We start from the raw sequence: 72089 nt of genomic DNA, 5'->3' as shown, positions 1-72089 counted from the left end.
CACGACACATAATCAATGAGATATTAGATCGGTTCATTAGACTAGTTTAGATCCAATTTCTCAAATTCCGGTAGATTGATTTTTATTAGTCACATATAAATGATGACCCAAATCCCAATGAAAAATCATAGAAGACCATTGCGGAGATTGCATTGGTTCCAAGAATCTACACAGAAACAAAGTGCAAGGTGCGTACCACACCTGGCGAACCCGGGGGACCGATCTGCCTCAACATTGTTCATACATGTGTCGTGCCCCTGAGAAAGGGATAGTGGTAACTCGCCTGCACCTCAGCATATCCATAGTGGTAACTCACATATGTCAGGCAAACAGAACAAGTGAACAACTACGCGTCTTCCTTGGCAACCTGTAGCAGGCAAAACTTGCTCGAAGCTAGCGGACACGAGCAACCACCACACGTATTGCAACATCCCGTCTCGCCATGCCTGGAATGGCGAACCCGCATCACAAGGCTTGACTTTGATTAAAAGTGCAATATATTTGTTAGGTAGGATTACAAACAAGTCTAGTAGTATACACATGAATTTGATTCGACGGGAATATCAAGGAATTTGAAACCCTGCAAGTCGTACATATTTTATGTTTGTTTGTGCTTTGCTTGACTGTATATTAAGATTTACGTTTTGTCTGAGTACGTAAATCCGATCTCAAGTCAATCACACGGGAAAGGATAATATGTGATAGCCTGGCTTATTAGGAATGATAAACTACTCATATCATAAGAAATTCCTTCTTTTCTGGGAGCCCATTCGGAAAGAACTCCAAAGTTAAGCGAGGACAAAGTGCGCAGAAAAGACTAGTATTGATCTGTGAGGTCAGTCTAGATCCTGCCAGGAGTAACGGCCACCGGCGGATGTGTCCGGGGCGTTACATAATACATCTGAATCTGTTCTGGTCTAGCAAGCCAAAAAGGCAAACACCTAATTCAAAACAAGTTATAAATAACGAGAATGTTGGGAGAATAAAGTATGATGTTTTTTAACCATGCAAAACAGCTACGTGTGAATTCATCTACTACCATTATAAAAGAAAGAGAGGGGCAAATCTAAACAATCACATCCATCCATCATCAAAATCTAATGGCCCTTAATCATTCTGTGTTTAACACCACCAACCACGCATTAAGCCACCGCTGATCCATCCATCGCTAAGCCCGCCGTTCCAAAAAAAGAAAAAAAAACTGCCACACCCCACGCCCGCACGCCCCCTCCTGCTCCTCCTCCTCCCATCGCGCCGCGCCGCACGCCGCCTCCTGCTCCTCCCGCGCCGCGCCTCACGCCGCCGCACCGACCACGCACACCGAGCGAGATCTCTCTCTCTCTCTCCCTCTCGGCTTCTCCTCTCTCTCTATCTCTCACCCGAACGCGGTTTCTTGTTTCCCAACGCGACGCCTCTTGCCCCGACCACGCATCCCACCACTCTGGAACCGCCCCCACTCACGCACAGGCGTGCCTCATCTAGAGGATGCCGCGGGAGGCGGCCGTGCCGACGAGGAGCGTCGGATGCGAGCGGACCTCCACGCCGGGGATGGCTGCTTCCAGTGGTGGCGACTCCCCTTATGGTTTCCATGTGCGCCGGCGGCAGGCACACCATGGTGCCGATCTGGCCACCCCCTGCATTGCTTCTGCCGGACCTGGCCTCTCTCAACCCCTCCTGCATCCGCGTACTCTCGTTGATCCAATTGCGCGTTCCTTCAGCTTGAGCCGTCACCAGGGAGGATGCCATCACTTGCTAGATTTCATCATCGCACGCTTAAGGACGTCTTCGCCACTTTCGCCTGGATGCATGGCACATCCATACTGTCGTCATTCCCTTCGAGGATTTGTGCGTGCATTTCCATGTTCACCAAGGAGATTCCATCGCTGGTTATTCCAGCAAGATTTGCGAGTAAAGTTCTCTGCCTCTTATATCTGGGTAGAATGCATTTTTTTTTGACGATTTATTTGGTTGGTGTTCAAGAAATTCCAAATATTTCATAATGTGTTTGGAGATTCGTGTGAAAAATTAGTCTGTGGATACTTTCATTTAACTGAGCGACTTTGAGGCAATTAGAGGTATAAAAGCTGCAGCTTCCTCAGGATAATTTATTCATTCTGGAAGCACATCAGAATTGCAGGGTTACATTAAGCGCTAATTTTGCATTTCAAGTGCTTTCATATAGCGGTCCACCTTTCATCCATATATTTTTAAGAAAACCAAATTACTATGCACTGAATGCACTGACTATATCACTTATTAATCCTTTAAGCACATAGGATTATAGGGGTTATGTACAGAACAAGTGCTACTTTTTATTAAACACTTTGACATACAACTCTAAGTTCTGCTACTTCCTTTCATCCATGTATTTTAATGTAAGAGTATACAGTGTGTAAAATGAGCACAAAAATAAATGTACAGACTACATACAAGTCTATCTTCATGTAGAGTGTAGAGTGTGTAAAATGAGCACCAATTCATGCTTAATTAATGGAGTGGCAATGGCGCCAGGGTGGAAATACATGTCTCATGTTCGTTTAAGGTGATTTTGTTTCATTTTTATTTCAGCGCGCAAAGAATATAATTTATGCATAGTAGCAACTGTATGTATTTGTCCGTTGACTTTTATGTGGAAAGAGACATGTCTACTTGTATATATAGTTCCATCCCAAATGGCCACATCAGTTCTAGCAAAGCATGTGTGGTCTTATCGGTTCCTGGTATGTTCATACCTTTTTCCCAGTGGAAGTGCTACCGTAATGATTCCAAACCAAGCTTAGAATTTTGATACAAGTATTGATATGTTGATGGGAGCATGGGAGCATGGGAGCTTGAATTCTGCACCAAATTAAGTGATGATAAAGTTATTGGCATATAAGCTGAAACTCTGTTCACAAAATAGTGGAAATGAAAGCAGTGTTCTCCCTCATTTTGAAATTCGGGCAAATGAATTCTATCATGCCATATAGTGTTTCTTGCATGGAGTTTCAATAAGCATAACTTGTCCTACTTGGTCCAGACTATGTGCCCAGACAACAACCTGTTGTGCGGTCATCACTTCAAATAAATTCAAGGCTCTGAAGGTGAATTTTCTTGGATCAGATCTTTACACTTTAGCATCCAGAGTTTGGTCGTGTGCTTGGATTATGCAACAAATGGGCTCTTCCATTTGGAACTTGCAATCGAAGGTTAAAAAACAACAGGGCGTTTTAACTGCTACTACTGCCGCATAATTGGCAACTTTGGTTAAACTAACACTAGTAGAAAAAGGGCCTATTGTCCCGGTTCGTAAGGCCCATTTGTCCCGATTTTTGAACCGGGACTAAAGGGTCGTTACTAAGCCATAGGCCTTTAGTCCCGGTTCTTACACGAACCGGGACAGATGGGCCTTCACGTGGCCTGTGCTGCGAGGCCAGGTAGGAGGGCCTTTAGTCCCAGTTGGTGGCACCAACCGGGACAAATAGGCATCCACGCGTCAGCAGCTGGCAGGAGCTGAGGTTTTTTTTTTCTGACAGGGGGTGGTTTAGGGGGTAATTTAGGGTGTGTTAGCTAGCTAACAGAGAGAAGTGTCCTCTCTTATTTCCGTGCTTGTTTTACCAACGCTACTGCTATGCCTAAACATGGCTTAGATTAAAGTGAAGGCAACATGTGGTGCATGTCGAAAGTAATACTAATAATACTAATCCTAACTTAAGCAAGTTTAGATTAGTACTACTTTCGACATGCACCACATGCATGTTGCCTTCACTTCAATCCAATCCATGTTCATTTCACCCACTGATATATAATAACTCTTCATGCCTGCATCATGCATCATCATAATAACAAGTCCTACTAATCATCATCATACAACTTCTACTCGTTATTAATAACAAGTCATACGATCATCATCCTCATAGTCATTGAACGAACCCTACTTAATTGTTCTAGGCACATGATCATCAGTATTAGGTAGGACCTAAATACCCTCTTTAAGGTAAAATAGCATAAAACAATCACTAGTAGAAAACTGAGCTTTGGTCACAGGGCAATATTCACATTAGTCCCGGTTCGTGCGGCCAGGGGCCTGCCGGGCCTCGTGGGGGCATTGGTCCCGGTTCGTCCGGCCCCTTTGGTCCCGGTTGGTGGAACAAACCGGGACCAATGGGCCTCGCTCCTGGCCCACCACCATTGGTCCCGGTTGGTGGCTTGAACCGGGACCAGAGGCTCACCCTTTAGTCCCGGTTCATACCACAAACCGGGAGTAAACGGTTGGTCCTAGTAGCGGTCAGAGTTTAGTCCCACCTCGCCAACCGAAGGGCGCTCACACCTGTTTATAAGCACGTCCCTCTCTGCCTTGTTGAGCTCCTCTCAAAGTGAAAATAGATGCCCTTATACAGGGAATTTGACCTAAATTCAGAGTAAATTTCTTTGAATTTCATAGAAATTTATTATGAATTTAAGTTTAATTTCTCTATAGGCGCATCTATGTTCATTTTTTTATAGTAAATAAAATAAATAAACCTTAATAAAATAAATAAAAATAAATAAACCTTAATAAAATAAAATAAAATAAACTATAGTAAATAAAATAAATAAACCTTAATAAAATAAATAAAAATAGCAGCAGTAAAATAAATAAAAATAAAATAAATAAAGTAAAATACATAAGTAATTAGAAACAAAATGGAATAAAATAAATAAGTTTTTGTTGTAAGTAGAAAAAAAACAAAATAAATAAAGCAAAAGAGAAAACAAAAAATAGGGAAAAAAATTAGGACACCTACTGGGCCACCACGGCCTGAATACGACTTGAAACCCATCCATGGGCCAGGATTCAGGCCCGCAGAAGGCCCAGTAGGCCCCACAGGCAAAGAGAACGGTTATGCCCGAAAGCCTGCAGTTGAGAGGAGCTCGAGAGGGTGGGCACAGCAGCGCTTATAAACCACTCTCGAGCTCTCTCAACTAGCGAGGTGGGACTAAACTTTTGACGCGGGGCAGCACAAGGCCTTTGGTCCCGGTTGGTGCCACCAACCGGGACTAAAGGGGGGCATGCGTACCGGTTCGTGGCACCAACCGGGACCAATGCCCCCCCTTTAGTCCCGGTTGGTGCCACGAACCGGGACCAATGAGTTGCCTATATATACCCCATCGCCACAGCAGAGCACTCCACAGTGCTCTGTTTTTTCTGGCCGGCGAGGGGAGGGCATTTGGGTGCTCTAGCTCACCTCCTATGCACATGAGGTGTTCGATGAAATGTCTGAGCCACACTAGTTAATCTTTCTCCTCTTGAAACTCGACCTCCGAGCTCCATTTTCCCCGAGATTTGTCTAGGTTTAGTGGTCCGTCACGTCCCGTCCCCGTTTTCACCGCCGTCGATCTCCCGCGCCGATCTCGTCGCCAGCACCACCGTGGTGAGCCTCTTGTTCTTATCTTCTTTCTGAAAGAAAAAATTCTTACTTTAGATAGATACTTGTCTAATTTTGTTACTTTTATTATTCCTTCTTATTACATAGTGCGATGGTTTTGGTATCCGCCCCCGTCGGCCCTCGTCCTGTCTATGATTCAGATGTGGTATATATTATCTTTTTATAACTATTTGGTTCATTTATTGTTTATGACAAATATGCCGACCAACGTGTCATAGATTTTATTTATCTAGGAGGTGGTTGAACCGGAAATTCCAACCGACCCTATTGTCGAGATGTTAAATTTAGTTGAAGAAGAAAACAATTACTTGAAGGAAAAAATAAAAAAAAATTGAGGAGGAGAAGATGATATTGGAGTTGCATGTTGCGGATGTCGTCGATGATCACAAGATCAAGATGGATGCAATGCGGTTGAAGATTAGAAAGATTAGAAAATATGCCATTCATACCGAGGCTTGGTATCATTATGCCGTTGGATCAATTGTTACCTTGGTTGCGATTATGATCGCATTTGTTTTCGCATTGAAATGTTTTACATAGTTTTAATGTATGGTTTAATTAATTAGATGCTCTGGAGAGCTATATATATGTTGTTAGATGAGAACTATGTATGTACTTTGGTTTTAATGTGATGATGAACTTCTATTAATTTGGTCACTTAATTATCTATTCATGATGTTCTGTAATGGTTTTTGACACACTTAATTATATATAATGCACGCAGATGAACCGGCAATGGATGTACGGTGATAGACACACCTCCGAGTACATTAAGGGCGGGCATGATTTTCTCGAAGTGGCTGAGGCAAACAAGCAGAATGGTTTTATGTGTTGTCCATGCCCTACATGTGGGAATACAAAGTCTTACTCTGACCGGAAAATCCTTCACACCCACCTGCTTTACAAGGGTTTCATGCCACACTATAATGTTTGGATGAGGCATGGAGAAATAGGGGTTATGATGGAAGACGGCGAAGAAGAAGAGGACGATGACAACTATGTGCCCCCTGAATACGGTGATGCTGCAACGGGGGAAGCTGCTGAAGATCAAGAGTAACCAGACGATGTGCCCAATGATGCTGCAAGGGGGGAAGCTGCTGAAGATCAAGAGGAACCGGTGCCCGATGATGATGATCTCCGCCGGGTCATTGTCGATGCAAGGACGCAATGCGAAAGTCAAAAGGAGAAGCTGAAGTTCGATCGCATGTTAGAGGATCACAAAAAAGGGTTGTACCCCAATTGCGAAGATGGCAACACAAAGCTCGGTACCGTACTGGAATTGCTGCAGTGGAAGGCAGAGAATGCTGTGCCTGACAAAGGATTTGAGAAGCTATTGAAAATATTGAAGAAGAAGCTTCCAAAGGATAACGAATTGCCCGACAGTACATGCGCAGCAAAGAAGGTCGTATGCCCTCTAGGATTGAAGGTGTAGAAGATACATGCATGCCCTAATGACTGCATCCTCTACCGCGGTGCGTACAAGGATCTGAACGCATGCCCGGTATGCGGTGCATTGCGGTATAAGATCAGACGAGATGACCCTGGTGATGTTGACGGCGAGCCCCCCAGGAAGAGGGTTCCTGCGAAGGTGATGTGGTATGCTCCTATAATACCACGGTTGAAACGTCTGTTCAGAAACGAAGAGCATGCCAAGTTGATGCGATGGCACAGTGAGGACCGTAAGAAAGATGGGAAGTTGAGAGCACCCGCTGACGGGTCGCAGTGGAGAAAAATCGAGAGAAAGTACTGGGCTGAGTTTGCAGCTGTCCCAAGGAACGTATGGTTTGGTTTAAGCGCGGATGGCATTAATCCTTTCGGGGAGCAGAGCAGCAATCACAACACCTGGCCCGTGACTCTATGTATGTATAACCTTCCTCCTTGGATGTGCATGAAGCGGAAGTTAATTATGATGCCAGTTCTCATCCAAGGCCCTAAGCAACCCGGCAACGACATTGATGTGTACCTAAGGCCATTAGTTGAAGAACTTTTACAGCTGTGGAATGGAAACGGTGTACGTACGTGGGATGAGCACAAACAGGAGGAATTTAACCTGCACGCGTTGCTGTTTGTAACCATCAACGATTGGCCCGCTCTCGGTAACCTTTCAGGACAGACAAACAAGGTATAACACGCATGCACGCACTGTTTAGATGACACTGAAAGTATATACCTGGACAAATGCAGGAAGAATGTGTACCTGGGCCATCGTCGATTTCTTCCGACCAACCATCAATGTCGAAAGAAAGGCAAGCATTTCAAAAGCGAGGCAGATCACCGGAAGAAGCCCGCCATGCGTACCGGTGATCACGTACTTGCTATGGTCAATGATTTACACGTAATCTTTGGAAAGGGTCCCGGCGGACTAGCTGTTCCGAATGACGCTGAGGGACACGCACCCATGTGGAAGAAGAAATCTATATTTTGGGACCTACCCTACTGGAAAGAGCTAGAGGTCCGCTCTTCAATCGACGTGATGCACGTGACGAAGAACCTTTGCGTGAACCTGCTAGGCTTCTTGGGCGTGTATGGGAAGACAGAAGATACACCTGAGGCACGGGAGGACCTGCAACGTTTGCACGAAAAAGACGGCATGCCTCCGAAGCAGTATGAAGGTCCTGCCAGCTACTCTCTTACGAAAGAAGAGAAAGAAATCTTCTTTGAATGCCTGCTCAGTATGAAGGTCCCGACTGGCTTCTCGTCGAATATAAAGGGAATAATAAATATGCGAGAGAAAAAGTTCCAGAACCTAAAGTCTCATGACTGCCACGTGATTATGACGCAACTGCTTCTGGTTGCATTGAGGGGGCTTCTACCGGAAAACGTCCGATTAGCCATTGTGAAGCTATGTGCATTCCTCAATGCAATCTCTCAGAAGGTGATCGATCCAGAAATCATACCAAGGCTAAGGAGTGATGTGGCGCAATGTCTTGTCAGTTTCGAGCTGGTGTTCCCACCATCCTTCTTCAATATCATGACGCACGTCCTAGTTCATCTAGTCGACGAGATTGTCATTCTGGGGCCCGTATTTCTACACAATATGTTCCCCTTTGAGAGGTTCATGGGAGTCCTAAAGAAATATGTCCGTAACCGCGCTAGGCCAGAAGGAAGCATCTCCATGGGCCATCAAACAGAGGATGTCACTGGGTTTTGTGTTGACTCCATTCCTGGCCTTAAGAAGATAGGTCTCCCTAAATCGCGGTATGAGGGGAGACTGACTGGAAAATACACGCTTGGAGGGGACTCAATAATATGCAGGGACGGATATTCTTGGTCTCAAGCACACTACACAGTTCTACAGAACTCTACCTTGGTGACCCCGTATGTCGATGAACACAAGAACAGTCTGCGCTCCAAACACCCGGAGCAGTGTGACGACTGGATTACATGTGAACACATCAAGACTTTCAGCAGTTGGTTGGAAACACGTCTCAGAGGTGACACCACTGTTTGTGATGAGTTGTACTCGTTGTCCAGGGGACCATCTTCGACTGTATTGACTTACAAAGGATACGGGATATATGGGAATACATTTTACACGATCGCCCAAGATCAAAAGAGCACCAACCAAAACAACGGTGTCCGCTTTGATGCAGCAACCGAGAGGGGAAAGGACACATATTATGGTTACATAATGGACATATGGGAACTTGACTATGGACATGATTTTAAGGTCCCTTTGTTTAAGTGCAAATGGGTCAATCTGTCAGGAGGCGGGGTACAGGTAGACCCACAGTACGGAATGACAACAGTGGATCTGAACAATCTTGGGTACACTGACGAACCGTTCGTCCTAGCCAATGATGTGGCACAGGTTATCTATGTGAAGGACATGTCTACCAGACCGAGAAAAAGAAAAGATAAGGAAGCGAATACATCATACGATGAGCCAAAGTGCCACATAGTTCTTTTAGGAAAAAGGGACATTGTGGGAGTGGAGGGCAAGACAGACATGTCTGAAGATTATGAAAAGTTTCATGAAATTCCTCCCTTCAAAGTCAAGGCTGACCCAAGCATCCTGATAAACGATGAAGATTATCCATGGTTACGGCGCAATAAGCAAATGACACAAGCGAAGAAAAGTGAAGACTTTCTCCCGCAACTATTATGATGATACCATGCCAACTTTGTAACAGACGACTATGATACCATTGTCCATTTTGTACACGAAGTGCATCTAGTTTTTGCCGTAACCCTCTCAACTTTCTTGCACATGCTATGTGGATGAAATGATGATACCATGCCAACTTTCAACCTTTTCAGAGTTCATTTGAAATGCTTTTCAATTTTAGGGTCTTATAGCTCAAAATAATTAGTAAATGCATGAAAAATAACAAATGAAGTCAGAAAGGGTTGAAAATTGATGATGTGGCTTTGAATGACGCATTTTGAACACACAAAAATTCAGGAGTTCAAATAAGTTTAAAAAAATGAAATCCCTTTGTAACAGACGAGTTTCCGTATGAAATCCTGATACTTCGAAAGAGATTGTCCGTTTTGTACACGAAGTGCATCCAGTTTTTGCCGTTACCCTCTCAACTTTCTTGCACATGCTATGTGGATGAAATGATGATACCATGCCAACTTTTAACCTTTTCAGAGTTCATTTGAAATGCTTTTCAATTTTAGGGTCTTATAGCTCAAAATAATCAGTAAATGCATGAAAAATGGTGCATGAAAAATAACAAATAAAATAAATAAGTAATTAGAAACAAAATAATATAAACTTTAATAAAATATATAAGTAGAAACAAAATAAAATAAACTTTAATAACATAAATAAAATTTATGAAAGTAAAATTATCAAAGTATTTTCTGTTCAAAACATTATAAGCAACCTCTAGTATTATTGAAACTAAAATTATATAAAATTGATGCAACTAAAATTATCGAAGTATTTTCTGTTCAAAATCATTGAAAGCAAAAATAATTTTCATAAAGAACTTTTTTGTTAGAACTTTAATAGCAAAAAGAATTATCATAAAGTAAAATAAATAAGTAATTAGAAACAAAATAAAATAAAATAAATAAGTTTTTTGTTGTAAGTAGAAACAAAACAAAATAAATAAAGCAAAAAAGAAAACAAAAAAACAGGCAAAAATAAAAATTATGCCACCTACTGGGCCACCACGGCCTGAATACGACTAGAAACCCATCCATGGGCCAGGATTCAGGCCCGCAGAAGGCCCAGTAGGCCCATAGGCATGTATAGAGAGGTTAGGCCCGTAAGCCTGCTTTAGAGAGGAGCTCGACAGCTCAGGCGCACCGCACCTTATAAACAGGTGCGGCTCTCTCTCAGCTAGCGAGGTGGGACTAAACTCCCACCACCACGCCGCTGTGCAAGGCCATTGGTCCCGGTTGGTGGCACGAACCGGGACCAATGCCATCCTTTGGTCCCGGTTCGTGGCACCAACCGGGACCAATGCCCCCCTTTAGTCCCGGTTGGTGCCACCAACCGGGACCAATGCCCCCCTTTAGTCCCGGTTGGTGCCACCAACGGGGACCAATGCCCCCCTTTAGTCCCGGTTGGTGCCACGAACAGGGACCAATGCTCTCAGTATATAAGAAAGCACTTATCGTTTTTCAGATTTATCTCTGCATCAGTTCCCCCGCCCCGACGACGCTGCCAGGCTGCCCGAGCTCGCCCCGTCGACGCCATCGCCGCCCTCTGCTGCCTCGTCGACGCGCAGCCGCCCCTTCCCCGAGCACGCCGCCGACGGCCCGCCCCGACCACGCCGCGCGTCCCTGCCCCGACCACGTCGTCGTCGCCCCAGCTGCCCCGACCATGCCGCCGTCACCTCTGCCTCGCCCTGCCCCGACCACGCCGCCGTCGCCTCTGCCCCTGCCCCGACCACGCCGCCGTCGCCTCTGCCCCTGCCCCGACGCGCCGCCGTCGCCTTGGTCAGGGCCGGCACTGCCCCCTTCCTCCCTGTTTTTTCTGCACATATATATGATGTTTTTTCCTGATTATATGTATATGTATGAGTATATGTATTTGTGTATATCTGTTTATATGTCCTTTTTTAGATTTTTTTTGCATTTTTATAAAAATGTATATATGTATGTATATATGTTCTCTGTGTATATATATGTTCATGTATATATGCGATTTTTAGAAAAGTTAGGATTTTTATACACGTGGGGGGGGGGGTCGATATACCCCCTCCCCGATAACATTATTTTCCCATGTATGTATGTCGTCGTTGTCGATATATATAACTCCCTCCCAGATAACTTCGACATGATGGGCGGTCGATATTTATACCCCCTCTCGACTGTGATAACTTATACCACGGGAGCACCCCCCGGCCCTCTCGCTCGACCAAAACTCTCGAGGACACCCAAACCCTAGAAAAAACCGATGTCGGTCTCCTACCCCCTCCCACCGCGCCCCTACCCTTGAAGCGTTGCCGAGGCCACCCCAAACCCGGAATAAGCTAGGTCTACGTTTGCACTAATATATCCACCTGCTGTCATGTTTGTGTAATAATTGCCATGTTGTAATATTTGCAGAAACAATGGAGCACGGACGAGACGAGCAAGCAGAAGAGGTGTTGGGGGACATAATCTTAGCCGGAGGTGATATCTTGTCGTATCTTAACGACAATGATGGTCTGGAAGAACAGGGCGAAGAAGCAGGCTACGGTGATCGAAGAGTGGAGGAGGAAAGATATGATTATGATGGCTCCGGTGACCCAATGCTGGTGCAAGAAGGAGCCCGTGGTGACGGCTCCGGTGACCGAACAGAGTCCAGTCAGGTAAATATATTAGTTAAGCCTGTGCTGACTAGCTAATTGATGCATTCATTGTTTTGGTATGTACACATATTAATTAACACTCGTCTTTCTTCTTTTTTCTAGCCCTCGGGATCGAGCACAACTTCGGTAAAGAGACGAGGCCCGAAGAGAAAGTTGCGCTCGGATGAAAGGTTTGAGATCACAGCAATCGCACGCGACGGCCAACCGATTGAACCCATTCGGACAAAGGATGCATTTGCTGCTCCGTGCGGGGTTCTAGTTAGGGACAAGATCCCGATCAGCATCCACCAATGGTATAAGCCTAAGAAGGAAGACCCTGAGGTGTCTTATGTTAATGATATGCAGAAAGATGATTTTTGGACTGAGCTGAAGGCAAATTTCACCCTACCGCCAGAGGAGGATCCGGAGAAGCCAGTTAAAGAGCAATTAATCAAGTCTCATGCTCTTAAGAAGATGGCAAACCTATTCAGGAGGTGGAAGAATGAGCTGAAAACGTTTGTCGACAAAGAAGAGACACCGGAATTCATCGGCCGATATGAGAAGATTAGAGATCACTGGCCCGCATTTGTGGCCCACAAGACATCGGAAAAGAGTAAGAAGATGTCAGTGACAAACAAGAAGAATGCTGCGAAGAAGAAGCTTCACCATCGCACGGGGTCAGGTGGCTACCTCAAAGCCCGGCCTAAGTGGGCCAAGGCTGAGAATGATCTGCTTGAAAAAGGGATCGAACCACAGACAATGAACTGGACAGACCGTTGCCGGACTTGGTTCTTCGGGGCTGGCGGAACCTTGGACCCTGTATCAGGGAGGTGCGTTTGGACGAACGAGCTTTTGAGAATACCAGTCAAGAAGATTCAGCAAGATATCGATGCAGCACAGCAAGGGACGTTCGTTCCAGACAGAGAGAACGATGAGCTCACAATGGCCCTCGGGAATCCTGAGCACCCTGGACGGACACGAGGCACGCCAGGCTCCGTTCTGTGGAAGGCTGGTTTTCCGGACGCAGGCGGTTACAAAAGCCAGGAGAGGAGGAAAAAAATGGAGCAGACCCAAATTCAGAAGCTGCACGAAAGGGTTCAAGCGCTAGAGGAACGAGACGGCAATTGACATGCCGAAACTACCCCCGAAGCTACCCCGCCATCTCAGCAGAGAAGCAGCGTGGCTTCCACCGAGCTGCTTTAGCCGGAGCATGTCTTGACGGCTCTTGCTAGCTACCCCGTGGATGCTATCACGGAGTCTCAACATTGCCACCTTATGGCGCAATGGCAGAACTTCAAAGTCAAGGTGGCTGTTGGCTCTGTTTTACCTCCTGAACCCGGCGCAACCTACCACTGCCGGCCGATTCCAGAAGGATATGCTAGGGTGATGGTGGATGAAATAACGGAGGGATTTGAGGACCTCCAGCTTGACCACCCTACCGATGAAGGGGAGACTCGGCTGGGTTTAACTCTGAAGAATTCGTGCCTATGGCGGAAGGAGCTCATTAACCTTCCGAACTGGATGCCTCCGGCGAGTAAGGGCACTCCGCCGCCGCCTCCTCCTCTGGCGAGTGATCAGGGCACTCAGCCTCCTTCTCCGGCGCGCGGCGGCACTCCGCCTCCTCCTCCGCCTCCTCCTCCGGCGAGTGATCAGGGCACTCAGCCTCCTTCTCCGGCGCGTGGCGGCACTCCGCCTCCTTCTCCGCCTGCGCTGGCGTGCCAGAGCAGCCAGCCTCCTCCTTCTCCACCTCGTCAGCAAGGGCGGAAGAGACCCGCCGCCGCTCCGGCTGCTCCGGCGCGTCGTAGTCCTTCTCCTCCGCCTCGTAAGCAAGGAAAGAAGACAGCCGCAGCCGCTCTGTCTGCTCTGCCGGCGTCTAGCAGTACAACTGCCAGAGGCGGGAGGCAATACAGATTCGGTCCTTCTCTGAAGACTCCAGAGAAGTTACCATACGAGAGGACCGAGGAGGAGAACGCGAAGATCGTGCGAGCCGAAGTGAAGAACTTCTTTGAAGGGGTGAAAGCAAAGAAACATCCACCTCCGGAGGACAAGGTAGATCCGGTGAAAGCGAAGCGCACTCTGGATGCCCTGACAAAACCACCAAAGTCTCCGCCGAAAGGCAACTATGAGCGCATTATTGCAAAGACATTTTTCGAAGCGGAGCGGTCGGGAAGTACTGTCAGTGATCAAAGGTTAAAAGAACGACGAGCTGGGAAAAAAATTGCCCAGCTTGGCGAACAAGCGAACCAATCGTGCCCCCCGCTCAAGGTGTCTAAAGACATCGTCGCTAATGATCCGAGGATGGTGGACGGTTATAGCAATCTTGGAGATTACCTGCCCGACGATGTACATTATGAAATCATGGAGGTGGACGAACACAAATACCATTACGAGAAGCCTCTCGTCAAAGATAAAGATCTCTAACAACGATGATGCGAAGATTACATGATTGGTACATGAAAACCTGCAGAGAGTCTGATGGGATGAATACTTTGACGCTGAGAGTTAAACCGGAGCATGATCTCGTTGGAATTGAACTGCTGAATGTTCCATTTGAGGAGTTCTTCCAGTTTTTCAATCAAAAGGCCCTCGATAAATCAATGATCACTTGCTACTGTCTGTAAGTAGTACTACTTCTGTCATTAAGTCTCTCTATATAGGTCAGCTCTTTCATTGCATGTATTTATAATTATCCTCACTATATTATGCAGATTGAAGATCGCCGAATTGAAGAAAAAACAAATCGGTGATATTGGGTTCATTAACACAAATCTCATAGATGCATATACGGTTGAAAAACATGCCAAAGAAGCCGAGGCCAACTTGCTACGATCGTTGGTATTAAATCAAAACAAAGATATAATACTCTTTCCTTACAACTTCAAGTGAGTGTTACTGTCTTGTGCATATTCGGTTTCCCTTATTAGTCCAGGTTATGGTAATGTAATTGATGACTTATGCATGCATGCGCAGCTTCCACTATATTCTCCTAGAGATTAAGCTTGAGCAGGGAGTAGTAACCGTCTTAGACTCGAGACGAAAAGATCCCCAGGACTATGCGGACATGACTCAAATGCTCGAGAAGTAAGTTAAATCGATCATTATCCACCATATCAGCAACTTTGTTCATTTCCTGATATCAAGTAATTGTTTTCTTTGTCTGGCAGGGTTTGGAGAAAATTCACCACAAAAGCTCCGGGACTGCCGAAGAAGCTACAATTTAGACACCCGAAAGTAAGTACTATAGTAGCATGTTCCGCACATCTCCTAGTGATTCAAGCTCTAGTTTCATCAATACCATTTAGCATGCTCGCTTATCAGTTAGATTGACCTCTATTTCTTGTAAAGTGGTTGTGCCAGGAACAAGGGAATGATTTCTGTGGATACTACGTTTGCGAGTCTATCCGCCACACGACCTGTGAGTGGGGCTACTCTGACGAACAATATGAAGTGCGTAAGCAATAATATTCACAATTTTATTTTATTACCATCATTTGTGTCAAGTTTCATTTATTCATATATATATGTATTGACCCCCTTCTTCAAATTAGATGTTTCGGATGCGGGATGAACTCCTAGCACCAGATCGTATGCGAGCAATTCAAGAGGAATTGGCGGCATTCTTCCTTGACCACGTGATCGCTGAAAACGGAGAATACTATGTGGACCCTGTGTTCTTACAATTTAATTAGGAGATTATATTGTAAGAGATAATTATTGTATATATGTAGCCGGTAGTGTCAGATAGATATACGAGAACTTGTTGTTCGACCAATCTCTCGGAGAAGGAGAGGTGGTCGATATCACTTCTCTCTGTATGCATATGTTCATGACAATCTTCTGTTTCCTTCATTTGCTTACTAGCTAGCGTGTCTAGTCCTCTCCATACGTATATAGTACGTAGCATCGACCAAGTACGGAGATAAGAGAGGACACTTCTCTCTATAATTAGCTAGCTAACACAATATATGAAACACCTAAATTAACCCCCCAAAACCCCCAACCCCCCCTTTCAAAAAAAAAACAAAAACCCCAGCCCCTGAAATGCTGACGCGTGGATGCCTACTGGTCCCGGTTGGTGACACCAACCGGGACAAAAGGCCCTGCCTATTGGTCCCGGTTGGTGGCACCAACCGGGACCAAAGGCCCCCCTGCCTGGGCTGGCAGCAGCGGCCACGTGGAGGACCTTCTGTCCCGGTTCGTGTAAGAACCGGGACTAAAGGGTTAGGGCTTTAGTAACGACCCTTTAGTCCCGGTTCGAAAACCGGGACAAAAGGCCCTTACCAACCGGGGTAAAAGCCCCTTTTTCTACTAGTGAATATAGACCCTGACTCTCCATTATGGAAAATGGAGATCATCCTGTCTTCAATTCTTGCGCTTCGCTTTCTTTTGCTTCTAAGAACCTCCTTATGACTGTCCATACATTTTTTCCATTCCTTGATTTTCATGTCTCCACTTGTTTTAGAAATCCGGTATGGACAGTTGAGATTCGTAGGATGACCTAGACGTATGTTCAAAACATCAAGGCGACCACTCTGATACATCAGATGAGGCACACAATCATTCAGGATTTCCTGTTGAAAAACATATAGTAATAACTTCGTAGTTAGCAATGTAGTTAAGTTTTAAAAGAATTTATGCAAAAGATGCACGAATGTCGTAATACTAAAAAATCTTACCATGGCATCTCCATGGATGTCACCGTAGTTCAACACGTGCACTAGTGGCACGTATTGACTATAATGTGGAGGAGGTTTACAATAGATATTGTAATTCTCAAGATCAGTACAAAATGCGACCAGATGATTTTTCTCCTTAGAAGTTAACTCAGAGCCATCGGTGTAGTAGGTTCTGTCTACCATGTTCCGCACATTGTTTGAACAATCAAAATAAGCTGCAATGGAAATAAGCTGTCAACTTTTGGGAAATAAACAATATAAATTATTTAATAACTATGTTTGAGAAACTCACATAGCGGTAGAATTGGAGGCGTATCAACAAGGACCCAAATATCCATATTGTCTTGGTCGATGTCAGGATCACCAAGATCCATGGTGACAAGCATACCCTCATCAAAATCATACATCTTGCAAAATGCTTCCCAATTTTTGCAACCAAAATGGGTTACGCTCTCAGAATTATACAGATTTACTTTAAAATCCATATCATGATGGGTCCTTAGGTGAATTTTCTTTGTTTCCATACTTTCATGGTCTTTAAAACCCATCCTCTCAAAGACATAGCGTCTTGCATGGCATGGGATAAGCTAGTCGAATTGTAAAAGATGAAAATTACACGTTGAAATAGTTGAAGTCGTGCTTAATTACGAAAAAAATAACACTTGCCGTCGTTGCGTACCGTTTCAACATCGAAGGTCTCCTCCAGCTTAATGCTGAAGCGCCGACCTTCGTCCAGGTGAGGCCTGTCGCACAGACCTTGGTCGTCGTGGCACCAGTCGCACTCTCCCGGGAGACTTTCGTCGTCCGAGTACGACATTTCCTATGTTCCTAATTCAAATATTAAGCTTGTACAATTAAATATATGTACTAAGAAACCTAAATTAGATCATTATTATTCAACACGTGTTGGCTATCGGTCTGTCGAGTCTTTTCTTGAAAACTCTCAGCTCACGTGGTGTACATATTCGACCGTCGGTGATGGTAGCTCCTCCTTTCATCCCCGAGTGCATTACACCAAGTTGTCTAGCACACGGGAATGAAGGAGAAGCTACCCCCACGACAACAGTCCGGATTCTTCGTCCTCTCATATATATGGTGGAGATTCTCCCTCACTGATTCCTCTCTGACATTGCGACCGTCGGTGATGGTAGCTCATCCTTTCGTTCCCGAGTGCATTACACCAAATTGTCTAGCACACGGGAACGAAGGAGAAGCTACCCCCATGACAACAGTCGGCATTCTTCGTTCTCTCATATATGGTGGAGACTCGACAGACTTAAAGTCAACCCAAAATATCGTTTAATTATCTTTCTAAAAAAGGACATATCGAGCGCCTGAAATTTGCCGAAACGGAAATATACATGTTTTTATCTACATCATATGAGCATTCAAACTTGATGGCCATTACATTTCAATGGTTGAATATATGAGCAAAAAAATTTAAAAATATCTTATAGGACTCATATTGACATGGAGATTTGGCTGGTCTCACCTCGAGGTCGGAGGGGGGTCGGTGACAGGGACAACGGTGGGTATGATGGAGGGGCTTCTACATTTCTGCAAAAACAAAAACCCTATAAGCTATCAACTAATCAAATGCATACGCCTTGCATAGTGCTCTGCAATTTTAGCATTCAAAGTAGGAGTACTTTTCCAATTTGAGCGTTCAATAAGCAAAACCAAATCGTAAAATAAAGTAGTATTCAAATTAGCATGCATTCAATTATAAGCAAAACTACATCATCTCTTGCGTTCGTACATCGTCGAATATTATCACTGATACACCTCGAATACTATCATACATATAGCATCGCTAATATAGCTAGAACCGTAGCGCCTGACGGGTATCGGCGCGGGCGGTGGACACCCAAAGAGAAGGAACCATCACAGGATCATAGCTCCAGTGAGATCCCTGAAGAACCTTTGTCGAACCTGCCCTCCAACGCAACCATGTACTGACGGACGTGCTCGTCCTCCTCGCTGACACGGTGAGTACCACTTCCGTGGTGTCCGGAAGCCTCGGCTCCGTCACTGGCCCACGCGACCGCCACCAAACAAGGATCGGGTCAACGACGGGCTGGCTCCTCACCAACCTACGCCCCCCGGAAGGTAGCACCTCCCAATACCAGCCCGACGGAGCCCAGTCCCGGACATGGCCCCTCTGATCAAGCCGGCCTCCTCCGCCGAGTCGACGACGAGGATGAGGGATAGGCATCGTCGACGTCGATGCGGGAATAATTGCTTGAACTAAAAAAAACTAGTTCTATTAATTTTCTTGCTAAAAATAAACTACTTCTATATATAGTAAAATAAAGTAGTTTTATTAAATCAACTAGTTCAACTACTAAGCACTTACTATAAATAAAATAAAGTAGTACTTACTAAAAATAAACTACTTCTATATATAGTAAAATAAAGTAGTTTTATTAAATCAACTAGTTCAACTACTAAGCACTTACTATAAATAAAATAAAGCAGTACTTACTAAAAATAAACTACTTCTATATATAGTAAAATAAAGTAGTTTATTAAATCAACTAGTTCAACTACTAAGCACTAACCTAAAATGGAGTAGTACTTACTAATTTTACTTTTTCCTCTACACTAACCTAAAATGCACTAATCTAAAATCGATATCTACTAACAACCTAAATAAAAAATTAATACATATATGAAAAAACATATATAAACAAAAAAAATGCTATGAACATTATATTCATACATACATAGCCACATCCATTCATCATATATCTACCACATACATATATACATTATATGCGTGAAAAAATGCAATGAACAAAAAAATAATACACATTATATGATAAAAAGCACTGAACAAAGCCGTGGCGGCGGCGACTCACATCGGGGGCGGCCGGCGAGGGCGACGGCGGGGGCGGCGAGGGCGTCAGCGACAACCACGGTGGGGCCGCGGGCCGGGGCAGGGGCGTGGCCGGCGACGACGGCGATGGTGGGGGCGGGTCGTGGCGCAGGGGCGCGGCCGGGCGCGCTCGGGGGTGGCGGAGGGCGACGGCGTGGGCGGCGGACGGAGTCGGCGTGGGCTCGGGGGCGGCGGACAGCGTCGACGTGGGCTCGGGGGCACGGGCGACGGCGACGGCGGCGGGGCAGCCTGGCGGCGTCGAGGAGGTCGGCGTCGTCGGGGGCAACCGGAGATGAAATTCTGAATTTTTGCCAAGTGTTTCTTATATATGAAAGGCTTTGGTCCCGGTTCGTCGCACCAACCGGGACCAACGCCACCTTTAGTCCCGGTTGGTGCCACCAACCGGGACCAAAGGTCTTTTTTCAGCAGCCCAAAGGGCGGGAAGCAGAGGCCTTTGGTCCCGGTTGGTGGCACCAACCGGGACTAAAGGGGGGGAATTGGTTCCGGTTGGTGCCCCGAACCGGGACCAAAGGTGTGCATTGGTCCCGGTTCGTGGCACCAACCGGGACCAATGTCCTGCGCCTGCCAAAGCCTTGGTACGGTGGGATGTTTAGTCCCACCTTGCTAGCCGAGGAGCGGCATGACCTCTTTATAAGCCCTGCCCCGCCATCTCCATTGAACTCCTCTGAACTGCAGGCCTCTGGGCCTAATATCTCACTGCTATGCCTGTGGGCCTGCTGGGCCTTCTGCGGGCCTGAATCCTGGCCCATGGATGGGTTTCTAGTCGTATTCACGCGGTGGTGGCCCAGTAGGTGGCATTTTTTTATTTTTTCCCAGTTTTTTCTTTTCTTTTTTGCTTTATTTATTTTACTTTGTTTCTACTTACAAAAAAATACTTACTATTGCTATTTTATTTATTTCAGGAAAATTCTTTTTGCTTATAATGTTTTGAACAGAAAATAGTTTGGTAATTTTAGGTCCATAGATTTTATTTATGTTATTAAAGTTTATTTTATTTTATTTTATTTTGTTTCTACTTATATATTTTATTAAAGTTTATTTTATTTTATTTGGTTTCTACTTACATCATCAATTTTCATCCGTTTCTGACTTCATTTGTTATTTTTCATGCATTTACTGATTATTTTGAGCTATAAGAACCTAAAATTGAAAAGCATTTCAAATGAACTTTGAAAAGGTTGAAAGTTGGCATGGTATCATCATTTCATCCACATAGCATGTGCAAGAAAGTTGAGAGGGTTACTGCAAAAACTGGATGCACTTCGTGTACAAAACAGACAATCTCTTTCGAAGTATCAGGATTTCATACGGAAACTCGTCTGTTACAAACGGATTTCATTTTTTAAAACTTATTTCAACTCCTGACTTTTTGTGTGTTCAAAATGCACCATTCAAAGCCACATCATCAATTTTCAACCCTTTCTGACGTCATTTGTTATTTTTCATGCATTTACTGATTATGAAATTGAAAAGCAGTTCAAATGAACTCTGAAAAGTTTGAAAGTTGGCATGGTATCATCATTTCATCCACATAGCATGTGCAGGAAAGTTGAGAGGGTTACGGCAAAAACTAGATGCACTTCATGTACAAAACGGACAATCTCTTTCGAAGTATCATGATTTCATTTTTTCAAACATATTTCAACTCTTGACTTTGTGTGTGTTCAAAATGCACCATTTAAAGCCACATCATCAATTTTCAACCCTTTCTGACTTCATTTGTTATTTTTCATGCATTTAATGATTATTTTGAGCTATAAGACCCTGAAATTGAAAAGCAGTTCAAATGAACTCTGAAAAGGTTGAAAGTTGGCATGGTATCATCATTTCATCGACATAGCATGTGCAAGAAAGTTGAGAGGGTTACGCAAAAACTCGATGCACTTCGTGTACAAAACGGACAATCACTACTGGAATTTGCTTATTTGCCGTCCGCCAATTCTTTGCCGTCCGCTGACGGACGGCAAAGAAGGTCTTTGCCGTCAGCTTGCAGAAAACGGACGGCAAAGAACTGCCTGATGGCAAAGAATGTCTTTGCCATCAGCCAGTTCTTTGCGGTCCGCTGGCGGACGGCAAATAATCTTAGCCGTCAGCGGGCTGACGGCTAAGAGGGAGGTGGGCCCCACTAACGAGCTGTTCAGAAAAAACCTAACGGCCCCCTCTTTGCCGTCCGCCAGCGGACGACAAAGAGCAAAAAAGCGCACGGCAAAGGGGGGCGGATGGCAAAGAGATAACCTAACTAACGGCTCCCCACCCCGCCCCTCCCTCTCTCTCTCTCTCTCTCTCTCTCTCTCTCTCTCTCTGTCCTCTCTCCCCGACGAGACCACCGCGAACCACCGCCGCACCCGCCACCAGCCACCGGCCGCCGCCCCGACCACCCACCCCCACCTTGCCCCGTCGCCCCACCACCCGCCGCCGCCCCCTCGCCCCTCGCCCCCTCGCCCCACAACCCTCCCCTGCGGCGCCCCGACGTCCACCGCGCCCCCGCCGCCCCTTCCACGTCGGCCAGCCGCGCCGCGGCCGTCGAGCCGCCCCGCCCCTCCCCTGCGTGGCCGTCCCCGCCCCGTCCCGCCGCTGCCTCCCCCTCCATCGGGCTGCCGCCGCCCCCACCCGCCACGGCCTCCCTCTCGACCGGGCCGCCGCCGCCCCCCCGAGGAGCGCCGCCCGTTGCCGGCCCTCCCCGCCCCGTCGCCACCCTGCCTCGCCGCCGCCCCGTCGTCGCCCCCTCTAATACGTCTCCAACGTATCTATAATTTATGAAGTATTCATGCTATTATATTATCCATCTTGGATGTTATATGGGCTTTACTATGCACTTTTATATTATTTTTGGGACTAACCTATTGACCCAGAGCCCAGTGCCAGTTCCTGTTTTTTCCTTGTTTCAGTGTTTCGAAGAAAAGGAATATCAAACGGAGTCGAAACAGAATGAAACCTTCTGGAGAAGTTATTTTCGGAAGGAAAGCAACCCGGGAGACTTGGAGTCCACGTCAAGAAAGCAACGAGGAAGGAATGAGGTAGGGGGGCGCGCCCTCCACCCTCGTGGGCCCCTCGTGGCTCCCCTGACGTACTTCTTCCGCCTATATATATATATATATATATCCTACAACTATCGGGGAACAGAATAGATCGGGAGTTCCGCCGCTGCAAGCCTCTGTAGCCACCAAAAACCAATCGGGACCCTGTTCCGGCACCCTGCCGGAGGGGGGAACCCTCACCGGTGGCCATCTTCATCATCCCGGCGCTTTCCATGATGAGGAGGGAGTAGTTCACCCTCGGGGCTGAGGGTATGTACCAGTCGCTATGTGTTTGATCTCTCTCTCTCTCTCTCTCTCGTGTTCTTGATTTGGCACGATCTTGATGTATCGCGAGCTTTGCTATTATAGTTGGATCTTATGTTGCTTCTCCCCCTCTACTCTCTTGTAATGGATTGAGTTTTTCCTTTGAAGTTATCTTATCGGATTGAGTCTTTAATGATTTGAGAACACTTGATGTATGTCTTGCCGTGCGTATCTGTGGTGACAATGGGATATCACGTGATTCACTTGATGTATGTTTTGGTGATCAACTTGCGGGTTCCGCCCATGAACCTATGCATAGGGGTTGGCACACATTTTCGTCTTGACTCTCCGGTAGAGACTTTGGGGCACTCTTTGAGGTTCTATGTGTTGGTTGAATAGATGAATCTGAGATTGTGTGATGCATATCGTATAATCATACCCACGGATACTTGAGGTGACATTGGAGTATCTAGGTGACATTAGGGTTTTGGTTGATTTGTGTCTTAAGGTGTTATTCTAGTACGAACTCTAGGGCTGTTTGTGACACTTATAGGAATAGCCCAACGGATTGATTGGAAAGAATAACTTTGAGGTGGTTTCGTGCCCTACCATAATCTCTTCGTTTGTTCTCCGCTATTAGTGACTTTAGAGTGACTCTTTGTTGCATGTTGAGGGATAGTTATATGATCCAATTATGTTATTATTGTTGAGAGAACTTGCACTAGTGAAAGTATGAACCCTAGGCCTTGTTTTCTAGCATTGCAATACCGTTTACGCTCACTTTTATCGCTTGTTACCTTGCTGTTTTTATATTTTCAGATTACAAAAACCTATATCTACCATCCGTATTGCACTTGTATCACCATCTCTTCGCCGAACTAGTGCACCTATACAATTTACCATTGTATTTGGTGTGTTGGGGACACAAGAGACTCTTTGCTATTTGGTTGCAGGGTTGCTTGAGAGAGACCATCTTCATCCTACGCCTCCCACGGATTGATAAACCTTAGGTCATCCACTTGAGGGAAATTTGCTACTGTCCTACAAACCTCTGCACTTGGAGGCCCAACAACGTCTACAAGAAGAAGGTTGCATAGTAGACATCAAGCTCTTTTCTGGCGCCGTTGCCGGGGAGGTGAGTGCTTGAAGGTATATCTTTAGATCTTGCAATCGAATCTTTTTGTTTCTTGTTTTAGCACTAGTTTAGTTTATAAAATAAAACTACAAAAAAATGGAATTAAGTTTGCCACATACGCTTCATCTTTTTAATATCTTTCGTGAGTATGATGGAAAGGAAGTGTTAGAAGAAGAATGCATTAGAATGTTTGGCACTAAATATTTGAATGATGAGCATGATTGCAATGTTGTTAGTATGAATTCCTTGAATATCCATGATGCTAATGATATGCAAGGCCACAAGCTTGGGGAAGCTATGTTTGATGAAGATGATATTTTTTGTCCCCCAAGTTTTGATGAGCACATTTATTATGATGAAAGCATGCCTCCTATTTATGATGATTATATTGATGAAAGTGGGTTTGGAAGAGTGTCAACTTTAGGAAGTAATGATCCCACTATTTTGGAGGATGTTGACTCTTATTATGATAATTATGAAAATGGATTTGGAGAGGTCATGACTTTATTTAGTGATGAATCCACTATTTCGGAAGAGGTTCCAATTGATTATGAGAATAAAGTTGCTATCTATGATGATTATTGTGATGACATGTATGCTATAAAGAATAATGATAACCATGAAACTTGTCACCATGATTTCAGTTTTCAATTGGATTATGCCTCACATGATAGTTACTTTGTTGAGTTTGCTCCCACTATTATTCATGAGAAGAATTTTGCTTATGTGGAGAGTAGTAAAATTTCTATGCAATTAGATCATGAAAAGAATGCTTTAGGTGCTGGTTATATTGTTGAATTCATTCATGATGCTACTGAAAATTATTATGAGGGAGGAACATATGCTTGTAAGAATTGCAATAATATCAAGTTTCCTCTCTATGTGCTTAAAGTTTTAAAGTTATGCTTGTTTTGCCTTCCTATGCTAGTTGATTATTGTTCCCATAAGTTGTTTGCTCACAAAATCCCTATGCATAGGAAGTGGGTTAGAGTTAAATGTGCTAGTCATATTCTTCATGATGCTCTCTTTATGTTTCAATTCTTATCTTTTATGTGAGCATCATTGAAATCATCATGCCTAGCTAGCGGCGTTAAACGATAGCGCTTGTTGGGAGGCAACCCAATTTTATTTTAGTTTCTTACTTCTTGGGTATGTTTAGGAATAAATAATCCATCTAGCCTCTGGTCAGATGTGGTTTTATGTTTTAGTTAGTGTTTGTGCCAAGTAGAACCTTTGGGAAGACTTGGGTGAAGTCCTTATGATCATGCTGTAAAAAACAGAAACTTTAGCGCTCACGAGATTAGCTTCAACTTTTTACTGGAGAGTGCTATTTAGTTGATTCTTTTTGAAGATGATTAATAGACAAATTCCTTAGGCCTACCAATTTAGTTTAGAATTTTTGGAGTTCCAGAAGTATACGTTTGATACAGATTACTACAGACTGTTCTGTTTTTGACAGATTCTGTTTTCTATGTGTTGTTTGCTTATTTTGATGAATCTATGGCTAGTAAAATAGTTTATAAACCATAGAGAAGTTGGAATACAGTAGGTTCAACACCAATACAAATAAATAATGAGTTAATTACAGTACCTTGAAGTGGTGTTTTGTTTTCTTTCGCAAACGGAGCTCACGAGATTTTCTGTTAAGTTTTGTGTTGTGAAGTTTTCAAGTTTTGGGTAAAGATTCGATGGACTATGGAATAAGGAGTGGCAAGAGAATAAGCTTGGGGATGCCCAAGGCACCCCAAGGTAATATTCAAGGATAACCAAGCGTCTAAGCTTGGGGATGCCCCGGAAGGCATCCCCTCTTTCGTCTTCGTTCATCGGTAACTTTACTTGGAGCTATATTTTTATTCACCACATGATATGTGTTTTTCTTGGAGCGTCATTTTATTTGATTTTGTTTTGCTTGCTGTTTGAATAAAGTATCAAGATCGGAAATTCTTAAATGTTAGAGAGTCTTCGCATAGTTGCATAATTATTCGACTACTCATTAATCTTCACTTATATCTTTTTGGAGTAGTTTGTCATTTACTCGCGTGCTTCACTTATATCCTATGAGTAAATAGTTGAATGATTTGAATATCAGAAATCTGAAATTATATATGTTTGATATGCTTATCCCATGGGAAGTAATGACTTCACATATAAGAAGTACAAGTGGTAAATTTATTGAACGTTAGCAAACGTTGTATTGGTCACTTGAACAATTCATGAAAGAATATTGAAGGAAGAGAGATTTCACATATAAATATACTATCTTGGACATCTTCTATGATTGTGATCCCCATTAATTATTTTCAAACCTGAGCAAATTAGTTGAAGTTGGACAAGGAAGTCAACATAATGAGTTATGCTTGGGTATATTTGTATAAGTTATATTGTTTTGGATCTTCTAACATGTGGTGCTTGCTATTTAGAATCCTTTGCTAGCCAAAATATCCGTACTAAGCGGGAATACTGCTTGTGCATCCAAATTCCTTGAACCAAGTTTCTTCCATGAGTGTCCACCATATCTACCTATATGCGGTATTTACCTGCCGTTCCAAGTAAATTTGCATGTGCCAAACTCTAAACCTTCAAATAATAATCTGTTTTGTATGCCCGAATCGCTCTTGTAGCGACTACGGGTTAGCAGTATCTTCCATGCTAGGTGGGTTATTCTCACGATGAGTGGACTCTGCTCATCATTCACGAGAAAATGGATGGTAACTGGGATGCCCAGTCCCATGATCAAAAGATTGAAATCAAATCAAAAATAATTGCAAACAAAACTCCCCCAGGTTTGATGTTAGTTGGAGGCACCCGTTGTTTCGGGCAAGCCATGGATTGATGATTGTTGGTGGAGGGGGAGTAAAAATCTTTACCTTTCTGTTTGGGAACCGCCTATAATGTATGTAGTATGGAAGATATTGGGAACTCTTGGTCGTTATGTTGACAATGAAAGCATACCTCTCAAAATTATTTCCATCTCTGTTTTTGCTTCGAGCTCTGGCACCTCTGCAAATCCCTGCTTCCCTCTGTGAAGGGCCTATCTTTTACTTTTATGCAAGAGTCAGTAGTATTCCTTCTCATTCCAACCTACTCTTTAGTTGGCAAGCATCATGTGATGGAAAGATCTAGGCATATATGGCCATTCAAATATATTTGAGCATGAATTAGTACTGTTGACATTACCCTTGAGGTAAAAGGTTGGGCGGCGAAACATTAAGCCCCTATCTTTCTATGTGTTCGATGAATAATATTTGTTCTAAAAATATGCTTTGAGTGGTAGCAATCATGGAAGACTAAATGATAGTTGAGTATGTGAAGTTTCCTGAATCAAAGCTTTGACATAGACTCTTCCTGAAAATAAGATGAATTGCAATTGTTTGATGACTGAGAACATAGTTTGTTAGTTTTCAAGAAAGCTTATGATCTATGCTTGAACATGTGAATAGTTTGTTACTTGATCAAGCAAAGTTTTATGATATGAGCTACTGTTATGACATATAATGATGCTAGAAAAGGTGATTGAAATTATCATTGATCAAACTTATGCACCTGCTAGCATTCACACTTCATAAATTATTTCTTTTATCATTTACCTACTCGAGGACGAGCATGAATTAAGCTTGGGGATGCTGATACGTCTCCAACGTATCTATAATTTATGAAGTATTCATGCTATTATATTATCCATCTTGGATGTTTTATGGGCTTTACTATGCACTTTTATATTATTTTTGGGACTAACCTATTGACCCAGAGCCTAGTGCCAGTTCCTGTTTTTTTCCTTGTTTCAGTGTTTCGAAGAAAAGGAATATCAAACAGAGTCGAAACGGAATAAAACCTTCTGGAGAAGTTATTTTCGGAAGGAAAGCAACCCGGGAGACTTGGAGTCCACGTCAAGAAAGAAACAAGGAAGGCACGAGGTAGGGGGGTGCGCCCACCCCCTGGGCGTGCCCTCCACCCTCGTGGCTCCCCTGACGTACTTCTTCCGCCTATATATATCCATATACCCTAAAACGATTGGGGAACATAATAGATCGGGAGTTCCGCCGCCGCAAGCCTCTGTAGCCACCAAAAACCAATCGGGACCCTGTTCTGGCACCCTGCCGGAGGGGGGAACCCTCACCGGTGGCCATCTTCATCATCCCGGCGCTTTCCATGACGAGGAGGGAGTAGTTCACCCTCGGGGCTGAGGGTATGTACCAGTAGCTATGTGTTTGATCTCTCTCTCTCTCGTGTTCTTGATTTGGCACGATCTTGATGTATCGCGAGCTTTGCTATTATAGTTGGATCTTATGTTGCTTCTCCCCCTCTACTCTCTTGTAATGGATTGAGTTTTCTCTTTGAAGTTATCTTATCGGATTGAGCCTTTAATGATTTGAGAACACTTGATGTATGTCTTGCCGTGCGTATTTGTGGTGACAATGGGATATCACGTGGTTCACTTGATGTATGTTTTGGTGATCAACTTGCGGGTTCCGCCCATGAACCTATGCATAGGGGTTGGCACACGTTTTCGTCTTGACTCTCCGGTAGAGACTTTGGGGCACTCTTTGAGGTTCTATTTGTTGGTTGAATAGATGAATCTGAGATTGTGTGATGCATATCGTATAATCATACCCACGGATACTTGAGGTGACATTGGAGTATCTAGGTGACATTAGGGTTTTGGTTGATTTGTGTCTTAAGGTGTTATTCTAGTACGAACTCTAGGGCTGTTTGTGACACTTATAGGAATAGCCCAACGAATTGATTGGACAGAATAACTTTGAGGTGGTTTCGTACCCTACCATAATCTCTTCGTTTGTTCTCCGCTATTAGTGACTTTGGAGTGACTCTTTGTTGCATGTTGAGGGATAGTTATATGATCCAATTATGTTATTATTGTTGAGAGAACTTGCACTAGTGAAAGTATGAACCCTAGGCCTTGTTTTCTAGCATTGCAATACCGTTTACGCTCACTTTTATCGCTTGTTACCTTGCTGTTTTTATATTTTCAGAATACAAAAACCTATATCTACCATCCATATTGCACTTGTATCACCATCTCTTCGCCGAACTAGTGCACCTATACAATTTACCATTGTATTGGGTGTGTTGGGGACACAAGAGACTCTTTGCTATTTGGTTGCAGGGTTGCTTGAGAGAGACCATCTTCATCCTACGCCTCCCACAGATTGATAAACCTTAGGTCATCCACTTGAGGGAAATTTGCTACTGTCCTACAAACCTCTGCACTTGGAGGCCCAACACCGTCTACAAGAAGAAGGTTGCGTAGTAGACATCACCCTCCACGACCCGTTGCCGCCCCCCACAGTGAGCCCCTGCCCCTGTTTTTTTTCTGTTTTTCTTTTCTGTTTAGTTTAGGTTATTTAGTTTAAGTTTTTTTAATTTAGTTAGTTTACGTTATTTAGTTTAGGTTATTTAGTTTAGTTTTTTTGTTTAGGTTTATTTTTAGGTTTGATGAAAAAAGGAGAAGAAAAGTAGAATAAGTAGAAAGGGGGAGGAAGAAGAAGAAGAAGAAGAAGAAGAGGAGGATGAGGAGGAGGAGAAGAAGAAAGAAGAAGAAGAAGAAGAAGAAAGAAGAAGAAGAAAGAAGAAGAAGAAGAAGAAGAAGAAGAAGAAGAAGAAGAAGAAGAAGAAGAAGAAGAAAGAGGAGAGGAGGATAAGAAGAAGAAGAAGAAAGAGGAGAGGAGGAGAAGAAGAAGAAGAGAAGAAGAAAAGGAAAAAAGAGACCCCGACCCCGACGCGACCCCCGACACCCGATCGACACCCCGACACCTCGGCACGACACCCCGACACCGACCCCCGACCCCCGACACCACACCCCGACCCCCGACCAACCGACACCCTGACAATACACCCCGACCCCGACCCCGAGCCCGACACCCTGACACCCCGGCCCGACCCCGACACGACACCCCGGCACGACACCCCGACCCCGACACCCCGACACCCTGACGCCACACCCCGACCCCGACCACCGACACCCCGACACCTGACACCCCGACCACCGACACCCTGACACCACACCCACCCTTACCCCCGACCCCGACACCCTGACACCACACCCCGACCCCGACCCTGACACCCCGACCCCGACACGACACCCCGACATGACACCCCGACCCCCGACACCCCGACACCCCGACACCCTGACACCACACCCCGACCCAGACCCTTACACCCCGACCCCGACACGGCACCCCGGCACGACACCCCGACCCCGACACACCGACACCCCGACACCACAACCCGACCCCATATATATTTGTGTTGATCGGGTGTATTTTTATTATGGTCATGATTATGATATACTTAAATTATATACATATTATTATGTTCATGTCAGGTATCCAAATTTTTTATGTTGTACTATTTTCGTTTACTTTTTGTCATTGCAGGTGTTGACAGGATGGTGGGCAAGGGTCCAGAGCGCCCCGATCCTCCTGCGAGCGCTACTGGGAGGGGTGGTTCCATTATTGCACCCCTGCCCCTCCGGAGAGCGCTGGTAGACAGTATGCAGACAACTGCGGCGGGCGCTTCTTCTGCGGCTGGGAGAGGTCGGGGGAGGACGAAGAAGCCTGCTAGAGGTGGACGTGGCAGCGGGAGAGGTAGGAAGGCTGTTACGCCTTCCTCGCCGCCACCCTCAGCTGATTCACCCGACCATAGGAGTGCTCCGTCTGACGTGGACCCGTCTCGGACTCCTGTCCATGAGCCTCCGGTCGCTGATCCTTCCCCCCACCAGACTCAGGTCGCCGATCCTTCGCCCCACGTGAGTCTGGTCCCAGAGTCTTTGTCTCAGAAGACTCCGGTCACGGGGTCTTCATCCCAGAAGACTCCGGTCACGGTGTCTTCGGCCCACGAGACTCCGGAGGCTAGTGGCCCGGAGGATGGTAGCGAGGACACCTTTTCAGATGATAGCTACAGCGATGACGAGCTGGTTGAGAAGGGCAAGAAGGTCTACAAGCGTGGCTGTACAAAGCTCCCGCCCGTGCCGACGACCCCCGACCAGAGGTGGTTGATTGCGCCTAAAGGGTTGAAGTAAGTGCATTTACTATTTTTGAACCTTTTGCCGTCATGTTCCTTCAAATTAATATCTAATGCGTTGGCCTTGTCATACTGCAGGGGTTGGGTACGCCCCCTGGTTCCCGTAGGCCCAACCAGGTCCTTGGTGTGCTTTGCCGGCAGCACTTCCCTGGGTGGGTCACGTTGCCCGGTGAGGGTCAGGTTCCACAGCTAGCACTGACCTGGGAGCTGTACTCGGTTGCCCAGGCCCCGCCGGAGGAGAGGGTCGACGGTGTCTTGTGCGAGACGGTGGCCGACATTGTGTTCCATCGGTTTTGGGTAATTTCTCCTTTACGGAATTAAAAATCAACACTACCTAGTGATTCTACTAATCAGTGTTGCCTTGTTTGATTGCAGACCTTCTACAGGGTTTTAGAGGGAGAGCAGGAGGCCGCGTCTATGGTTGTCGAAAACGAGTGCAAGCGCCTACTTCAGAACTTAAGGCACGAGGCTCGGGTGCAGGCCGTTCGAGACTACTACGCCTCGAAAGTTATTAGGAGGGGCAAGCAGAAGTGTCGCAGCAAGTTTCTGAGTAAGGAGAAGTACATGCAGGTAATTACCTATTCTTAAGGCCTTGAACTTAGTTTTCTTTATTTGATTCATAGGCGTAGCGCTGAAATTTCTCTTGACTCACTTAGGTGCCCCCGAGATGGTGTGTGGATAAGATGGACTGTTGGGAGGCGTTGGTGGATGCGTGGTGCTCTGACCAATGGAAAGTCGAACACCAAAAGGCCAAGGATAAGCGCGACCAAATGGAAGGCGTGCCACACCATCAAGGGAGCTCCAACCTGTTTTAGTACGGGGATAACTGGGTATGTGGTTTGCTACATGATTCATGCAATTCATTCTTCATTCTAGCATTTATCCCTTCCAAAATGACTTAATTAATATGCTTAGTTAGTTAAAAATGTCATAACTACCTTGGATAGTTCATTTATGCCATATTTAGCTCTAAAATGACATAATAACCTTAGATAGCTCTATAAAATGACTTAATATGCTATAGTTAGCTCTAAAATGACATAATAACCTTGGATAGCTCAATAATGACATAATTAGCATACTTTGGTCAAAAATGGCATAATAATCTTGGTTACCTCGAAAATGACCTAAACTTAGCTTATTTTCCTCGAAAATGACATAACTAATAGTTTGGTCAAAAATGGCATAATAACCTTTCTTAGCTCCAAAATGACCTATTTACATAGCAATATCATTCTCCAAAATGACCTTAACTAATATTTTGTTCCACTCTCTCAGGCGCACCACCACAAGATGCATGTGCCAGGTCTGTTCGACCTCTATGGCATGGCCCATATGGCCCCGTACAAGAAGGCCAAGCCATTCACAGAGTCTGACCTAGATGATCCAGAGAACTTCACCAACAAGACCTCCCACCACAAGCTTGTGTGTTACAGAGACAAGGGGAAGGCGATGAAAGGGGAGGACTTTAACCCGAGGCAAGATCCTTTTGATACAGAGATGGTGATGATATCTGGTGGCGGGAGGTCCCATGGCTCTCAAGCCATTGGTGATGGACTGATACGTTGTCCTAAGACTCTCCCGCAGATCAAGAAGCGCCCGAGTAGCTCTGTTCCTGAGATTACGCCTCGTGCACGGCCCGTGGAGATCGCCATGGCGGTTAGTTATACAGACTCTCTCACCTTTCCTCCATTACATTGTGTGTGCGTCCGTCGATGATTACATGATGCTAACGTGGAGTGGTGTGTTGCAGACTATTGTTGAGAAAGAGAGATTGAAGACGATGGCACTTGTGGAGGAGGCAAAAAGGGAGGCACAAAGGGAGGCGGAGGAGAAGCAGAAGGAGATGGAGGAGAAGACGGTTAAGTTGTTGGAGGAGGAGAGGAACCGGAACGACAGCACTAACCGGGCCCTATACGAGCTCATCGTGGTACGTTTCTCGTGCATATTAATAAGCCCAATCATGCACGTAATGTTCGCATTACTATCTAATATGACTGACTCGTGAGAACCAAATGTGCAGACCATGTACGAGAAAAACAGTCAGGCCCCTCCGCCGATGCCCCAGATTGCTCCGGCGACCATGGTGAGTTTGATTTGAATGGTCGTTTCTTACTACTATTCACATTTCAGTTTGCGAACTTGCTAACGAGACATTATTGGAAATGATCTTTGGTGCAGCATGGCTCCCGACAAGCATCGACCACTCCTTCTGCCAATGCCGGAACCCCGACCGGTCTTCTTCTTCTTCTTCTTCTTCTTCTTCTTCTCCTTCTTCTCCTTCTTCTTTTAGAAAATCAAGGAAAAGGAAGAAAAGAAGGAAAAGGAAGAAAAGAAGAAGAAGAAAAAGAAGAGAAGAAGAAGAATTCTTCTTCTTCTTCTTCTAGTCTTCTTCTTCTTCTTCTTCTTCTTTTTCTCCTTCTTCTAGTTTTCTTCTTCTTCTTCTTCTTTTTCTCCTTCTTCTAGTTTTCTTCTTCTTCTTCTCCAAAATGAAGTTAGCTAGGTAAAAAATGGCATAATTAGCTAGGTAAGCTCAAAAATGGCATTTTTCTTCTTATGTAGCCTATTTAGTCCATTTATGACATAATTTAGCCTATTTAGTCCACAAATGACATAATAAGATGAAGAAAATCCAGGAAAAGGAAGAAAAGAAGGAATAGGAAGAAAAGAAGAAGAAGAAAAAGAAGAGAAGAAGAAGAAGAAGTCTTCTTCTTCTTCTTCTTCTAGTCTTCTTCTTCTTCTTCTTCTTCTTCTTCTTCTTCTTCTTCTAGTTTTCTTCTTCTTCTTCTCCAATATGAAGTTAGCTTGGTAAAAAATGGCATAATTAGCTAGGTAAGCTCAAAAATGACATTTTTCTTCTTATGTAGCCTATTTAGTCCATTTATGACATAATTTAGCCTATTTAGTCCACAAATGACATAATAAGATGAAGAAAATCCAGGAAGAGGAAGAAAAGAAGGAATAGGAAGAAAAGAAGAAGAACAAAAAGAAGAGAAGAAGAAGAAGAACTTCTTCTTCTTCTTCTCCAAAATGAAGTTAGCTCTAAGTTATATCAAAAATGGCATAATATGCTTAGTTCACTCAAAAATGGCACAATTAGCTAGGTTAGCTCCATTTTACCTAAGGATGCTTACTTCTTCTTCTTCTTCTTCTTCTTCATTTTCTTCTTCTTCTTCTGATTCTAGTCTTCTTCTTTTCTAACTTTCTTGTTTCCATTTTGCAGATTTAATTCACTATATGGAAGCTTGCATGGATGGAGTGCTTGTTTCCCTTATCTTTTTTTCGTTTGTATCGATGAAAAACATGGAACTTGTTATATGGATGCATGGAACAATGTGTTGGATGAACATTGTGATATGTAATATGTATATATGGATGGAACTATGTTTATTATGTATATATGTATGTTGTCATGGATGGAGATAGATATGTATATGTATATCTGTGTGTTGGATACATCATATATGTATATCTGTGTGTGAATTCCTGTGAAATTAAATGGATTCAAACAAAAATAGGGGATATATAACCTCTTTGCCGTCTGCTAGCGGACGGCAGATATCTTTGTCGTCTGCTAGCGGACGGCGAAAAGGACACGTGGCAGCTACCTGTGAAACCTGGGAACACTGGCTGCCTATTTGGTCACTTTGCCGTTCGCCAGCGGACGTCAAATATTCAAAACACTTTGCCGTCTGCCAGCAGACGGCATAGCTGGCCACGTGGCAGCTTCGCAGTACTGCCTAGCTGAGCTCTTTGCCGTCCGCCAGCGGAGGACAAAGTGATTTGAATCTTCGCCGTCCGCTGGCGGACGGCAAAGAGCGCCGTTAACCCCCTAATGGATCTCACGCCACCGCACTGCCGTCCGTTCTCTTTGCCGTCTGCTGGCAACGGATGGCGGACGGCACAATCCTTTCCCGTCCGTTTATGAAAAGCGGACGGCAAAGAAGGCCTTTGCTGGCACCCTTTCATCCGGACATTTTGCCGTCTGCTGGCGGACGGCAAAGAGGTTTGCCGTCCGTGAACCATGCCTTTGCCGTCTACCATGGCGGACGGCAAAGAACCTGATTCCAGTAGTGAATCTCTTTCGAAGTATCAGGATTTCATACGGAAACTCGTTTGTTACAAAGGGATTTCATTTTTTAAAACTTATTTGAACTCCTGACTTTTGTTCAAAATGCACCATTCAAAGCCACATCATCAATTTTCAACCCTTTCTGACTTCATTTGTTATTTTTCATGCATTTACTGATTATTTTGAGCTATAAGACCCTGAAATTGAAAAGCATTTCAAATGAACTCTGAAAAGGTTGAAAGTTGGCATGGTATCATCATTTCATCCACATAGCATGTGCAAGAAAGTTGAGAGGGTTACGGCAAAAACTGGATGCACTTCGTGTACAAAACGGACAATCTCTTTCGAAGTATCAGGATTTCATACGGAAACTCGTCTGTTACAAATGGATTTCATTTTTTAAAACATATTTCAACTCCTGACTTTTTGTGTGTTCAAAATGCACCATTCAAAACCACATCATCAATTTTCAACCCTTTCTGACTTCATTTGTTATTTTTCATGCATTCACTGATTATTTTAAGCTATAAGACCCTGAAATTGAAAAGCATTTCAAATGAACTCTGAAAAGGTAGAAAGTTGGCATGGTATCATCATTTCATCCACATAGGATGTGCAAGAAATTTGAGAGGGTTACGGCAAAAACTGGATGCACTTCGTGTACAAAACGGACAATCTGTTTCGAGATATCAGGGTTTCATACGGAAACTCGTCTGTTACAATAGGCATTTCAAATGAACTACGAAAAGGTTGAAAGTTGGCATGGTATCATCATAATAGTTGTGGAGAGAAAGTCTTCACTTTTTCTTCGCTTGTGTCCTTTGGTTATTGCGCCATAACCATGGATAATCTTCATCGTTTATCAGGATGCTTGGGTCAGCCTTGACTTTGAAGGGAGGAATTTGATGAAACTTTTCATAATCTTCAGACATGTCTGTCTTGCCCTCCACTCCCACGATGTCCCTTTTTCCTGAAAAAACTATGTGGCGCTTTGGCTCATCGTATAATGTATTCGCTTCCTTATCTTTTCTTTTTCTCGGTTTGGTAGACATGTTCTTCACATAGATAACCTGTGCCACATCATTGGCTTGGACGAACGGTTCGTCAGTGTACCCAAGATTGTTCAGATCTACTGTTGTCATTCCGTACTGTGGGTCTACCTGTACCCCGCCTCCTGACTGATTGACCCATTTGCACTTAAAAAGGGATCTTAAAATCATGTCCGTAGTCAAGTTCCCATATGTCCACTATGTAACCATAATATGTGTCCTTTCCCCTCTTGGTTGCTGCATCAAAGCAGACACCATTGTTTTGGTTGGTGCTCTTTTGATCTTGGGCGATCATGTAAAATGTATTCCCATTTATCTCGTATCCTTTGTAAGTCAATACAGTCGAAGATGGTCCCCTGGACAACGAGTACAACTCATCACAAACAGTGTTGTCACCTCTGAGACGTGTTTCCAACCAACTGCTGAAAGTCCTGATGTGTTCACATGTAATCCAGTCGTCGCACTGCTCCGGGTGTTTGGAGCGCAGACTGTTCTTGTGTTCATCGACATACGGGGTCACCAAGGTAGAGTTCTGTAGGACTGTGTAGTGTGCTTGAGACCAAGAATGCCCGTCCCTGCATATTATTGAGTCCCCTCCAAGCGTGCCTTTTCCAGTTAGTCTCCCTTCATACCGCGATTTAGGGAGACCTATCTTCTTAAGGCCAGGAATGAAGTCAACACAAAACCCAATGACATCCTCTGTTTGATGGCCCATGGAGATGCTTCCTTCTGGCCTAGCGCGGTTCCGGACATATTTCTTTAGGACTCCTCTGAACCTCTCAAAGGGGTACATATTGTGTAGAAATACGGGGCCCAGAATGACAATCTCATCAACTAGATGAACTAGGACGTGCGTCATGATATTGAAGAAGGATAGTGTGAACACCAACACGAAACTGACAAACTGCGCCACATCACTCCTTAGCCTTGGTATGATTTCTGGATCGATCACCTTCTGAGAGATTGCATTGAGGAGCACATAGCTTCACAATGGCTAATCGGGCGTTTTCCGATAGAAGCCCCCTCAATGCAACCGGAAGCAGTTGCGTCATAATCACGTGGCAGTCATGAGAATTTAGGTTCTGGAACTTTTTCTCTGGTATATTTATTATTCCCTTTATATTCGACGAGAAGCCAGTCGGGACCTTCATACTAAGCAGGCATTCAAAGAACATTTCCTTCTCTTCTTTGGTAAGAGCGTAGCTGGCAGGACCTTCATAGTGCTTTGGAGGCAAGCCGTCTTTTTCGTGCAAACGTTGCAGGTCCTCCCGTGCCTCAACTATATCTTTTGTCTTCCCATACACGCCCAAGAAGCCTAGCAGGTTCACACAAAGGTTCTTCGTCATGTGCACCACGTCGATCGAAGAGCGGACCTCTAGGTCTTTCCAGTAGAGTAGGTCCCAAAATATAGATTTCTTCTTCCACATGGGTGCGCGTCCCTCAACGTCATTCGGAACAGCTAGTCCGCCGGGACCCTTTGTAACACCCACGATGCGGCTATATCTCCCACGTGTCGAGGCACGACTTAGAGGCATAACCGCATTGTAGGTATTGTCGCAAGAAGGGCCATCTTCACACAATCCCATGTAATGAACAAGAATGGGATAACGAGAGTTGGCTTCCAATCGCCACTTCACACAATACATAAATTAAATCATACGTCATCCAAAATCCACACATAGACTGACTATGGTCAAATCCAAATGAAAAGAAGATAACCCCAAATGCTAGATCCCCGATCGTTCCAACTGGGCTCCACTACTGATCATCAGGAAACGAAACATAGTAACGACCACGGTCCTCGTCGAACTCCCACTTGAGCTCGATAGCGTCACCTGCACTAGTGTCGTCGGCACCTGCAACTGTTTTGGTAGAATCTGTGAGTCACGAGGACTCAGCAATCTCACACCCGCGAGATCAAGACTATTTAAGCTTATAGGAAAGGATGGGGTAAAGAGGTGGAGCTGCAGCAAGCACTAAGCATATATGGTGGCTAACATACGCAAATGAGAGCGAGAAGAGAAGCAATGCATCAGTCGAGAAGCTAGAAGTGATCAAGAAGCGATCCTGAAACTACTTACGTTCATACATAACACAAACCGTGTTCACTTCCCGGACCCTGCCAAAAAGAGACCATCACGGCTACACACACGGTTGATGTATTTTAAATTAAGTCAAGTGTCAAGTTCTCTACAACCGGACATTAACAAATTCCCATCTGCCTCATAACCGCGGGCACGGCTTTCGAAAGATAATACCCTGCAGGGGTGTTGTTGGGGATATAGCTACTGGTGTAACCCGCCCAGGATGGGCCGGGTTATGTTGCGACGACTCATCATTCAGAAGTCCAAGGACAGGTTGAAGATGGCGGTTTAGCAAGGGCCTTAGGCCCATAGGTGACTTGAGGCCCGTAGTGATAAACCGCTGTTACGGCATGACTTGTATTATAAGGCAAGAATAGTTAAGAGTCCGAGCCGTACACTATTTATGAGCCGGCCGGGACTCTGAGAGCCGCTGGGCGTTAACCTCTCTATATAAAGGGACGACCCGGCGGCGGTTCAGGACAAGTAACATCAAATCGATAGCCAGGCATAGCGGATTTGCTCCCTGGTCATCGAAACCCTAATAATTCCACCTCAACTGGAGTAGGCTTTTACCTTCACCGTAAGGGGCTGAACCAGTATAACCCTCGTGTCCTTTGTCCCGCTTTAACCCCTTTAAGCTTCCTAGTTGCGATGGCTCCACGACTAAGTCCTTTCACAAGGGCATCTGCCGTGACTATTCCATGACAGTTGGCGCCCACCGTGGGGCCAGCGCACGGTAGATTTGAGTTCTTAAAGGGCAGCTTCGAAGGGCTCAAGGGATACGCTGTGGGCCGAATGACCAAGAGTCGTCGCGACAAGCTCTACATCAACGACGCAGGCTGGGGCCCCGACACCGGCTCAATCGAGTACGGGTACTGGGTCCCCTTCGGCGGAATCCACGTTTTCATTGGCAAGATCGGTGAGCCGGGCCCTGAGCCGGACATCGGCACCGACCTCATCGAGACGGCTCAGCGTGCGAGACCCGCCCGGACTCTGCCCGCCTTGAAACGTGCTTTCATGGGATGCATCCACGGAGGACTCTCTGAAGGATCTAGATCTAGGGACGAGACGACCATCTGCTCTGATGATGAATCATCCACAGGTGAGACGGACTCGTTGTATCAACTTCAAGACGGCAGGCTCGGGGGTTGTCCTGATGGCAACAGTATTCCGGACCCTTTTGAGCCGCCAAGCCGGGTTGGAATCTTCATGGCCGGCACGCAACCTGTTCAAAACTCAGCTGCCGGAGCAGGAGGCCCTGCGCACTCGCCGGCTCAGGTGCTGATGGATCTCACGGATAAGACGACTGCCCTGTTAACAGCCACGGTCGTCCCAGCGGATCAAGCTCAACATGATGCGGAGGTGGCACAGTTAAAGCTAGATATAGCACGAGCCAAGGAAGATCTGGCAGCCAAAAGATAGCCTTGAAGTGCGAGGAAGGTGACGCTGCTTACGCTGAATCTGTTTGTGCGACAGAGGAATTAAAGTTTTACAACGATAATGTTGACCCGGCAGATATGACGTCTTTGAAAAAGCCGACCACGAAGCATGAGCCGATAACGAAATTTAAGTCGGCCGATGAGACTAAGCTTATTGACTTTGTGCCAGGCGACTCATCTAAGCAGTTCAGCATCAGTGCCAATCTGGATTCCAAATAGGAAATCACGCTCATCGAGTTCATCCGTGGGAACCGGGACATCTTTGCATGGAAACCTTCTGACATGCCGGGTGTACCGAGAGAACTCGCTGAGCACACTCTTAATATTGATCCAAAATTTAAGCCAATCAAGCAATTTCTCCGGCGGTTTAATGAGGAGAGGCGGAAAGCCATTGGTGAGGAAGTGGCCCGGCTCTTGGCGGCCAGGTTCATTGTTGAAGTCTTTCATCCAGAATGGCTAGCTAACCCGGTGCTCGTGCTCAAGAAGAACGGCACCTGGCGTATGTGTGTGGATTATACGGATTTAAACAAGGCTTGTCTGGCTGATCCTTTTGCTCTCCCCCGTATTGATCAAATTATTGATGCTACGGCGGGTTGTGAGCATTTAAGTTTTTTGGATGCTTACTCTAGATACCATCAGATCAAAATGGCAGTTAAGGACCAAGAGAAGACGGCGTTCATTACCCCTTTTGGAGCCTTCTGTTATGTGTCTATGTCATTTGGGCTCAAGAGCGCCCAGGCGACTTACCAGCGGTGTGTACAGAATTGTGTTCATAATCAGATTGGGTGCAACGTTCATGCCTATGTGGATGATATTGTGGTAAAATCCAGAGAGAAGGAGACCTTGATAGACGATCTGAGGGAAACCTTTGGTAATCTCCGGGTCTACAAGATGATGCTTAATCCGACCAAGTGTGTGTTTGGTGTTCCTGCAGGCAAGCTCTTGGGTTTTCTGGTTTCTCACAGAGGCATTGAAGCTAACCCGGAGGAGATCAAGGCAATCACCTCTCTGGCCAAGCCGGCGTGCATAAATGACGTCCAGCGTCTGGCGGGTCGCATCGCTGCTTTGAGTCGGTTTATAAGCCGGTTGGGCGAAAAGGCCATACCACTATATCAGATGATGAAGAAAACAGATGACTTTGTCTGGAGTGATGCTGCTAATGCTGCTTTTGAGGATTTGAAAAGACAGTTAGCTGAGCCGCCAGTTCTTGCTGCTCCTGTCGATAAGGAGCCCTTATTGTTGTATGTAGCCGCTAACACACGAGCCGTCAGTGTGGCCGTCGTGGTGGAGCGCAAGGAGGCGGGTAAGGAACATCCGGTTCAGCGGCCGGTTTACTACGTCAGCGAAGTACTCATTGAGTCCAAGCAACGGTATCCACATTGGCAGAAGCTTGTTTATGGGGTGTTCATGGCAAGCCGGAAGCTTAAGCAATATTTCCAGGGCCACCCTATCACTGTGGTTAGTTCTGCTCCTTTAGGAGATATCATCCAAAACAGAGAAGCCACAGGAAGAGTCGCTAAGTGGGCCATTGAACTTGGGCCTCATGGTCTAAAGTATGTGCCACGCACGGCTATCAAATCACAAGCATTGGTAGATTTCATCAACGATTGGACAGAGATGCAGATGCCTGAAGAGAAACCGGATAATACATATTGGACTATTCACTTCGACGGGTCCAGGCAATTGGAGGGCTCGGGGGCTGGAGTCGTGTTAGCTTCCCCTCGAGGTGACAAATTTTGTTATGTACTACGGTTGATGTTTCCCTGTACTAACAATGCAGCTGAGTACGAGGCCTTGCTCCATGGTCTTCGGATGGCTAAGGAGATGAGCTTAAGCCGGGTAAGGTGCTTTGGCGACTCAGATTTGGTGGCCCAACAAGTATCAGGCAAGTGGGATTCCAAGGACCCCCTCATGGCGGCTTATCGCCGTGAAGTTGATGCCATTGCCGGACATTTTCAGGGTTACCAAGTAGAGCACATTGACCGCAGAAAGAACGAGGCGGCTGATGCCTTAAGCCGGCTGGGCTCTCAGCGAAAGCCGGTGCCGCCTAATACTTTCTTGGATATTCTGCATAACCCTTCTGTCAAGTTACCTACAGAGGAAGACTTGGCTGTTCCAGACCCTGAAGCACAGTTGGTGGCGGCTCTTCATGTTATCCCAGATTGGACAGTGCCATACTTGGCTTACATGACCCGGGGAGAATTGCCTGAGGATGAAATTTTGGCCAGACAAATAACCCGGCGGTCTAAGTCAATGATAATTGCCAATGGCGAGTTGCATCATCGCAGTGTCACTGGGGCTTTTCAGCGTTGTGTTTCCCCTGAGGAAGGGCAAGAAATTTTACGAGAGATTCACGAGGGGGATTGTGGCCATCATGCCGGCTCAAAATCCCTTGTGGCCAAAGCTTTTTGTCACGGTTTTTATTGGCTGACGGCTCATGCTGATGCAGAGGATTTAGTCAATAAATGTGACGGTTGTCAGAAGTTCTCAAGACGTGCTCACGTGCCGGCTCAAGAGTTGAGGATGATTCCAATCACTTGGCCGTTTGCAGTCTGGGGGCTTGATATGGTTGGACCTTTCAAAAGGTCCAAATATAAGAAGACCCACCTCTTGGTGGCGGTTGACAAGTTCACAAAGTGGGTTGAGGCAGAGCCAGTTAGTAAGTGTGATGCAGCCACGGCGGTTCAGTTCATGAAAAAGGTGATATTTCGCTTTGGTTTTCCACACAGCATTATAACTGACAATGGTACCAATCTGTCTAAAGGCGCCATGGAAGAATTTTGTCAACGAGAGCATATTCGACTTGATGTTTCATCAGTGGCTCACCCCCAATCCAATGGTCAAGCTGAGAGAGCCAATCAGGAAATCTTGAAAGGCATCAAGCCCCGGCTTTTGGTCCCCTTGCAGCGGACGCCGGGTTTTTGGGTGGAGGAGTTACCCTCCGTGATATGGAGCATCAATACTACTCCTAATAGGTCTACGGGTTATACGCCTTTCTTCATGGTTTATGGAGCCGAGGCGGTTCTCCCTAGCGACATCCGTCATGATTCGCCTCGTGTGGCGGCTTATGTTGAGACGGACAATGAACAAGCGCGTCAGGATGCTCTTGACTTGTTGGATGAACAACGTGATATAGCAGCAGCTCGCTCGGTGATTTACCAACAAGACCTGCGCCGCTATCACAGCCGCCGGGTTAAGTCCAGAACCTTTCAGGAAGGTGACTTGGTGCTCCGGCTCATCCAGGATCAAACAGATGCACACAAGTTATCCCCACCTTGGGAAGGGCCCTTTGTGGTCAGCAAGAACTTGCACAACGGGTCATACTACCTCATCGATATTCGAGAGCACAAAGATTCACGTAAGTCGGAGGAGGAGACCCGCCGGCCGTGGAATATAGCTCAGCTTCGGCCTTATTACACTTGAGCCACCGGCTCTCATAATGTACATACTTCCGTGACAATGTATATATTATGATAAATAATAAAGCAGGACCTCTGTCTTTTTCCCCCTCAAAGGTAAATGTGTCATTGCTATTTCTATTATGATCTCACATGGTCATTTGGGGCCTGATCCGGCTTACAATTGTATTCGCATCTAGCCGCTAAAAATTATTCTCACTAGGGGGCTTCCTGTTCAAACATAGGTCGTATTCGAACCAAAGAGAACATAGCTGTCGATACCCTTTTGATTGGCACACTGCCGAGCTCACTGGGGAGTTTCTTGATCATATTTGAATCATAGCTCAACCCCCTTTGGGAACCGACGTGGATCGTATTTGAATCAGCGTCGCTAAACAACTCTCTAAGGTCATTTGGGGGCTTCCTGTTCAAACATAGGTCGTATTCGAACCAAAGAGAACATAGCTGTCGGTACCCTCTTGATCGGCAACGCCAAAGCCACTGGGGGCTATATGATCGTATTCGAATCTTAGCTTAACCCCTTTGGGACGGTTCTCTGGTCGTATTCGAATCAGAAGCCTCCAAATTTTTGAAGTCTCTTTTTTGCAAACAAGTTCTTTTGATCATATTTAAGGTATTTACGGGTGATTTCTGTTCCACCGGCTTAACTTTGATCAATAAAGTTGATCGCACATAATAAGCATCATATTACAGAGTTGGGTTTTCACCCTCATTATTCGGGTTATATAAACCGGAAGTGTACTTGAAGAATCATAGATATGCTGTTATGGTTGTCTCAAAGATATAATTGAAGAACTGATTTATTATGATTTTTTGATGCATACTCCGGGTTATATGTAAAATATATGACCCTCCATGCGGTAAGCCGCCAAGGGACTTGTGATTTGTTTTCTATACAGGACAATTAAGGACAGCTCTTTAAACATAAGGAAAGCAGAGGATCAAGCATAACCCGGCAGAATATAAGAGGGCAGCTTAAACAGTGTTGAGCACCACACACGTGCGCGATGGCATGACAAAATCAAGTGTTTTCCTACTCTAGTACATAACTCCCCGAGCCCGAATAATGAAGCATTGTTTCATCAAGACGTAAGCATGAGCCGCTTGAAGGGTTAAAAGTGTGTTAGGCCTGAGGCTTTCGGGTCATCCCTCTCCGCTCCTCCGGCTGTTTCCATGTCCGGGAAGGTTGATGATTTCCAGTCAATGCCACTCAAGGCTTCAAATTGAGCTTCATCATCAATTAACCCGGCCGGGTCAACTTCAGGGGCGAAGGTATGCTTACGAGTTGGAGGAATCAGGCTGATTGCTTCATAACGTGGTGTTGGGATCCTCTGATTCTCCGCGTCATAGCCCGGTTGATATTTGGTAAGATCTGTGTCATTACCAATCAGAGTGGCCACAGGGCGTATGCTCTTCACGCAAGCGGCGAAGTCCTTCTGGTCAAATGGGGTGCCGTCCTCCTTCAAACTGGGATACCCAAGGGCGATGTCGGCCGGGTCTAGCTCCGGTAGAAACGCCTTGGCCCGGCTCAGAGCGGCTATGGCTCCGGCTCTTGCAGAAGCTCGTCTCAATTCTTGGAAGCGTTGAGGTAGCACGGCAAGCCGCCTTAACACATCCGCCAGATGAGTGGGAACTTCATTTGACAGAGCCACGACGGCTAAAGCACGTTGTGACCCGGTGTAGAGTTGTTCCACCAGGGTATAAACAGCCTTCAGCTTTGTCAGCATGTTTTGATTCAGATTGGAACTCCGGGGGCCTGCATTACAAAGTCAGGTAAGCTTATTGGGAAAGATGTAAACTAGCTAACACTTGCAGAGTAACTTGCCAAAGATTGCGGAGACCATCTGAGATACATGGCGTTTTAAGCCGGATAGCTCGGCGGTTGTTTCAGCAAGAGTGGCCTCCGCTTGTTCGGCCCGGCTGAGCAAAGCAGTCTTTTCATCCGCCCAGGCTTTTCTCTCTGCTTCAAACTTCTTCTTTAGTTTCTCTTGTGCAGATACACTGAATTCAAACTTGGAGTTGGCCTTTTGGGTTTCATTTTCTTGAGTTTTCAGGTGGTTCTTTAAATCAGAGATCTCCGATTCAAATTGCTTAATGGCGGCCTGCATAAATTCCGGTTTACCGTTAGGGTTATCATAATGCAACATTAAGTCCCAAGCACTTTGCAAGCAAAGATACTTGGCACTTGGGGGCTAATGTATGTTAAAGAGCTCTATTTACAGTGGCGGTTCATGGAAATAAGTCCCAAGCACTTTGCAGGCAAAGATACTTGGCACTTGGGGGCTAATGCATAGCTGCTCAAATACTTGGTTAACACACGGTAAAGTCCGGTTCAAATATGCTGTCTAAGCCGGTTTTTGGGCGTTACTGGATAAGCCGTTTTTTCTTACAGTGATTACTAAACTGGCGTTAAGTCTACAACATATTTCATCATAAGTGATAGACTTGGGGGCTGACATGGTAAGGATAACTATGGAGTAAGCAAGAGAGTCATACCTCAGACTTTTGCTGTATTTGTTTCACCATATCAATTTCCAGATCCCGGCTGTTGTGCACTTGATTCACATTGCCAGAGACAATGTCTCCAATGCTCAGATGAGCATAATCAGTGATGTCCAGCTTGGCCCTGCAGTGTTCCAGAAGTTCTTCCTTGGCAGAGCACTTAGCCAGCACGGTAGGTCTACGGGTTCTCAGAACCTTCCATAACTTGTTCAATAGATGGATCAGTGGCGGCATCAGGAGCTGGTGCAGCCGGCGACTCATAAGCAGAAGCATCAGGAGCTGGTACAGCTGGCTGTTCACGAGCAGAAGCATCAGGACCAGCCGTTCTGAGTTCCGGCTCAGCCAAGATCGGCTCTTCGACCGGCTTACTTCTCTTTGTCCTCTTGCTGGGCTTTACTTGTACACTGAAAGTCAAAGGGTTAGTACAAAAACGAGTAAGATAAGCCAGAGGAAGGTGAAGTTTCCTGGTAGTTTGAGTCAGAAGAATTGAGTGGTTGACGAGTGAAGCCCGCCAAAGGGTGCAAAGAATATAAGTCGAAGATAACCTCAGTCCGGCACTTCCTTGATGCATCGGGTAAGCCGGAGGAGAGGTCTGCATCTTTGCTGGTCCGGGTCTGCCTCCGACTCTCATGAATCTGTCGCTTCAAAAGAAATTGAGGATCTTGATAAGCTAAGGATGTGAAAATCTTACTTTCCGGGTTACCCTTCGGATTTTCTGTCTCGGCAAAGGCTCGGAGTCGGAGGAAATTATAGTTACCTCTTCAATCACTTCATGACTCGCTCTGGTGTCCTCCTGCTGTTAATTCGTGTTAATAAGATGGTTAAAAAAGGAGCCTAAAGAGTCAAGAGCTACCTCTGACTCGGAGGTATCTTCCAGATGAAGCAGCTCCAAGGCGCTAGGTTTATTCCCCTTCTTACGGGCAGCGGCTTTCCTGGCGGCTTTCTTGGCCTTTCTGGCTTTCTTTGCAGCAGCATGGTCATATTTGACTTTCCAAAATTTATCATTAGCCTGTAAAATACAACAAAGGTTTTTGAATTAAGACGAAATCGTTAGAATGGAAGGTGAGGTGTTCAGGTCAATGGTTTACCGCTGGAGCCGGGTTATCCTTGCAGAAGGGACTTAAGCAGGGACTTAAGCCTATTCTCCCGCAATCTGCCAGGCTCTCGTTCAGAAGAGACTTGGTCATGTCATCAATGATGTCCTCAGGTAAGTCGTCAGGACTGTGCCGAAGAGGATCATCCTTCTGGCCCGTGTAATCGCACATCAAGCCGGGGTGGCGGCTTAAAGGAATCACCCGCCAGGCAATCCAAACCCGGACCAAATCAATGCCGTTTAGGCCGTTCTCCAGAAGAGCTTTGATCTTGTTTATGGTGGGGGTAAGTGTTTGACGTTCAGCCGCAGATAATTTATCTGGTAAGGGGTGATTTGACTCCAGGCGTAGGGCGCGGAAGCCGGGCAGAGGGTTCTCGTTAGCCGGAGAAGTGTCTTGGCAGTAGAACCATGTCTGGTTCCAATCTTTCGGGTGACTTGGCGGCTCAGCAGAAGGGAAGAGACAGTCTCTACGTCGCTGGATTGAGATTCCGCCAAGCTCCAAGCTGGGCCCATGGGCACATTCGTTTTGGCGGTTCAGATAGAATAACTCTCTAAAGAGTAGCAAGCTGGGTTTTTCTCCAAGGTACACCTCACAGAACACTTGGAAGTTGCAGATGTTTGACACGGAATTGGGTCCGATGTCTTGAGGTCGCAGGTCAAAAAAGTGCAGGACTTCTCTGAAGAATTTTGAGCCGGGAGGAGCAAAGCCCCGGTTCATGTGATCAGTAAATATGACAACTTCCCCATCCTTGGGTTGAGGCCTCTCTTTTGACGGGTCAGGAGCACGATAGGACATGACCTCTTTCTTTGGCAGGTAACCCGTTTTCCCAAAATCAGCTAAGATGCTATCAGTGACGTTGGATCTAACCCAGTTGCATGTGAAGGGTGCTTTGGGAGCCTTGGGCGGCATTGTGAAGGATGGAAGCCTATGACAAAATAAAATTTCCGGTTCAACTTTAAGCCGGCGAAATATTTCAGTTCATATTCAAGGTGGCGGCTTATGAAGGGGCCTAATGATATATGGCTAATTGTATCAGATTGTTTAAACCGCCGTGGGCATCATAAACAATTAAGCTATTCAAATCCACTATGAGTAACCCGGACTATTCATTGAGCATTGCTTTTATAAGCCGGTGATAAGAGCCGTCATGGCTAACAGATGCAGTTTTTGCCTAAGTGTTGCACAAACAAGTTTCACAAACTGGAGCTATTATTTTGGATCAAACGGTCGTGCAGAAAAGTAAATTTTCTAGAACTAAAAACTGGTACAGATGAGTTCATAAGCTCCAATGAGGCATTTTTGCAAGCGAAAGGGATCTGCTAGTATTGAAAAAGGACGCGAAACAACTACCGCAGGAGTTCTGTACTGCTTTTCGGATCAAAAGAAACTGCAGTGGAAGAACTATGAAGAAACCGAGATGAACTATGAAGAACACGGAAGAAACGCGGAACCCTAATGCGGATCTGACGTTCGAGAAGAGGAAGACTTACAGTTACAGATTCACCGCGGAGAGTCGCCGCCGTTCTCTGGACTAGCTCAGGTTGATGCAGCGGCCGAGGCTGAGGAAGACGAGATGCGCGGCGGCGGAGCTCGGGTTCTGAGGCGTCGAGAGGAGGAAGACGATGGAAAGGGAAGAATGAGAAAGGACCCGGTCGGGCCTATTTATAAGGGAAGGCTGATAAGTGGGCGCGAGAAACGAGGAGGCTGAAAGCATGATTATCCAGCTACATAGGCGCCTCGGTTTTCGGGACGGTTATTAAGATAAGGATCCGTTGAGATACGTTGGGCAGAACGTGCATTAATGGCGGATGACTTCACGGCGGGTTACCAAGAATCCAGGAGATGACGTCATGGCGGGTTATAACCTTTGCGCAAACAGAAGCCAGAAGATTTTTTCTTAAGGTATTGAAGATTGACATGAACCGGTTCAAATCAATCTGGGGCCTAATGTTGGGGATATAGCTACTGGTGTAACCCACCCAGGATGGGCCGGGTTACGTTGCGACGACTCATCATTCAGAAGCCCAAGGGCAGGTTGAAGATGGCGGTTTAGTAAGGGCCTAAGGCCCATAGGTGACTTGAGGCCCGTAGTGATAAACCGCCGTTATGGCATGACTTGTATTATAAGGCAAGAATAGTTAAGAGTCCGAGCCGGACACTGTTTATGAGCCGGCCGGGACTCTGAGAGCCGCTGGGTGTTAACCTCTCTATATAAAGGGACGACCCGGCGGCGGTTCAGGACAAGTAACATCAAATCGATAGCCAGGCGTAGCGGATTTGCTCCCTGGTCATCGAAACCCTAGTAATTCCACCTCAACTAGAGTAGGCTTTTACCTTCACCGTAAGGGGCCGAACCAGTATAACCCTCGTGTCCTTTGTCCCACTTTAACCCCTTTAAGCTTCCTAGTTGCGATGGCTCCACGACTAAGTCCTTTCACAAGGGCATCTGCCGTGACTATTCCACGACAGGTGTCCCAACTTAGCCCATTATAATCTCTCACGGTCAACGAAGGATATTCCTTCTCCCGGGAAGACCCGACCAGTCTCGGAATCCCGGTTTACAAGACATTTCGACAATGGTAAAACAAGACCAGCAAAGCCGCCCGATGTGCCGACAAATCCCGATAGGAGCTGCACATATCTCGTTCTCAGGGCACACCGGATTGTCCAAACTTCCGATAGGCGAGCCCAGAGTTGCCCCTGGTGGCCACCGGCGGCTGACAGGTTGGACCAACACTTAGAGGAGCACTGGCCCGGGGGTTTAAAATAAAGATGACCCTCGGGCTCGCGAAAACCCAAGGGAAAAAGGCGTAGGTAGGCAACTGTAAGACAAAGGTTGGGCCTTGCTGGAGGAGTTTTATTCAAGGCGAACTATCAAGGGGGTCCCATAAATCACCCAACCGCGTAAGGAACGCAAAATCAAGGAACATAACACCGGTATGACGGAAACTAGGGCTGCAAGAGTGGAACAAAACACCAGGCATAAGTCCGAGCCTTCCACCCTTTACCAAATATATAGATGCATTAATTAAATAAGAGATATTGTGATATGCCAAAATATCCATGTTCCAACATGGAACCAACTTCAACTTCACCTGCAACTAGCAACGCTATAAGAAGGGCTAAGCAAAAGCGGTAACTTAGCCAAACAACGGTTTGCTAGGAAAGGATGGTTAGAGGCTTGACATGGCAATATGGGAGGCATGATATAGCAAGTGGTAGGTAGCGCAGCATAGCAATAGAACGAACAACTAGCAAGCAAAGATAGAAGTGATTTCGTAAGCGTTCTCAACAGGTTCCTCGTTCACGAACTCGTCTCCCGGCTCTACCCACAGCAAGAACACAAGCAATGGACCCACAATCAATCACGGTGCAATGCACAAACAACATGATGCAATACATGCATGATATGCGAGATGTCATATGCGATGCATATGCGTGCTCCGGAAGGGAAAAGATGAACAAGGCATCAACTTGGCAAACCAAGTATGCCGCTGGAAAGATCAGATAATTTCGGTCGAAATCGATATAAAGATCACCGGAAACGGATGCACGGTTTGCAAATGGCAAGCAAAAACAAGAATGACACAATTCTGCGATTAACAGCACGATGCCACTTAGTATGCAACAAGAAGCTAAGCTACTGCACTCCAACATAACAACAAAGCATATGACAGTGATCTACAAGAGATGCTTGACAAAAGATGAACACTGAGCTACGGCTAGATCACACAATAACAAGTTCTAACAAGCATGGCAAAAGTGCAAAAGATATCAGCTTCACAGACTTAGTGAAAATACTGAACATGACTTAAACAGCATCAGGTAGCAATGTTCAGAGCAAGCAATCAACATGCTACAGGAACTTATCATAGAAAAACAAGGCATGGCATAAATCTACTAAATGCATAGAACAAAAGTCCCTTACTGGCCATGAGCCAAAAAGGCACAGAAGATATGATGGCACCCATGTAAACATAGCAAGTTTCGTTAACAGGTTTCAGACTTAGCAGAAAACAGAGCATGGCATTAACAGAATTATGAAGGCATCTTTGTGAGCTCGATTCACTCATGACAAGGCAATGCATGACAAAACAAGCATAGCAACAGCAAGAAGACATGTTCATGAAGCTAACCATGGTAAGAGCAAGTTCATAGCATGTATGGATCAACTACAACAACCTTGGCAAAATTGAATAGCAAGTTAACATTCTGCCAGGAATATTTTATAGCAAAAGTAGAGCAAGATTGAGATATGCTAGGGAACTCCATAATTGCAAACAAGGGCATGGATGGATAGAGCACAACTATATGTCCAAAACATCCTTACTGTAGCCACATGAATACATGGCATCAAAATAACAGCAGGTAAAGGACTTAGCAAAATCCTAAATCCCTGAAAACAACAACATTGGGGAGGCTACTTTGCATGCTTGTGCTAGTCACCACATAGATCACAAAAATACATGGAAAGCACCTCTGTAAAGGTGGCATGGCATAGATCAAAACACATGTAGAGCTCATGCCCATAAGATGCACACACCAAATGCAACAAAATTAACAAAACATCAAGTTCTGATAAGTAACAGTAGTAAACAACATATAGCACTCTTGCATCAGAGATTTGGGCATCAAGATAAACTCAAACAAACATGGCACAATGGAACAAAATGGAGAGAATCTCCTGATGAACATTTTGATATATCATGCGCATGAAACGGAGCAGTATGCAAAGAGATATGATGCGATGAATGGAGCCACATAATATAAGCAATTCGGGACTTTGCAGAAAAACGAGGGGGGGGGGAGTCAACCTCGTTCCAGATCTAGGGTTCGGGCGCGCGGGACGCCGGGGCTCGCCGGAGATGGCGCGCACGGCGGCCGGAGAAGAGCTCGGGGGGGGGGGGGGGGCGGAGACGGGGCGGCGCTGGATCTGGCCGGAGCGGGCCGTGGGAGGCGACGGGGCACGCTGGCGCGGGTCCGGGGACCGGCGCGTGAGGCGGCGGCGGCGGAGAGGGAGCGGGGCTAGGGTTTCGGGACCCGGAATTTCGGAGGGGTGCACATATTTATAGGTAGAGGGAGCTAGGAGACTCGAAATGAGGTGCGGTTTTCGTCCACACGATCGTGATCCGACGATGGAGAGCATGGAAGTGACTTAGATGGGTTATTGGGCTGTTTTGGAGGGTGTTTGGGCTGCAACACTCAAAAGACCTTGGCGGTTACCCGGTTAACCGTTGGAGCATCAAACGACCTCCAAATGGAACGAAACTTGACAGGTGGTCTACCGGTGGTGTACCAAGGCCACTTGGCAAGACTCAGTCCATTCCGAGAACGTTTAACACCCGCTCACGAAAAGAGACAAGAGGGGTGCGCCGGTGCATGTGGGAGTGTCAGATTGCAAAACAGACAACGGGGAAAATGCTCGGATGCATGAGACGAACACATATGCAAATGAGATGCACATGATGACATGATATGAGATGCATGACATGAACAACATGCAAAACGAAAGGCAAAACCCAACCACGGAGGGAATATCATAACACATAGCCGAAAATGGCAAGAGTTGGAGTTACAAATATGGAAAGTTACATCCGGGGCATTACACCCTTTCCAAAGATTACGTGTAAATCATTGACCATAGCAAGTACGTGATCACCGGTATGCATGGCGGGCTTCTTCTGGTGATCTGCTTCACCTTTGAAATGCTTGCCTTTCTTTCGACATTGATGGTTGGTCGGAAGAAATCGACGATGGCCCAGGTACACATTCTTCCTGCATTTGCCCAGGTATATACTTTCGGTGATAGCTAAACAGTGCGTGCATGCGTGGTATCCCTTGTTTGTCTGTCCTGAAAGGTTACTGAGAACGGGACAATCGTTGATGGTTACAAACAGCAACGCATGCAGGTTAAATTCCTCCTGTTTGTGCTCATCCCACACACGTACACCGTTTGCATTACACAGCTGTAAAAGTTCTTCAACTAATGGCCTTAGGTACACAACAATGTCGTTGCCGGGTTGCTTAGGGCCTTGGATGAGAATTGGCATCATAATGAACTTCCGCTTCATGCATGCACATCCAAGGAGGAAGGTTATACATACATAGAGTCACGGGCCAGGTGCTGTGATTGCTGCTCTGCTCCCTGAAAGGATTAATGCCATCCGCGCTTAAACCAAACCATACGTTCCTTGGGTCACCTACAAACTCAGCCCAGTACTGTCTCTCGATTTTTCTCCACTGCGACCCGTCAGCGGGTGCTCTCAACTTCCCGTCTTTCTTACGGTCCCCACTGTGCCATCGCATCAACTTGGCATGCTCTTCGTTTCTGAACAGACGTTTCAACCATGGTATTATAGGAGCATACCACATCACCTTCGCAGGAACCCTCTTCCTGGGGGGCTCGCCGTCAACATCACCAGGGTCATCTCGTCTGATCTTATATCGCAATGCACCGCATACCGGGCATGCGTTCAAACCCTCGTACGCACCGTGGTAGATGATGCAGTCATTAGGGCATGCATGTATCTTCTGCACCTCCAATCCTAGAGGGCATACGACCTTCTTTGCTGCGTATGTACTGTCGGGCAATTCGTTATCCTTTGGAAGCTTCTTCTTCAATAATTTCAGTAGCTTCTCAAATCCTTTGTTAGGCACAGCATTCTCTGCCTTCTACTGCAGCAATTCCAGTACGGTACCGAGCTTTGTGTTGCCATCTTCGCAATTGGGGTACAACCCTTTTTGTGATCCTCTAACATGCGATCAAACTTTAGCTTCTCCTTTTGACTTTCGCATTGAGTCCTTGCATCGACAATGACCTGGCGGAGATCATCATCATCGGGCACATCGTCTGGTTCCTCTTGATCTGCAGCGGCTTCCCCCGTTGCAGCATCATCGGGCACATCGTCTGGTTCCTCTTGATCTTCAGCAGCTTCCCCCGTTGCAGCATCACCGTATTCAGAGGGCACATAGTTGTCATCGTCCTCTTCTTCTTCGCTGTCTTCCATCATAACCCCTATTTCTCCGTGCCTCGTCCAAACATTATAGTGTGGCATGAAACCCTTGTAAAGCAGGTGGGTGTGAAGGATTTTCCGGTCAGAGTAAGACTTTGTATTCCCACATTTAGGGCATGGACAACACATAAAACCATTCTGCTTGTTTGCCTCAGCCACTTCGAGAAAATCATGCACGCCCTTAATGTACTCGGAGGTGTGTCTGTCACCGTACATCCATTGCCGGTTCATCTGCATGCATTATATATAATTATGTGTGTCAAAAGTAAGAAAATTAGACAAGCATCTATGTAAAGTAAGAATTTTTTTCTTTCGGAAAGAAGATAAGAACAAGAGGCTCACCACGGTGGTGCCGGCGACGAGATCGGCGCGGGCGATCGACGGCGGTGAAGACGGGGACGGGCCGTGACAGACCGCTAATATAAACCTAGACAAATGTCGGGAAAAATGGAGCTCGGAGGTCGAGCTTCGAGAGGAGAAAGCTTAACTAGTGTGGTTCGGGCATTCCATCGAACACCTAATGTGCATAGGAGGTGAGCTAGAGTACTCATGCCCTCCGCTCGCCAGCCAGCAAAAAACAGAGCACTGTGGAGTGCTCTGCTGCGGCTGGAACCGGGACTAAAGCTCCCCCTTCTGTCCCGGTTCGAGCCACGAACCGGGACCAATGGCTGTGGGCCAGGAGCGAGGCCCATTGGTCCCGGTTCTTGCCTAGAACCGGGACAAATGGGTCCACATGAACCGGGACCAATGCCCACGAGGCCCCGGCCGGCCCCCTGGGCTCACGAACCTGGACGAATTCCCCCCATGGGTCCCGGTTCATGCAGAAGCGGGACTAATGGGCTGGCCAGGCCCGAACCAAAGCCCTGTTTTCTACTAGTGTAATATGTATCATTAGATACAAAATAACTTACTTGTTTTGCCCTGAAATAATACCATATGAAGAACTTTGTAATATGTAGTTGTTTTGTTTACTTTGGCCTATACTTCTCATTGTGATTTTATATTTCTATTCATACAAATTTAATCATAGGATAGATTAATAGGACATGTTGTGACCATTGTACCGGTGGTTAGAAGAAAAGCTAATCCATAAATAGCATTGACAAATTGACTCTTTTTATTTTGTGAGTCTGGTTCAGATTGGTTCCATCTGCAAGTTCTTCACAATTTGACTCTTTGATTTTGATCGTTCATCACCTCTTCCATTCTAGATAAAAGAACCTCCGCTGCTCGTGGCTCCATCGCTCTCCGTCGGCAAGAACACGCAAAATCATTGCACTTGCAAAAGTCACTAGCCTGCATGCACAAAAGGGCTGTGAGATCGTTCGCCAGATTCTAATGTTAGTCCTTTCTCTGCAGCTGTATTTTTTAGGTATGTCGTTCATCTCTCCAATAATGGTTAGATCGAGATAACAGTTACTGTGAACCAGGAAGGTCCACATGCTTTGATGCAAACCACCCTATCTATGTAAACTAGATGGTACCCCGCGCGTTGCTGCGGGAATTTTGTAGCAATGCGGACATACCGTGGGATAATTCAGAGTCGCTAACAGCGTAACAAATACAAAAAGACAGATCAAAGTGATTACCCTATAGATAGGAACAACATATTACGGATTTGGTATGCCACAGTTGCAAGTAGAAACTAACCAAATAGTACTAATGAGAGTTTTTTCTTGATTACAAACAAATGTGGCCACATTACTGATAACCATTCTAAATTTAGGCAACATAATTACTACTTTTAGGTGGAAGTCATAGTGTAGTTTGTAAAAAGCTACATGCATGGTTAACGTTGTACCATGTGAGGTCGTCTCATAAGGAAATTCTAAAAGAAACAAAAGAGAACACTTCAACTTGTATATGTGAGCTGCGTATGAAACATTCAGATAGGTCCATAACATCATGCCTCTATAATAAGAGAAAGAAATGTGAACAAAAAAGTAGGTTGATGAGTATGAGCAGAAAATGTTTTTTTTTCTATTTTGCTGCTGTCAAAAGATATAACATGCATTACTTTTTACCCTCATAATGTAACTAAAAATAGATGTGTGAACTGATTTGACAGAATCTGTAGATATAAAATCACATGAATCAGAAACAAAGGCCCAGTATACAATCTTGTATAGGCTAGCCCAGACTCAAGGGTCGTGACCCTCTACTTCTTGCTCTCCATACAGAAAAGGAATACTGGTCGGCTCATTCTCTCTCTTTGTACGACATTGAACAAATACATCCATTCTTTCATGTGCGTGGGTGTGCATACATGTTGCTCATTCTCGATATGTCATTGGCATCCAAATTTGACGAACAGACAGTGTTGCGCCAGACAGTTGCACATGCCAACGTGAATCTGCCCTCTAATCACTGGTACAAACATTCTAAACTCTGTCTAGCTAGGAGCCCAGGACACCAAACAAAGAACTAAGGGAAGAAGTTCCAGAGAGAGGAGCAGGAAGGAGAAGACATAGTCGTTGCGAGGAGGGCAGTTTCCATCCACCGCTGGGGTGGGATTGAAGGTGGGCATCAGATCCAGCCTGGTGGTGGGCACCTACCTCCTCTCGATCCTTCATTACATCAGTCCTTACCGTTCCTTGCTCGATCCGCCCCACCCAAAAGTATGAATAGCTGGCATGATCTCCATTCCCCACCAATCAAGGAGTCCACACCATGGATTGTAAATGACCTGCAGCCAAACCAAGATATAAAGGAGGGCGTCACCATCCGCAGAAACATTAGAGAAACAAAAAGAGACCATACACTTTGATTTTAGGGAGGAGGAGGGGCAATCCGAAGAGGAGTAGCACTATGATGGGGCTTTTGCTTTTCAGGCAAACATTTATCGATCGAAGGGGAGAGGTGGAGCAGTGCCTGTTCGGCTGTGGTAACTGAATGAAGGAAGGAGCCTGTAGGGGAAGGGGATGGGACGGGCGGGAAGGAGAAGAGGTTGGGATTTTCTTTTTTGTTTGCGAATTGACACCATTGGCCTTCGGTGTTAATTTAAGTTGGGAAACTGAGCAACGACATGCATGTCTACATGCCAATAAAAATTAGTTAAATTCTTTTCTAGGCCATGACCGTAGGGTGAAAAAGAGTGATTGGCTGATTTTGCAAACTGATTGACGATGTGGCATAGAGATGATGTGGATAGTGTGCATGTTGAGAGAATAGGTAGAAGTGGGGAGCAACTTCTTAAGAATGTTAGATTCGGACATGTCATGCAGAAATTCTAAAAAATTATCAATAATATCTGGTACGTAGGGGATGTAAGAAATTAGGATCAAACTCAATCTAATCTGAAAGCAGTAACATGAATGGTATGAAATAGTAATATTCCCTATTTGTAATGGATATGTCTTCTCCGCGAACAGTTATGAACATCTCGTAGTATTTATTCATCGCCCTCGTGGCATGCACCATCTTGCGGCACCATGCCTCTTCTGCTCGCTCACAGGCGCTCCTGGACCAGTTCGCCACGAATCTCCAAAGGACAGGGATCAGGCACTCAAAGCGTCAAAACAACCAAATTGATGGTAATTTCTTTTTTGCAGGGAAATTGATGGTAATTAACTGATTTATTTTTCCTTGAATCACCCGGCAAAGCGTCCTCTGATGATGATAGCAAAAAAGAAGCTTTTGTGTGATATTATCTTCCTAGCAGTAATAATCAGTCATGATCAGACATAATAAGATAAATGTATAACCCAGCTTTTGATTTTCTTCGTGCATCCACATAATATTTGAAGCAGTAATCGCCAGTTGGGATGATTGGTCAATTTTTGAATGAAACACATATTTCTAGACAAATATCCAGGGCTTTGTTGTGGCTTGCATTCATGTGCTGCTGTTCCCAACATGTTTTGGTGACAAGAAGAGGAGTAACCATGAGTCATGATCATCGACTCATCATCTTTGTAGTAGTAATCACTCTTAACCTTGTTTTTTGTTTTGTTTGGTGATTACAGTATAAATTCTCGCAACAGTGCAAACGTGGAGATCTTAGCCGTTTAATCGTAATTGTGTTTGTGATACTATGTATTTCAGGACTACTACTTGAACACGCCCTTCCCAGTTCCAACATTAATCTTTCTATCCATGGTATGCGGAATAGCTTATGAGTTTTCTCTGCAGGTAACCAAACTGAAACATGCTTCTCTTTGAAACTGTCCAAAGGCAACAACATTCCTCTTTATCTTTCACTGATCAAGTAGCAGGAAAGGCATTCTTACTCTTCACTTTGATTTGCTATTTTTGGGAACCAGGTGAATTATCCTCCACATAGGATATTAAGGTAGCACTAGAACTGCACTTTGGTTTTCGCTCTTACTCGCACTATCCTATATGCATGGAAACTAATTTACCGTTTTGATTATTTGGTGTATACTAAGTAAAATTGGAAGCAGACCGGACACAAATCCTATCTTATATATAGGATTTTGCACCATGGGGTTTAGCTTCCATCGTCTATCGCTCTATATTTTCCCAAGGCGTATATACCTTCTATGCTGTGTGTTTGGGTCATGGGAACACATTATATAGGATGAGAAAATCTATTTTTAGTTGGTTCCATGTTTAGTTATGATCATTATATTCTCAACTGTTTTCTCTTGCACAAAGTACAAACTCGAATTACCTATCTCATGGTGTCCTACTTTATTTTATAGTAAAAAGTAAAACATCCCAGTTGAAAACGGTATGACGTTGTTGTGGTACCAAGTTGGCCAACCTGTATGATGACAATAGTTATCATGGTAATTGAATTACATACAAATACTATTTTCTTTCTCTAATTATTTTATTTCACATGGTGCACATATTTTCTATTTCTCACCCGCTGATAGCACATTAACCGCAGTTTTGCCAGAAGCATAGTTATTGTTCAGAAACAAATTATTGTAAGGTTTCATGAGCCTCATAGTTGTAGAATTGGAAAGAAAGATGTACTCCCTCCGTTTCTAAATATAAGACCTTTTAGAAATTTCAATAGGGACTACATATGGATGTAAATAGACGCATTTTAGTGTAGTTCACTCATTTTGCTCCGTACGTAGTCTATATTGAAATCTCTAAAACGCCTTATATTTAGGAACGGAGGGAGTAATTAGCTGATAACTTGTGACAAGTGTTCGTTTCATAGATCAGATACATTAGCCATGGCTTTGCTATCAAGACAAGTATGCAAAAGTTCCCTAAGCACACTAGTGATAATATCAGTGTGTGAATAGTAACTTGCACTACATATGTTTTTTTTGGCAGGTTAGCAGAGCTCCAAAATAATGACCTCATGCCAATGGATGGCTATGTCTATATACCATCTTTAGTACAAGAGAGTGGTTTTTCTCTTTCGCCAATACTTCTACTTGTTATTTAGATTCTTTATGATTTCAGGTTTATATTATTGTCCATTGTAGATGTTACAAGTTAACATGCAAAGCAGATTGATTTGTTCAGATAGTTTGTGGTTCCTTTGTTTATTCAGACTTTGTTCATTAATCATGGCGACTTCTTTTTTCTTTTCACTTTGTATTGAGACAGTTCGCTGTGTATCTGTGCTACAGGACATTTTATAATTTTTGTTATATATGTATCAACATGTCAATGCCATTTTTCATTTTTCTGATGCTATATAACATCACACAAAGATTCACAAAGATTTCCCATGTCTGATCTATAGCAAGACCTACAATACACATATACAATCCGTAGCAATGTTTGCGCTATTGTACATAAGAATCCATTCAAATCTAGATATATCAACCATGTCGATGGATTACGATAAATGCCATCATAATTAACTTATAATATATGGGACGTGCATTTGCACGTACACGCTTACTAGTTAAGGAAGAAGAAGATACAACATCAAACAAAGGCACAAATCATACAAGAGACACAACCCAAATAGAAAAAAAGTTTAAAACAACCTAAGGAAGTAAGGATCACTAACCAAGAGTCGGCAATCTGCGACTCGAGAGAAACAAACTACCCAGATTAGGACAAGAGCACACCAGGCATGACCGCGAGAATAATCCACTACAAGAGCCAACCACAGCCAGCTTCAATAGTACTCCAACACAACCTAAGAGACGACTACCATGACAACGTCAACACGGCATCACAGGGAAGAGGCTGCCACCCACCTTGTGACATGCAAAATATAAATCAACATAGTAAATCTATTACTCCCTCTGATCCATATTAATTAATGCTGGTCTAGTACTAACTTGTACCAACTTTATACATACTGCGATTACATTGAGCGGCTAGAGATCTGGAGGAAGAAGCCACATGAGATTGTTATAGTGACTACTAGTCACATAATATCTCACAGACATGATCATAGCAACACCATTTAACTTGCAGTCTTTCCCACAATACAAATGCTGGCCATTGTCACATCTTGTCAAATCTACATCATTATAGATGGACTTATCACCGCCTATTAAGTTGACATTGTTGTAGTATATGTGGTTACTCTCTACACCGCCACGCCTGCCTGCTGGTTGGTACACCATCCGGGAGCAATTGGCACTCAAGAACAAGGCATGATCGTCTAATGTTGTCACTTCTGTCCATCCATAGGCGGGACGTGTATTACTAGTCTTGACGAGCTCAAACACTTTGAAGAAAAAGCCCTTGTTCTCTTGTGACCACCATGCTCTTTTGGCCATCAACAACTTGTCGCCGTGCTTGAGGATGTAGCTGATGTTGAATCCAGTTCCCTCAAACTTGGGTAGTGTGTTCGTGCGCAGTATGCGGAGCGTGCTGACCACCGGATTACCTTCGTTGGTCATGTGAATGTCGTGCATGAATAGATAGTCTCTAAGCAAGCCATAGAGCTTCCCATGGCCGAAAGCAATGTCATCGTAAGAGTAACAACATTTTGATATCCACTGATTATTATGGCTTTGGGATCCAACTCTGCACACAGCGAGCCCGTCCGCGAGGATGGCGGCAAGGACGCAGCGATTGGACGTGGGGGCCTCTGAGAAGATTACCTTCTTGATCCATGGCGTGTTGGTTTGCTTGGCGGGGAGTGGCACCTCTACGCCAGAAAAGAGATTGACGATCAGTAGCGACTCACCACCGGCAAGGTTGGACGTGACGGCGATCCAGCCCCCATCGTGAGACCCGACCAGCCGCTTGCCGATCGCCTCGGGCGGGAGCGAAACGCGTAGGAGCTCGCCATCCGCGGGGCAGAAGACCCGCTTCGCCGTGTCGTCGTCGTCGTCCCGTGAGGAGAGGATCAGCCACGGGAAGGTCGGCACCGGCTGTTGCCACGATTTAACCACTCGCCATGAGCGACAGACTGCGGCGAAGCGGACGCGGTGCAGCGGAGAAGCGATCCGGCCGTAGACCTCGCTAAGAAGTTCATCTGGGAGCTTGGACCACACATCACCGGCGGACGCCCTCACCTTGGCCGCCATCTTCCTCGTTCCCGATTTTGACTACAAGACGGTTATTGTGCGGATGGATTTGTATTGCAGTGGGGATCGGTTTGGCAGGTACACGGTGGAAATTAATACTCCTATTTCCGTCGGGGGCAGGGCATGTAAAGTTTAGGCAATCACGTCCGTACTCCAAGCAACTTATATATTTTAGGAAAAAGGAAACTACTATATTTTATCGTTACTTAAAAATCCAAAAAAGCGCAACGCCCTGTCTGCAACATGCTACAGAATCTACATCTTGAGGATACATGGTGAGAGGAACATACTACTACAAATTAGAGGAAATTTTATGGACATGCTACGTGTCCGCCGACTGATCTTTTTAAAGATTAGCTGGGTCGCGAGCCGTCATATCTGACGCTATCGATCAGCCGAGAGACGCCCTTCACCATTGCAACAGACGTCCCATTTGAACCGAGATCTTGTTGCCGGAACGTTTGCAATGGAGATCATGTTGCAGTTTTTTGCACAACCGATCATGTTGCAAAAACATTGTGTGCATCTCCAAGATTTTTTCTTTTTGCAACGGAGGTCATGTGTTGCGGCCATGGACTTGGCTCCTCACGCCGCCCCTTTGTCTCCCTTGCGCAACCATGTTGGGCAGCTGGTGGCCATGGACTTGGCTACCTTTTTTTTTGCGGATAAAATAATTTCATTACTTAGCCAGAGTCATTACATTCAGATTGACATAGAGCAAGAATCTCGTCCGGCGCGCAGCGCAGCCAGACAGCCGTTTTGGGGAGCACACGCCCCATGTGAGCCAGGGCATGGCTCGCCTTGTTTTGGTCCCTTCCGATGGCCATTATTCCATGTGATCTACTACTCAGGAGGTGCTTGATATCATTGACCATGGGATCTAGCAAGGATCTATCTGGGACCTGAGCCGTGATCATCCGTGCAGCCACCATGCAGTCCGTCTCCACCATTATATGTTCATTGCTTCTATCCATTGCTAGCGACACACCCTCCAGAATGGCCGCGATCTCCGCCTCTAGAGCACTTGTACATCTTTGGATGAAACGGCACGACGCAAAGATAATAGAGCCTGTGTGGTCGCGAAGTATCATACCAGCGCCCCCTGTTTCATCCTCCTGCCGCCATGAGCCATCAACGTTTAATTTCACCCACCCAAGCGGCGGCTTCTTCCAACGCTCCGGCGATTTGCTCGGCCTCACCACAGGCGACTTGTGGCTCCCCTCCTGGCCTCTATAAGCAACCACAGTTTTCCCCTTTAAATCATCAGCATGCGGGTGCTGCTGTATGGCCACCAGTGAGTTGATGTAGCCACACAGGAACCTACAAGATGCCTCCACTGGTGGTGCCGGTTTGTTATGATAAACCTCGTTTCTGACATGCCAGTTCCGCCACAAGGTCATGATTATTGGTAGACGTACGTCCGCAGAACAAACATCAAGCAGATGGATGATCCACTCAGGACCGGTGTTCATGATAGCTTCCACCTTGGGCATCCTCCATATGCGCGCCATCGCAGTCCATAGCCGCTGAGCTAAAGGGCATCTGCAAAGAGCGTGGAACGTGTCCTCGCATTCCATACCACATAGAGCACATGTATCAGAAATCTCGAGCTTTCTTTTCTTTTTATTTTGAAGAGTGGCCAATGAATTTGTCGCGACCCGCCATGCTAAAACTCGTACCTTTGGGGGGGCAGGGCACCCCCACACAGTCCTCCAGCGCGAGCTTGTACACACTTCGAACACTGAAGACACCTCGTGTATCTGGCGCCCATGAGAGGACATCCTCCAGTCGCCGTGGGCTGGCCTTGATAGACAAGATGCACTGTACATCTGGGGCCAAGAAATGCTGCTGAAGGAGATCCGTCCGCCATCGACCATTGTCGTCAAGGAGCTCGGACACCCGCCTAAGCCGACAGGTGGCCCGAGGTGTGATCGGACGATAGGATGTGGGCCTCGGAATCCAAGGATCACGCCATATGCAGATTCGCTCGCCATTCCCCACCCGCCATATGAGTCCTTTTTTGAGGAGCTCAAGGCCGTGATGAATGGCATGCCACGTTGGAGAAGCATTGCCTGAAAAAACAGTATCCTCAAGGGATCCGTTAGGGTAATATTTTGCTTTTAATACCTGAGTGCATAGTGAGTCTGGATTGGTCAATAGACGCCATGCTTGTCTCGCAAGAAGGGCTTGATTAAATAGCCGAAAATCACGGAATCCCAGTCCACCCTTTCCTTTTGGCTCCAGGAGCTTGTCCCAGGCACGCCAATGGGTTTTCCTTTTCCCTTGCTTCGAGCCCCACCAGAAGTTCCGCACTAGCCGCGTGAGGTCATCACAAACAGAATATGGCAATTTAAACACCCCCATTATATAGGTTGGGATGGCCTGCAAGACAGATTTAATTAAGGTCTCCTTTCCTGCCTTTGTGAGGGTGTCCCCCCATGCCATGATCCTCTTGGTTAAGCTTGCTTGCAACATCTGAAATCTCCCCTTATGCATACGCCCATCAGGCATCGGTAGGCCAAGATATTTACCTTCAAATTCAGAATTTTGCACTTGCAATATTTGTCTTACACCGGTCTGTATCATCAAAGGACAGTTATCACCAAATTGTATAGAGCATTTATGTGGGTTTATAAGTTGACCAGTGGCTCGGGCGTATCTCTGAATAACTTCCTTCACATGAGTCGCCTGGGCAACATTAGCCTTAAAAAACAACAGGGTATCATCTGCAAATAGCAAGTGTGATATACCAGGTGCTCTGCTACATATCTTAACAGGTTGGATTGCCTGTGTCTCCACTCCCTGCTTCAGTAATGCGGATAAACCATCAGCCACAAATAGAAATAAGAAAGGGGACAATGGGTCACCTTGCCGAAGCCCACGCGACGGCGCAAACGAATCCAAGATGACTCCATTAAATTTGACGGAATATCTCACCGAGGTAACACATGACATTATCCATTGCACCCACTGATGAGAGAAGCCTAACTTGATCATCGCTTGCTCCAAGAAACCCCAATCCACCCTGTCATAAGCCTTAGAGAGATCCAATTTATATGCGCAAAAACTGTTCTCTGGATTTTTCTCATGCTGAAGGAAGTGAAGACACTCAAAAGCTAACAACGCATTATCCGTGATTAAACGTCCTGGGACAAAAGCACTTTGGTACGATGAAATGATGTCATCAAGCAATGGCCGTAATCTATTCACCAAGCACTTAGCAATAATTTTGTAAATGACATTGCAGAGGCTTATAGGCCTGAAATCAGTGAGACGAGTTGGGTAATCAATTTTTGGGATAAGAACAATTACTGTTTCATTTACCCCTTCTGGCATGCGGCCCGTTCTGAAAAACTCCCTGACGCCCTTGATAATTTCATCTTTCATTACTGCCCAGTTTTTCTGAAAGAACCTTGCAGGAAATCCATCCTTCCCAGGAGCTTTCAACGGACCCATTTGGAATAAGCTATCAGAGATTTTTTTCTCACTAAAATCAGCACACAAACGAGTGTTCATCTCAGGTGTAACTTTTCCCCCCATAACTGCACGGTCACTATGAGCTTCTCGGAGAGGGAGAGGTAGACGACAGAGGTGAGATTGGATAAGTTTTGGGTCACTGAATCACATGAAGGCTCTGAAAAGGAAAAAAAGGTTGTTGGTTGCCTCGTGTGGGTTGAGCGATGCATGACCCCACGTGGGATGTGTGGCACGAAAGGGAGCCCCGCGGCGTGTGGTGGCACGCCCAATCTGGCCTTGGCGTGGCGGGCCTGCCTTCCGATGGCCGCGCGGCGGCCGCCTCAGCCTAGGGCGGCTATGGTGGCGGGTGCGGCGGCCGGCCCTGCTTTGGGCAGTGGCCTTGGCTGCGTTCGGCGGCGGCAACCAGGTCTACGGCGACGGACCATCTGACCTCGGATCGGCGGTGGCGGCATGAAGGGCCTGGTGGATGGGTCGGCACCATGCGTGGTTTGCCCTCCGGACAGATCTGATCTGGCCAGTGCGGCCTGCTCGATGTGCGGCGGCTCAAATCGGCGGCGACCCGTGCACACGATGCTTGATGGAGGTTCTTCAAGCGGATCCAGGTGACAACCTCGTTCTCGGCTTGATGCCAAGACCGGCGTTGGCAGCACTCTTTTATGTCATTACCTTCTTGAAGGCATCGCCATGGAGAAGGTCCAGACCTCTATCCGCTACCTCCGGGGGAAACCCTAGATCAGTAGATCGGATGACGGCAGTGCGTTGGTGTCGTTTCCTCCTTGGGGGCGTCATTCTTGGAGGCGTACACGGGATCGAGGGACCAGTGGGTGACTTTTTTGGTGGAGTGGTGCTTCATCCTACACATTGATGACGGCGGATCTCGACGGCGTGGCGCAGTGGAGACTCGGCGCCCGATGCGCAGTGATGGACTCGCGCAGGAGGAGGTAGCTAGTTGTCTGGCGTCATGGTGGCATCGATGGCAGAGTGGGCTGACAAGGTAGAAGCCTCAATATCTGCTCTAGAGACGGACCTGTGGAAGATGGCGGCGACGACACATGTGAGTGCGTCAGACCAGTTTATGCCCCAGACTCGGTATGTGGCTCGGCTGGGGCTTCTGGCTTTTGATGATAGTCTTAGGTGAGTGGTCTGGGTATTTGGCCCAGCTAGCACCCCTTCATCATATGGCTAGGAGTAGTGGCATATGTTGCCAAGATGGCGGGTTCAGGCATATTGTTGTAATACTTTATAAGGTCCTCGAGAATAATCAATAAAGTGGCCGCATGCATATTCCAGATACAGAGGCCGGGGGTCATCCTCCTTTCTAAAAAAAACCATGATTCTGGATCATGCTTTACCTCCATACCACATCTTAGGGTTGGTAGCCTCCCTTCTCAGATGACGTTTAAGCTTCAGTTCCATTGTTGGTAATCCTCCAATCACCAGCCTCTAGGCAAACAACTTCATTTTTTGCGTAACCACAATTTTTCGGAACAACGACTGTACCGGTCGTTCACCTTACAGCGTAGATAGCATAGCGATGATATAAGTTGCTGGCATCGACCCCCATTGGTCAGAAAGCTTTCTCTCTGATCCGCACGACCGCCCCATCGAGCCGGGGGGGGGGGGGGGGGGGGGGGGGGGGGGGGGTCCAGCCATGCCAATAGCCACCACCACCACTTTCACTTTGGTCAAACCCCTCCCAATGGTGAGGAATGTGAACCTGCGAGACTAAGCCGTGACTCCCCTCTTATGCCAATTGGAGCAAAATAACAGCACTGCCAGACCACACTATGACTACAAGCTCAAAATGACGCCGACACCACTACAACCATTGTAGCCAGGATGCCGACCAGCCGACAACGAGGTCCAGGACAACCCAAGCAAACGAGCGTGGCTCAACACTACTACGACATCCGAGCCGCCACCACCACCGTGTCCCTCGTGCCGCCACCACCACCGCATGCCTCGGCGCCAACTCGCCAATAGCAACACAGAACCACGCCGTGGTCGAGCGAAACCGCACTGCCAACGCACACTCGGGTGCGGTTCACCGGATCCTAAAGAAACCATGCACAACCACAACCTAACCACACCACAAAACACCAACTAGCAGCCCCGCTGCACCGCCAATGACCGGACCAGACATTGGCGACACTAACGTAGCTCCACACCACCAAAGCGTCACAGCAAGCCATGGCCGGGCTGGGTGGAAGGCACCCGAGCCGCCCGCCAAAGCAACCCACCGACATGGCCCAGATCGGGCCCGCCGGCTACACCCAACCACCACCATGTGTCAAGGCGTTGGCCAGATATGCCCGGCTGCCCGCCTGTCGCATGGACGCCACCACTGCCGCAGACTAGACGCCTCCACTGTCAGTGCTCGTCGATGCACCTACGAGTCATGGAGTCACCATGTTCGCACACCCATGCCTGCCTTCTATGGGAACTAGGGTGGACGCCTCCAATGTGTCACCTACGGGCGGCAGATTCGGGCGGGGACATAGTCGAAGAGGTGGGAGGTAGACGGCGTGAGACAGCTGCAGACAGTCGAATGTGCATATACTTTTGTGCTCGATCATATTCGAATACAGAATTTTGTTCGCCTTCGAACTTGTTCCATAAATTTGCATTTTGTTCTTAGACATTTCTCACCTTAATTTGATCAGAAGTGCAATATATTCACCGGGTAGGATTACATGAATGCCTAATATTACATGAATATGTTTTGAAGGAAATATGCAGGAACATTCACCAACACCGTAAAGGTCGCCACATTTAAGTTATTTGACTGCATATTAAGATCTTGTGTGTTTTGCCCGAGTAGGCAAATCCATGACAATCACATGGGGAAGAATAACACATCTGAATTTGTTCTTGTATATCAAGTGAAAATAGATTCCATAAAATAAATAGTGGGAACGAAGGGGGGGGGAGGGAGATAATATATATACATAGGTTGAAACAAGCAGGCCTAAACATGTCAAACATGCAAAGTCTAAACCAGCTAATTAAAAGGCTCAAGATAAGACCAATACATACTGCAATGACATTGAGCAGCTAGAATTCCGGGGGGAGAAGCCACATCAGACCCGCAGAGTCATTAGTAATGTTATAGTTACTAGTCCTGTAATATCCTGTTGACTTGATCCTATCCACTCCATTGATTTTTTTGTCTTTCCTACAATACAAATGTTCGCTGTAGTGACATTTCATCAATTGCACATCATTGCAGATGCGATTAGTATCACCTGGTAAATTTAAATGGTTGTAGTAGATGTGGTTTCTCTCTACTCCGCCACGCCTATCCGCCGGCACGTACACCATCTTCGAGCAATTGGTACTCAAGAATAAGGCATGGTCGTCCAATGTAGTCACTTCTACCCAGCTATAATCGTAACGTGTATTTTTTATTAGCTCAAACACCTTGAAGAAAAGCCTGTTCTGCACTGTCGTCCACTGGGCTCGTTTGGCCATCAACATCCTGTCGCCGTGCTTGAAAATGTAGCTGACGTCGTCGGATCCCACACACTTGGGTAGTTGGTTCATGTCCAATTCGTAGGTGATGCTGACCACCAGATCGCTGTTCTTGGTCATGCTAATTGTGTATATTTGTAGACTGCGGCGGAGTAGGCCACATAGCTTCCCATCGTAGAAAGCGATGTCGTAGTAATGGTTACGCTCTCTCGACCTCCACCAATTATGGTTGCGACATCCAACTTTGCACACCGCGAGCCCGGCCGTAGTGACGGCAATGATGCAACGATTTGACGTGGGGCGCTCCGAACACACTAACTTGTCCATGTATGGCGTGGCGCGTTGCTTGGCGGAGAGCGGCGCCTCGACGCCAGAATAGAGATTGACAATCGTTAGCCAGTCACCAGCACCACCGTCGCGAGAGGATGCGGCGGCGATCCAGCCTCCATCATGAAAGCCGACGAGCCTGTTGTGGACTGCCTCGGGCGGGAGCTGAAGGCGTAAGGATACACCGTCCATGGGGCAGAACACGCGCATCGCACCGCCATGATACGACGAGAAGATGAGCCATGGCAAAGTCGGCGCCGGCTGTTGCCGTGACTTGACAACACGCCATGAGCGGCAGACTACGGTGAAGCGGACGCGGTCGAGAGGGGAAACGATCCGGCCGTAGACCTCGCCGAGAAGATCGGCCGGGAGCTTGGACCACGTATCATCGGCCGCCGCCACCGCAGCGGACGTGCTCAGCTGGGCCGCCATCTTCGTAGTTCTCGATTTAATTTGACCACAAGACGGTTTATGCATATATGCGGCTGGATTTGTATTTGTATTACGGTGGGGATCGATCGGCGTAGGAGTAGTAGAAAGAGGCCTGACGTCCCTTTGACCACGTGTTGTAGAAACTTACCAACGAATCTTTCGTCGGGGGCACGTAAACCGAAAGCAATCACGTCACGTTCCTACTCCACGCAACTTTTTTTTGCGGATGTCCAGGCAAGTTATTTTATAGAAGAAAAAATAATAGAAAACTTACTTGATCGCCACACCGGGGTCAGCATGCAAGTTTTTGTAGTGTCCAAGATTTTTACATCTTTATGTACTCATTTATTTACAGGTGGAAGAATTTACATAGCTCCCAAGGGAGCCGTAAGCAACACATGGTTTGCACTTTCAATGAGATTTGAGTAGATAGTGAAATGTTTTCTTCTCGGCCAAAATATTTATGCAATTTCAGTAGTACACACAATTTGAAATCTTTATAAAATATTTTTTGAAAAATTAGAATATTTAATTGAATTCAAGTGAACATATACAAACCGGAATCACTGAAATTCAGTGAATTTCGATGATTTAGGTTGGTGCTGAATTTTTTCTGAAACTGAAAGTGAAAACCATCAGCAACACTCAATCGTATGCATGCATTGGCCTTTTAATAGCTAGTTCGAGTACAAAGTTTAGACGCAATTCATTTCCATCCTAGTTTACACAATCTAGAAGACTAGAAGAGAGAGCTTGTACACAAATGCTCAATATGGATAGCAATGACAAGCTTGCGAAAATTCCAGCAGTATAAAGCTATTAATAGAATCATAATCTAGTCAGGGTCAATGGTCATAAATTAATTAATCCATACTAGTTGTCGTTGCTAAGGCTGTACTAAAGCTGCTACAGTAATATGGATAGGAGGGAGTAACAAGTTTAGGTGCAGCGAGCGAGCTAGCTCAAACCACAATATGACGTGTACCCTTCTAGCTCGAATACAGGATTGCGTTTGCCTTGTAGCTAGTTCTATAGATCCGCAATTCGTTCTTAGAGATTCCTCACCTTAGCTTGATCGGAAGAGCAGATATATTCCATAGATAGGATTACATGAATGCTCAATGCTACAGGAATTTATTTTGCTGGTAATATTCAAAAACTATTACCCTTCAAGTCATCATCACATTTACAGCGAACCAACCTATGGTTGCACGGTTAGGAGGACAGTGGTATCCTTAGTCTACCAGGGTTCAAGTCCCAGACTTGACATTGGTGCTAGCATTATTCATGGATTTTTTTCAGGCTTCCGGCGATATTCGTTCAGTAGGAGGAGACGTTCCCGTCGACTGCGAGACGCTTATGGTGAGTTCGTAAAATCTCAAGTTGTTATCACTAGTAGAAAACAGGGCTTTGGTTCGGGCCTGGCCAGCCCATTAGACCAGGTTCATTCATGAACCAGGACCCATGGGGGGCATTCGTCCCGGTTCGTGAGCCCAGGGGGCCGGCCGGGGCCTCGTGGGCATTGGTCCCGATTCGTCTGGACCCATTTGTTCCGGTTCTAGGCAAGAACTGGGACCTATGGTCCTCGCTCCTGGCCCACAGCCATTGGTCCCGGTTCGTGGCACAAACCGGGACAGAATGTGGAGCTTTAGTCCTGGTTCCTGTCACGAACCAGGACAAATGAGTTGCCTATATATACCCCATCGCCGCAGCACAACACTCCATAGTGCTCTGTTTTTTGCTCCGGCGAGGGGAGGGCATTTCGGTCCTCTAGCTCACCTCCTATGCACATGAGGTGTTCGATGAAATGCCCGAGCCACACTAGTTAAGCTTTCTCCTCTCGAAGCTCGACCTCCGAGCTCCATTTTTCCCGAGATTTGTCTAGGTTTAGCGGTCCGTCACATCCTGTCCCCGTCTTCACCGCCGTCGACCGCCCGCGCCGATCTCGTCGCCGGCACCACCGTGGTGAGCCTCTTGTTCTGATCTTCTTTCTGAAAGGAAAAAAAATTCTTACTTTAGATAGATACCTGTCTAATTTTCTTACTTTTGACACACATAATTATATATATAATGCATGTAGATGAACCGGCAATGGATGTACGGTGACAAACACACCTCCGAGTACATTAAGGGCGTGCATAATTTTCTCGAAGTGGCTGAGGCAAACAAGCAGAATGGTTTTATGTGCTGTCCATGCCCTAGCTGTGGGAACACGAGGTCTTACTATGACTCGAAAACCCTTCACACCCACCTGCTTAATAAGGGTTTCATGCCACACTATAATGTTTGGACCAAGCATGGAGAAATAGGGGATATGATGGAAGACAGCGAAGAAGAAGAGGACGATGACAACTATGTGCCCCCTGAATACGGTGATGCTGCGACGGGGGAAGCTGCTGAAGATCAAGAGGAACCAGACGATGTGCCCGATGATGATGATCTCCGCCGGGTCATTGTCGATGCAAGGACACAATGCGAAAGTCAAAGGAGAAGTTGAAGTTCGATCGCATGTTAGAGGATCACAAAAAAGGGTTGTACCCCAATTGTGAAGATGGCAACACAAAGCTCGGTACCGTACTAGAATTGCTGCAGTGGAGAATGTTGTGCCTGACAAAGGATTTGAGAAGCTACTGAAAATATTGAAGAAGAAGCTTCCAAAGGATAACGAATTGCCCGACAGTACGTACGCAACAAAGAAGGTCGTATGCCCTCTAGGATTGGAGGTGCAGAAGATACATGCATGCCCTAATGACTGCATCATCTACCGCGGTGCGTACGAGGGTTTGAACGCATGCCCGGTAGGTGGTGCATTGCGGTATAAGATCAGACGAGATGACCCTGGTGATGTTGACGGCGAGCCACGCTGGAAGAGGGTTCCTGCGAAGGTGATGTGGTATGCTCCTATAATACCACAGTTGAAATGACTGTTCAGAAACAAAGAGCATGCCAAGTTGATGCGATGGCATAGTGAGGACCGTAAGAAAGACGGGAAGTTGAGAGCACCCGCTGACGGGTCGCAGTGGAGAGAAATCGAGAGAAAGTACTGGGCTGAGTTTGCAGGTGACCCAAGGAACGTATGGTTTGGTTTAAGCGCGGATGGCATTAATCC

The sequence above is a fragment of the Triticum aestivum genome, chromosome 2D (genome assembly GCF_018294505.1).
Source record: "Triticum aestivum cultivar Chinese Spring chromosome 2D, IWGSC CS RefSeq v2.1, whole genome shotgun sequence".
NCBI lineage: Eukaryota > Viridiplantae > Streptophyta > Magnoliopsida > Poales > Poaceae > Triticum > Triticum aestivum.
Note: the sequence above shows the minus strand (reverse complement) of the source record.